Source organism: Lactuca saligna, chromosome 1, assembly GCF_052625555.1.
Source record: "Lactuca saligna cultivar CGN05327 chromosome 1, ASM5262555v1, whole genome shotgun sequence".
In the NCBI taxonomy this organism is placed as follows: domain Eukaryota; kingdom Viridiplantae; phylum Streptophyta; class Magnoliopsida; order Asterales; family Asteraceae; genus Lactuca; species Lactuca saligna.
In genome coordinates this window covers 60761399-60833487 of record NC_136417.1, presented here as the reverse complement: position 1 = coordinate 60833487, position 72089 = coordinate 60761399, and the positions used below count along the sequence as shown (strand labels likewise).

The 72089-nt window shown below is 36.4% G+C and overlaps 1 protein-coding gene, 2 long non-coding RNA genes and 1 pseudogene across 5 annotated transcripts; 2 read left to right on the top strand and 2 right to left on the bottom strand.

The window, feature by feature from the left end:
- The first annotated feature begins 15964 nt into the window (after positions 1-15964).
- LOC144998653 (uncharacterized) lies at positions 15965-17718 on the top strand. 3 transcript variants are annotated; one of them, XR_013660394.1, is made up of 4 exons: positions 15965-16077; positions 16161-16277; positions 16429-16530; positions 16725-17718. It is a non-coding gene; the product is annotated as an uncharacterized LOC144998653 (long non-coding RNA). The 3 variants fall into 3 exon arrangements; XR_013660391.1 differs by having other exon boundaries at positions 16429-16539; XR_013660396.1 differs by having other exon boundaries at positions 16161-16317; positions 16429-16539.
- Positions 17719-21471: 3753 nt separating this feature from the next.
- LOC144998646 (uncharacterized) lies at positions 21472-23994 on the top strand. The gene is made up of 3 exons (XR_013660389.1): positions 21472-22097; positions 22952-23046; positions 23134-23994. It is a non-coding gene; the product is annotated as an uncharacterized LOC144998646 (long non-coding RNA).
- A 1276-nt stretch (positions 23995-25270) lies between these two features.
- EMB2734 (ARM repeat superfamily protein) lies at positions 25271-30750 on the bottom strand. Its single transcript, XM_078986058.1, has 19 exons — positions 29339-30750; positions 28884-29192; positions 28742-28807; positions 28477-28641; positions 28301-28375; positions 28069-28220; positions 27854-27989; positions 27695-27764; positions 27477-27604; positions 27316-27372; positions 27052-27237; positions 26859-26951; positions 26668-26753; positions 26523-26589; positions 26382-26448; positions 26157-26293; positions 25999-26090; positions 25848-25914; positions 25271-25749 (listed from the first exon to the last, which is right to left on the bottom strand). Exons 1-19 carry the CDS (start codon positions 30557-30559, stop codon positions 25585-25587), a joined length of 3339 nt encoding a protein of 1112 aa, XP_078842184.1. The 5' UTR covers positions 30560-30750; the 3' UTR covers positions 25271-25584.
- Positions 30751-36458: 5708 nt separating this feature from the next.
- LOC145007057 (uncharacterized) lies at positions 36459-37053 on the bottom strand (annotated as a pseudogene).
- Positions 37054-72089: the final 35036 nt, after the last annotated feature.

The following is a 72089-nucleotide window of genomic DNA, read 5'->3' as shown; positions in this document are numbered from 1 at the left end:
CAACGAGTCACCCACTGACTCCCACCAATCCCGGGCTCGGTCCCGTAAACACCCCGCTGCATATCTCACCTTCGACCCCTCGGGGCAGAAGCTAGTCAACTGTGCAGACTCGATGTCTGCAATCCATCGCCTGGCAGCAATGGGGTCCTTTACCCCATGGAAATCCGGTGCACCACTGCCCCTGAAGTCCTTGAAGGACAGTGTGCGTGACCCCGACTGGCTAGATGCCAAATCGCTCCTGAATGCCCGCAGGCGATCCTCCATCAACTCCATAACCCTTCCTTGATTGACCCGAAGATAATGGGAGTCGACTCAAGGATACCCCTGGTGATCTCTGACGCGATGAACTCACGTAGCCCCTCATCTACCGGCTCGGAACCTGATCCCGAACCTGATCCCTCTCCAGAACCACCATCCACCGGCCTCGATCGAAGTACCACCATTCTGCAATACATCACAACAATCATTAGATATACTGATGCTTCCTGAGGGATCACAGCTACTTACAAGTTCCCTGGTCTTGTCTTGGCCTTCCTTGGTTCGGGTACGGATCCTCTGCTTTCAGTAGTACGGGCCCATACTACCTTCCACATCTATCCGTACCTTCTTCAAGAACTGCCTCGACTCCACCAGGTCCCTTACGCTAAGGCTGGTTACTACTATACTCATCCCAGGCTCGCCCTAGGGAAATCTCCGGCTCTACTCGATCTAGTCCTCAGCTGCTGCAGGCCTCCTCGTAATGCCAATAAGCCATCACCCGAATACCATCACATGCGACGAGACTCAGATAATCCTTCGAGTACCCGACTCGCCCCTACAATGGTTGGACTCAAACGAGAGCTGCGCAGTAGGATCAAATCCGGTACTCTAAGATTATTCAACTCTGATCACATGTGATGTGACGTATTCACCTAATGGCTAATTCCCATTATTCGGAGTCCCACGTAGCACGAAGCAAGCAGCATTCAGACGAGGGAAACAACCTCAAGCAATTCCGCTCTCATAGAGAGAAACTGAACTAGCACACCGTGCTAACTCATACTATCAGGCACACCCTAACAGGATACCCTACTGCTGTCTACTCTATACTAGCATGCAATTCTCATATAGGTGGAACACATAAGGCATCATTCCTAGATCCTTAGTCCTATTCTAGCATGCTGTTCTACAAAAGCTGATAAACATAACATAACTTGTATGGGTACTTTGGGGAATACTTACTTGAGCTCGGCCGGTCGCGCACATCACACACACTTTTGTTCTTTCTTAAACTCTTTTCTCCATTTTGGAAAACATACTCTTTTAAAAATCTTTTAATCCCTCGATTTGAGTTCAGACACCCCCGAAGGTGAGTCCGAATCCCTCAAACCAGGGCTCTGATACCAACTTGTAACGACTCAATTTTCACGTCCGAAAATTTCGTTTTAAAACATTACTTTAGAAAACATTAATAATTAAAAACATTGTTTGATCACACCACAACACAACGTAAAACATGTTTAAAAAGCCAAACCATACAACCCATCAAAATATCAGAGTACAAATCCCAGTGAATCTCGTAATGCGGAAACCAGAGTGTGTGCATGATGTGCCGCTACCGCGCCAGCTCCTTCCTCTTCGAAGAAGAGGTACCTGAAAACAAAACTGTAAAACGTAAGCACAAAGCTTAATGAGTTCCCCCACTGTACCACATACCACATAGTCACATAACATACGTAAATTTGTCAGGCATATCTGGGTGCCCGACCTACCCCTCCGGTCCTCTCGACCGGATACTGCTTAGCATATCTGGGTGTTGGCCTCCCCTTCGGTCCTTTCGACCGGATACTGCCTAGCATATCTGGGTGCTGGCCTCCCCTTCGGTCCTTTCGACCGGATACTGGGGACTATTTCACCCACTACTACTACCACATAACACATATATCACATAGTCTATCTAGCATGGCTGGGGATAACCGCCCCTTCGGCCCTATCGACCGGTATTCCGGGGGACTATCTCCCCCTACTGTCACTAACACATAACATAACATAGTAGTAGCAACCCTAGATGAATATCACAAAGACAATCATCTAATCACACATCTCCTACTGGTGGGCCGACATTGTGGCCTTAGACCCACCGCTACTGGAAGGTAAATCACCTCAAAGTAGCTGCTGAACTGATCGGGAACTGACTGACTGCTGCTGCTGCTGCTCCGGAAATCCTCCGACTACAATTCCCACAACATATTCAAACACACACTGCTAACTGTCCTTTGGGTAAAATGACCATTTTACCCCTGGTCTAGCCCTAAGTCAAAGTCAGAGTCAACTTTCAGTTGACCCGACTCGCCGAGTTGGCTCTCCAACTCGCCGAGTCCCTATCCAGACGATTGTCCCGAGTCCCTGATTCTACTCGTCGAGTTAGGCTATGACTCGACGAGTTCTTCTTCTAAACTGACATTGAAGTTCTTCGTCCTACTCGCCGAGTTGTATGAACAACTCGTCGAGTTCATCTTCATCCGATGAACACTCATGCTTAGACTCGCCGAGTTGTATGAACAACTCGTCGAGTCTGTTCTTGATCTATGAAGATTGCCTTGGACTCGTCGAGCCAGGCCATGACTCGCCGAGTCCTATTATGGGTGAGTTCAGCTTCCAACTCACCGAGTCACACCCTGTGACTCACTGCTCAAACTCGATACAGCAAAAAGGGACAAATTCGGTGACTCGCGAGCAGACTCACCGAGTCACATGAACGACTCGTCGAGTCATCGCCATGCAACCATTAATTACACCGATTTGTTCGATTCTAGTCCATGCCATTCATAGATCTGGGCTTCTAAGACATGAATCACACGTAAAGTTTCTAACTTTACGTGTAGATATTCACCAATATGGATTTTAGGGTTCAAAATGCCTCAAAAGGGTAGATCTAGGGTGAACAAGCCACATGGGTCCATAAAGCTAACAGATCTGAGCTCCTGGAGCCCAATCTTGCCTAGATCTAGAGGCCAATCAACTTATTACAAAACATTATGCACATACTAGCTTGGGGAATGGCTCAAGAATGTCTTAAATGAAACCTTAAGCATAGAAACAGGGGGAAAATGGGATATACCTCAATGAAACTGCTGAAAAACACAATGATGCTTGGATGGCTCTCCTTCCTCTTGATCTTCTTCCCCTTCTTGCCTCAAAGCCTTCAAGAACACACACAATAGCCTCAAACTCTCAAGGAACAAGCTTAGAACGAGGGTTGGGAGCTCTGGGGGTGAATGGGGGCTGGCAAGGGGCAGATATGAGGTTTAAATAGGGTGCAAACCCCTGAAACTTAGGGTTTCATCCAACAGCGGTGACTCGCCGAGTCCAGGATATGGACTCGCCGAGTCGCCAACTTAAACGTGTCCTGGGTCTCGTCCCTACTTGGCGAGTCGGACCTATGACTCGCCGAGTCCAAGGCTAAAAATGGAAAATACTCGAATAAGATTTACATACTAGGAACCAGGTGCTACAGATAGTTTTGGATGGCTTGAAATTCAAGGGAAATTCAAAATTTTGAAGATGTGAAACGACCAAAAATACGACCCAAAAATTTTTGTTTTTAATATAATCTAAACTATGATCAGAGTATCATATAAATAAACCATGCTTAATATGTCCCAAAATATAATAAAGTGCTGTGCGGAAACTGTATCATACTACATCAAATCAATCAACTAAATCAATCCCAGACTAAGGCTGAGGCGGTGGTGTGTGCGATGCCGTCACCCCGAGCTCTTCCCTTTGCTTGCGGAAGTACCTGAAACCAAAACTGAAACTGTAAGCACGAAGCTTAGTGAGCTCCCCCCCCCCCCCCTAATTACCACATACCATACAAAACATATAAACACATATTGGGCCTTGCCCACTGCATCGGGTCGGGGCCCGAAAACTGCATCAGACCGAAGTCCGGAACTGACTGGGACCTTGTCCCCTGCATCGGACCAGAGTCCGGAACTAACTGCATCGGACCAGAGTCCGGAACTAACTGCATCGGACCAGAGTCCGGAACTAACTGCATCGGACCGAAGTCCGGAACTAACTGCATCGGACCGAAGTCCGGAACTGACTGCATCGGACCGGAGTCCGGAACTGACTGCATCGGACCGAAGTCCGGAACTGACTGTGCATAGCATAGCATATCATAACAATTATACTGCATACGGCATCGGGCCGTAGCCCGGAACATAAACACATACACATAGCGCATAAATCATGTCTGAACCACGAAGGCATCAAACATACTAACTACTACATTGGACCGAAGTCCGGAACTACTACTAGCTAAACGGGCCGGCATTGTGGCCTTAGACCCGTCCCTACTGGAAGGAAACTCACTTCGTAAGCTAGCGGATGAGGGTGTGGCTCGGAAAGCTAACGGCTGCTGCTCCTGAATCTCCTCGGCTACAAATCCATAAACACACTCAATCAATCACTAACACTACACTCGGGGTAAAATGACTCTTTTACCCTTGGTCAAAGTCAACTTACTCAGGGCTGACTCGCCGAGTCGGGATACCCAACTCGCCGAGTCCTAGACTTTCCTCTCAACTCTTACACACTGGTACTCGTCGAGTGTGGCATCGACTCGACGAGTACCCTCTGGATCCAAGAACTCAGATGATCTTCATCCGACTCGCCGAGTCGGATGAACAGACTCGACGAGTTGTTCTTGATCCCCAAGAAGATTGCCTTGGACTCGCCGAGTTGTATGAACAAACTCGCCGAGTCCCTCCATTACTGAGTCTACTCTCAACTCGCTGAGTCCACTCCCCAACTCACCTCGTCCACTCGACACTGAATAAACTGAAGAACTCGGGACTCGCGACCTGACTCGTCGAGTCGTTCTTCCGACTCGCCGAGTCGCCGCCATGCAACATATTTTTACTCGATTTCTCTTGAATCCAACACATGCAAATGATAGATCTAGGTCCAATAAGCTGTGTTACCACGTAAAGTTTCCAACTTTACGTGCACAACCTCGTGAATAAGGGAAATAAGGCTAAAAGATGCACAACAAGAGTAGATCCATGGCTAATATGCAATGTAACTCCAAAAAGACAGTAGATCTGGGCTCTACAACACCCCAACACTCAGATCCAAAGGTATTTCGACTTATTAACACATTCATGCAAACATAAAGCTTGGAACAACATCAAATAGCCCTTAAAATAGCTCTAATGGAAGTTTAAGCATGTAACCAGAGGGGAACTCCGAAAATACCTCAATAAGCTCAGATTTGACCTTGGATCTTTGCACTACAACTCGTTTCCTTGCTTCCTTCTTCTTCTCCTTCTTCACACCTTCACAAAATGGAACTAAATCACTTATAAGCTCTCAAATGGAAGGGTTAGGGTTTCTCACAGAGCTCTCAGGGTGAAAGTGGCGAGAATGAGGCTATAATGGGGTTTAAATAGTGAGCAAACCCGGGGATTTAGGGTTTCACCCAAACGGACGGACTCGCCGAGTCCGGGATATGGACTCGTCGAGTCGCCGGCTCCCGCGTGCACAAAATGCGCGACCCAACTCGGCGAGTCAGGCTAGAACTCGCCGAGTCCCTCTTGAAAACTTAGACCATTAACAATTAATTAACATACCGGAAACGGGTCGTTACAATTCTCCCCCACTTGTCTCAGACTTCGTCCTCGAAGTCTGCTACGGCTGGATCTGCGAATAACTCCGGGTAGTGCGTTCTCATTTCTTCTTCAGCCTCCCATGTCCATTCAGACCCCTTCCGGTGCTGCCACTGCACCTTTACCAGCTGAATTACCTTGCTCCTCAAGGTCTTGGTCTTCCGTTCCAAAATTGTTATCGGCTTCTCGATATAATTCAGGCTGCTATCAACTTGGATGTCCTCCAAGGGAACGACTGCTGTCTCGTCCACTAAACACTTCCTCAACTGCGACACGTGGAAGGTGTTGTGTATCAAACTGAGCTCCTCAGGAAGATCTAACCGGTAAGCAACCCGACCCACCCGGGCCAAAACCCTTAAAGGACCAATAAATCTGGGGCCCAATTTGCCCCTCTTCCGGAACCCGATGACACCTTTCCAAGGTGAGACTTTTAGAAGAACCATGTCTCCCACCTGGAACTCCAAGTCTGAACGCCTCCTATCGGCGTAGCTCTTCTGCCGACTCTGCGCAGTCTGCAGTCTACTACGGACCTGCTGGATCAATTCCGTCGTCTTGAGCACCACTTCGGTGCTCCCCATGACCCGCTGACCGACCTCGCCCCAACAAATCGGGGTCCTGCACCTCCTGCCATATAACATCTCAAAAGGAGGTCGATCAATGCTCGTGTGATAGCTGTTGTTATACGAGAATTCCGCTAAGGGAAGATACGTATCCCAACTGCCCCCAAAATCTAGAACACATGCCCTAAGCATGTCCTCGAGAGTCTGAATTGTCCTCTCGCTCTGCCCGTCAGTCTGAGGATGAAAAGCGGTGCTGAAATGGAGACGAGTACCCATCTCGTCGTGGAATCGCTTCCAGAATCTGGATGTGAAGCGAACATCCCGGTCCGACACCACCGATACCGGCACTCCATGACGTGCCACAATCTCTCACACATAGATATCGGCTAACTTTTCCGCCGATATACTCTCCTGGATCGGAATAAAATGGGCACTCTTCGTCAACCGATCCACCACTACCCATATCGAATCCACTCCACGTGCGGTCCTGGGAAGTTTGGTGATAAAATCCATGGTGATATCCTCCCATTTCCACACGGGAATATCCAACGGCTGCATCTTGCCGTGAGGTCTCTGGTGCTCCGCCTTGACCTTCCGACAGGTCAAGCATCTCTCAACGTACCAAGCGACGTCCCGCTTCATGCAGGGCCACCAATAATCAGGTCGAAGATCTCGATACATCTTCGTCGCCCCTGGGTGGATAGAAAATCGAGACTTATGAGCCTCGTCCATCAATACCTGCCGTACCCCACCCCAGTACGGTACCCACACCCTACCATGAAGCGTCATCAAACTTCGACTGTCGTAATCAAACGAAGCTACTCGGCCCACTATCCTCTCGCACTTCTGCCTCTCCTCCTTAAGACCCTCCATCTGAGCCTCCTTGATCCGCTCCAACAAAGGAGTGATCACCGTCATCCTCATACACAAATCCCTGATAGGGGCCGCCGACACCTTACGGCTCAGGGCATCGGCCACCACGTTGGCCTTCCCTAGATGATACAGGATCTCACAGTCATAGTCCTTCAGCACGTCCAACCATCTCCTCTGTCTCATGTTCAAACTCGGCTGATCCATAAGGTATCGTAAACTCTTGTGGTCCGTGTAGATAGTACAGCGGACCCCGTAAAGGTAATGTCTCCAAATCTTGAGGGCAAATACAACTGCCCCCAGCTCCAAGTCGTGGGTAGGATAATTAGCCTCGTGAGGCTTCAACTGTCTCGAGGCATAAGCCACCACATGGCCTCGCTGCATCAACACTGCTCCCATACCTGTGATCGAAGCATCACAATAGACCACGAAATCCTCAACACCCTCTGGCAAGGTAAGAATCGGAGCCTCGCACAATCTCTGCTTGAGAGTCTCGAACGCCGCTTGCTGCTCAGGCCCCCAACGAAAAACCACCGACTTCTTGGTTAGTCGAGTGAGCGGCACTGCTATCTTGGAGAAGTCCTGAATAAATCTCCGATAATACCCTGCCAATCCTAGGAAGCTCCGAATCTCAGATGGAGACCTCGGGACCTCCCACTGCATCACGGCCTCGATCTTGGCCGGGTCAACCAAAATACCCTTCTGGTTAATGAGATGCCCAAGAAACTGCACCTCGCGCAACCAGAACTCGTACTTGGAGAACTTAGCGAAAAGTCTCTCCCTCCTCAAAGTCTCCAACACCTCCCGCAGGTGCTCCTCGTGCTGCCCCTGTGTCTTGGAATATACCAAGATGTCATCTATGAACACGATCACTGACCGATCCAGCATCGGTCTGCACACGCGGTTCATGAGATCCATGAACGCGGCTGGGGCATTGGTGAGCCCAAATGGCATCACCACAAACTCATAATGACCATACCGGGTCCTGAAAGCAGTCTTCTGTACATCCTCATCCCTGACCCTCATCTGGTGGTAACCGGAGCGTAGGTCGATCTTGGAGAACCAAGACGCTCCCTGGAGCTGATCAAACAAGTCATCTATCCTCGGAAGTGGGTAACGGTTCTTCACCGTTACCTTGTTCAACTCCCGGTAATCAATACACATCCGATGCGACCCGTCTTTCTTCCTCACAAATAAAATCGGCGCTCCCCAAGGCGAACTGCTCGGCCGAATGAAACCCTTGTCTAACAGCTCCTGAAGCTGTGTAGACAACTCCTGCATCTCAAGGGGAGCAAGTCGATATGGTGCTTTGGCTATCGGAGCCGCACCAGGAACCAGGTCGATCCTGAACTCAACCTGCCTCTCAGGAGGTATCCCTGGCAAATCCTCGGGAAACACGTCCGAGTAATCTCGAACAATAGGAACATCATCGATTGTCGTCTTGCCCTTATCCCGGGCATCCAAGACGTAGGCTACATAGCCGGCGCAACCCTGCTGAACGTAGCGCCTCGCCCTAGCGGCAGAGCAGAAGGTCAATCCTCGTTGGGGCCTCTCGCCCTGGATCACTATCTCTCCCCCACTGGGAGTGCGAACCCTCACTAGCTGAAGCTCACAATCAATCACCGCCCCATTGGGGATTAGCCAATCCATACCCACAATAACTTTATTCCCGCGCAGCGGAATCGGAACCAAATCCACTGAAAACTGCTCCTCAAATATCTGAAGGGAACACCCTCTATATACTCTGTCGACCCTCACTGTCCTATCATCTGCTATCTCAACCTCTAATGGACAATCCAGCTCCCCCGGAGCTCTGCTAAATCTCTTGCTAAGCGCAAGCGATACAAATGATCAGGTGGCCCCCGAATCGAACAATACCAAAGCAGGGATGCCGTTCACCGAGAACGACCCTAAATAAAACGTACCATCAAATAATATTCAAGCGATATATTAATAATTAAAAGATGAAAGAAATATACATACCCGTCACCACATCAGGAGTCGCTCGCGCCTCCTCTGCTGTCATCTGAAATGCCCTGCTCTTCGCCACCGGCGCATCAGCTCGGCCCTGCCGGCCATCCGTGATCCTCAAGGTGGCAGGGGCGGGTGCAAGCACCTTCCCTGCTGCAGCTAAACTGGGACACTGGGACCTTTTGTGTCCCCTCTGATTGCACTGAAAGCAAATCAGATGCGATGCTGTAACCGTAGTGGTAGGGGCCGTACAATCCCTACTCATATGCCCGGTCCGACCGCACTTGTAGCAGCCGGAACTCCCTGCCTTGCACGCCCCCTCGTGCAACCTCCCACACTTGCCACACCGACCGTGGCTCTGCTGACCCCTGGACCTGTGATCTGAAACCTTGGGCTTTTTGCCCACACTGCCTGTACCCGAAACCGCCTCCGGTTTCCTCTTCCTCTCCATCTCGAGATCAATCTCCCTCTCTCTGGCTCTAGCAATCATGTCGTCCAGTGTTTTGCAACTGGACCGGCTCACAAACATACGAATATCACTCCGCAACATCTCGTGATAACGGGCCTCCTTCATCTCCTCATCGGCTGCATATTGTGGAACAAGAAGGGCCCGCTCCCTGAACTTGGCGGTGATCTCCGCCACTGTCTCGGTAGTCTGGGTAAGATCCTGGAACTCCCTGGCTAACTGTTGCACCTCGATGACTGGTGCAAACTCCGCTCTGAACCTGGTAGAGAAATCAGCCCAGGTCATGGCATCCAATGCCGCATCATCCCCGATGGCATGTCCTACCTCCTCCCACCAGTCTCGTGCCCTGTCCTTCAGGAGACAGGACGCCAATCTGACCTTGTCCCCCTCGGGACATCTGCTAGTGCGGAATGCGTTGGCCACATCTGTCAACCACCTGGTACTCGCTATGGGGTCCCGTGCCCCGTGATAGTCAGGAGCCCCGCATGCCCTGAACTCCCTGAAAGTGAGTGTGCGCGACCCCATCACGGCCGCCATCTCAGTACGGAAAGTACTCAGTCTCTCATCCATCATCTCCAAAAGTCCGGAACTAACTGCATCGGACCAGAGTCCGGAACTAACTGCATCGGACCAGAGTCCGGAACTGACTGCATCGGACCGGAGTCCGGAACTGACTGCATCGGACCGAAGTCCGGAACTGACTGTGCATAGCATAGCATATCATAACAATTATACTGCATACGGCATCGGGCCGTAGCCCGGAACATAAACACATACACATAGCGCATAAATCATGTCTGAACCACGAAGGCATCAAACATACTAACTACTACATTGGACCGAAGTCCGGAACTACTACTAGCTGAACGGGCCGGCATTGTGGCCTTAGACCCGTCCCTACTGGAAGGAAACTCACCTCGTAAGCTAGCGGATGAGGGTGTGGCTCGGAAAGCTAACGGCTGCTGCTCCTGAATCTCCTCGGCTACAAATCCATAAACACACTCAATCAATCACTAACACTACACTCGGGGTAAAATGACTCTTTTACCCTTGGTCAAAGTCAACTTACTCAGGGCTGACTCGCCGAGTCGGGATACCCAACTCGCCGAGTCCTAGACTTTCCTCTCAACTCTTACACACTGGTACTCGTCGAGTGTGGCATCGACTCGACGAGTACCCTCTGGATCCAAGAACTCAAATGATCTTCATCCGACTCGCCGAGTCGGATGAACAGACTCGACGAGTTGTTCTTGATCCCCAAGAAGATTGCCTTGGACTCGCCGGGTTGTATGAACAAACTCGCCGAGTCCCTCCATTACTGAGTCTACTCTCAACTCGCTGAGTCCACTCCCCAACTCACCTCGTCCACTCGACACTGAATAAACTGAAGAACTCGGGACTCGCGACCTGACTCGTCGAGTCGTTCTTCCGACTCGCCGAGTCGCCGCCATGCAACATATTTTTACTCGATTTCTCTTGAATCCAACACATGCAAATGATAGATCTAGGTCCAATAAGCTGTGTTACCACGTAAAGTTTCCAACTTTACGTGCACAACCTCGTGAATAAGGGAAATAAGGCTAAAAGATGCACAACAAGAGTAGATCCATGGCTAATATGCAATGTAACTCCAAAAAGACAGTAGATCTGGGCTCTACAACACCCCAACACTCAGATCCAAAGGTATTTCGACTTATTAACACATTCATGCAAACATAAAGCTTGGAACAACATCAAATAGCCCTTAAAATAGCTCTAATGGAAGTTTAAGCATGTAACCAGAGGGGAACTCCGAAAATACCTCAATAAGCTCAGATTTGACCTTGGATCTTTGCACTACAACTTGTTTCCTTGCTTCCTTCTTCTTCTCCTTCTTCACACCTTCACAAAATGGAACTAAATCACTTATAAGCTCTCAAATGGAAGGGTTAGGGTTTCTCACAGAGCTCTCAGGGTGAAAGTGGCGAGAATGAGGCTATAATGGGGTTTAAATAGTGAGCAAACCCGGGGATTTAGGGTTTCACCCAGACGGACGGACTCGCCGAGTCCCGGATATGGACTCGTCGAGTCGCCGGCTCCCGCGTGCACAAAATGCGCGACCCAACTCGGCGAGTCAGGCTAGAACTCGTCGAGTCCCTCTTGAAAACTTAGACCATTAACAATTAATTAACATACCGGAAACGGGTCGTTACAAGATGAAGTTGCAAAATTTCTAAATATCATTGACTATTGGACGAATGTAGGATTACCGACATGACCTATAGTTATACATTTTGTCTAGGTTACTGGGATGCCTCAATAATCGAGATCATTATGAGATTACAAAGAATTATTTTGTATGTTCTTGGAGCTCTTGTCGTCGGGTTATGATGTGATTGTACCAACTACAACATATGTGACTTCTTTGGTATTTCAGTATGATATGGATACTATTTATTTGGAATCTTATAAATAAAGGATTCACCATGATAGATAGTTTATTAGGGATCTTATGCATATTTCATTTCTTGGGTATCTTTTGCATATTGTTATAAAATGGATAATATTTATTGCAAACACATTTCCTTTGGTTTCAAGAAAATGTAGAGCTTCTACCCAATTCTTTTTACATTTTGTGCAAACCACGTGTTTGTTGGAGTGTCACTTGTTAGGGTCTATGCATGATTTAGAGATGCAACTCGAGGCTTAATGCATTTTTTTCTTTTCTTATAGATTTATCTTGTACATCTTCGAATGGAACTTGGACGTGCCCATTTTGGGGTTTCATTATTTCCCGAATTGTCAAGTGGGAGCTAAGGGATTTCTTGTTTGATATATCATCTCAATAGATTACATTTTTCTACCAATGAACATAGAAGTGTGTTGTGGGAGACAATTTCTACACACCATTGTTTTGTTTATGGATGTCAAAGAAACATTAAAGGCGTTTGGTTAATAGATGTATATGAGGTGTATAAGTATACACAAAGTGAGTCATGCTTTTCATCATCCTGATGGTCTTGTACGTTTTACAATTTGGACTAATGACATGAGTGGACATATTATTAGCATTTTAAAACCATCCACTAAGGAGTCCGATACCGATGTAAATGAGAGGTTGGTATTGGAAGTTCAGCTCCTTGTTAGTGTTTCTAAAATCACCTATCACTACTATTAAAGGTATCCCTCATAGTTGTTGTATGGATTTCTCTTAGATGTTTAAAGCAATTCTATACAAGGTGATTACTCATCCCGGGTATGTTGAAGCATGGGTTAGGTTGTTACTTCTTCCTTGGTGCACTTGTAGTTGTTCGTGCCACATAATACACAAAAAGTATGTTTATGAATATGACGTCCTTACAACATCATTATATCTTGGATAGTGGAATATATGGTGTGGATTTTATTGTGTTTGTGATTTGATGGGTTTTCGTGATCCAGTTCTGTTATTTGACTTTAGCGGTTTCACTAATAAGGACACTCCCCCCCCCCCCTTTGCGCGGAAACCCAACATGCATTAGTGAGTGAAATCGTTCAAGACATTGGAGTACACTTTGAAATGACTGTTAGACAGAAAATAGTTTTCGCTTGGGATTTCTTATGGAAATTCCTATAGATTGTCTTGGCCAATATATGTCACTAGTAGAGTAGTGTACTATCCTTATGTAGCACCTCATGATTCCACTATTTCTATGTTATGAGATATGCCCAGCTTGTCGCACGACATGATTGAACTCTTTTGGGGAGCACCTAGTACATTGTTAAGATTATGGGGTTCAAGTACCGACACAATATGGTCAATGATGTTCTTTTTTATGTACTTATGTATGTTAGGGGTTCTGCCACGAAAGAGGTACCCGTGAACTTCCTGATTTGCTCATCAGAAGGAAGGTCAACACTTAGATTAGCTGACATTTTGATTTTTGGATGGGTAGTAGGTAAACATGCATATATGGATCTAACAAGGTTTCCCCTCTTCCGGGCTTAAGGAGTTGTGAGTTTCATTGTAAGACAAACTACTTTTAAAGTTGTTTCATGCAAAATGATAAATCATAGGGAAACATTCATCGAGAACCAACATGTGTGTGTACCAATTGTGTTTGATACTTTTAGTTTCCTTATGCCAGCTATTTTAGAGCTTCTTAATAAAGTCCAATAGATCATGCATAGTAATTTTATGAGCCTAAGATCTATGAATGTAATTTTTAAAGAACTAGTTTTGACATCTAGAAATGACTAGCACTACAAGAATAAACACTTATAGGGACAGGATCTATAGGGACGACATGTGTCGTCCCTATAGGCTCCCTATAGCGACGACCTGTCGTCACCGAAGAGTTGACCAAATTTTATTGACTCTTGAAGCTACCGGGATGACATCTTGTCTCAACATGTTAAGCGGGAAAAGAAAGTGGGTTGGCGCGTTCTTGAAAAACCTGTAGGGATGACTTCTTGTCCCCATACCTTTCTATGCCCAAAATATATAAATATATATAATATATTTAGTTGAAAAATAAAAAAAACGACGTTGTTTGTTTATGGTAATAGTGGCGATAGGTCGTCCCCGTAGGTTATGATCTGAGAATCCGCTTCCCTTTGGTGATCTCCGGTCTCGGACTTCTCTGTAGCTCATCGATTAGTTTGTCTCAGGATCCATCTCCCCCTTCATCACCGGTGTTTAACCTAACCCTTAACACTAGTTCATTAACGCCTCCAACTCCATTTCTCGTTCGTTCAAGTCTATCAGAACTCAAGCAAATCTCCATTTTTCTGTACAGGTTTGTTGAAGCTCATGCACATCTCCATATTTCTATGTTTTTTGTTCCTTCGTCTCCATCCCTAACTCGTAATTTTCTATGATTTCATTGTTGCTCTCTCAGGATGCGATTTTCTCACATCGATTCGAAAATCTCCATCACCAGTTCTCGTTCCCCAGCTTATCTTCTGTGATTCAAAGGTATTTTGTTTTCAGAATTGATAATATGCTACCATTGCTAATCCTGTACTTTAATTGTTAAAATCTTTTGTTTTACTCAAATCTAGTTGAGAATTTCATACGTTTGCTTAAGAAAATCCAAATTTGGGATTTTAAGCTGCCTGATTACATTTTTAGGTGTACAGAGATGCATAAACCCAACCAAGAATCAGAAGCTTTTTTTGCTGATGTGGCAACATGAGTTTTCATGATGTGGATTTGTATGCTACCAATGGTAATGGTGAGTTTTTCATAAAAAATATTTAGTGATATTTGTATCCATTTGTGCAGGAAGATCTTGAATTGATGAAGTATTATCATTGGGATTCAAAATGACACATTTAGCCTTTGCTTTTCTCCTTTTTCTCTTTCTTGATGCTTCATAACTTACAGTGTTAGCACCATTAGTGAGTTTTGTGTAATCTTCTCATTTTGTGACCATTTTGCCCTTGACAATATCTAAGTAACTTCCTGCTTTTGAGACCATTTTGCTCTTAACAATATCTAAGTAACTTCTTGCTTTTGAGACCATTTTAGGGTGCTCTTCTCTTTTGTACACTGTACTCTTCATATTTTTTATGGATATTCAAATTGTGATTTTATAATTTTGTTCCTTTTTTTATCAATTTATGTATCTTCTTCTTCTTAGCTCTCATTATAAACTTGCACCTCACTTTTGAATTTGATTCCCCTTTTTGTGATTTCTTAAATTAATAGGTTGCATTGATTTCTATTGAGTCAAGTTTCAGATAGCATTGCAGAAATTTTGGTCTTTTAATCTTATTTATAGTATTTATTTATGCATGTCCACTCTGGTAATTAATTAAACTGGAAAGGCATGTAATTTTCCTTTTGTGTGTGATGTTTTTTGGTTGTAGGATTAGCACTTGAACGTTTGATTAGGTTCTGGCATACTTAAACCTATTGTCTTTTTTAAATTTGCTATTTCTTGCAATTAACTCTTATGGATCCTCAACCTTTTGACTTTTTTACCCTTTAGGTTTGGCCATACGAGGAAGGTGGAGAGTATGGATTTGTTCAAGGGCTTTTTAGATTAATGCACACTCTTTTTTCACGTACTTATCGTTTCTCTCTTCAGCTCAATTAGTAAGTTATAATTTATAATCAAGCATGAGCTCTTGTCTCTAACTCTGCAAAGGCTATAGGTTGCACGGTAGTCAATGTTGGCAGCCAGGATCTAGTAGAAGGAAGAGTAAGCCTCATTTGATGCTTTTATAATTTATAATTTTGTTCTTTTTTTTTTAAAGTTACAACAACAATAATCACTTTAACTTGTAGTTGATGCTTTTAGTTTAGGTTGTCTGACTTTTTCCTCCTCAATTTTGCAACCTCATTTGGTATTTGGCCTAATTTCTTAAATCAATTTTGCAGCCTCATTTGGTACTTGGCCTAATTAGTTAGGTGGTTTTTCTTTTGTCTAATAAATACAAATCAAAAGTTAAGGATTTAATTTAACCAATCATGAAAAAACAATATGAGTTATCATAAACAGAATGATGGTTGCACCTACAGATACAACTCCTGGCTGATCTCAACCTTAGAAAGACACCTCAACTTCTAGAATTGTAGATACAATATGAGGTAATTCTTGATCCTTGTTTTTTATTTTTAGATTAATGAGAATCTTCAGCATGTGGTTTATATGTATGGTGTTTTATTTATAGGATGTTGAGGAGCTCATAACATTATCACCTGAGAAAATCTTATTGAAATGGATGAACTTTCATTTTAAGAAAGCAGGCTACACAAAAACTGTAACAAATTTCTCTGCAGATATAAAGGTAACCGCCACTACCAGATTTTTTCATTGAGGATCTTTTTGTAAGTAGATGGTTGTCTCTCTCTCTCTCTCTCTCTCTCTCTCACGTAGTTGAAATTAACTATTTGCCCTTTTTCACTTTGATGGGAAAATTAGAGTGTAATTTATAACAGGTGAGCACCTACGCGTTGCTGGTTGAAGATGTACTTGAAGTTGTATCCAATACAGTTGTGGTGCATGAAGCTGCAGCCTCACGCATACAACGCCTAACTAAGGTAAATAAGGTAAATATAATACAACCTGTTCTGTTTAACAAATGGATCTTACAGTCATGTTCTTTTATGTTCTGTCCTTTCCTGTTTAACAAAATGGGGTCTTACAGTTTATCGAATTTGAATCATTTTATAGCAAACCATGGTGTTTTTCCACAATTTGAGATTTTTAAAATTTAAAATCTTGATGAATTCAGGGGTTTTGGGGTGGCTAGAGAGTGGGGTACTCAATGGAAGATCTTGATGATTACTCAAATTTCGAAGGGCAATCTGAATACCGAAAGGACAAGAGAAGAAGATCTAGTGGTCAAACCCAGAAACCCAAGAAAAAAAAAGTAGTTTTAAGGGCATACCTATAGAGACGACATATCGTCTCTATAGATGCATCAACCATGACGTCATGATGTCGCTATATGGTAAGTGTTGACTGTATATATGTACCTACGGAGACAAAAAGTTGTCTCTATAGCTATACCTATGGAGACGACATGTTGTTTTTATAGATGAATCTATAGAGATGACTTGTCTTCTCTACAAAATCATCAAAGGAGACCAAAAACTTATAGAGACGAACCAGAATAGAATGACAGATCGTCTCCAAAGGCTACCAATTGCGACGATTTTTTTAGCGACGACAATAAAGATCTACTGCGACGGGGCTATGGTGACGAGAGTTATAGGGACGACATGTCATCCTGGACACCTATAGGGATGACTTTTGGAACCTACAGAGACGACAATTGTCATCCCTATAGGTCCCGTTTCTTATAGTGACACTTTGATCTAAGTTTCTTTTAAAAATAATGCGAAAACTATAGCCCAAGGTACTTTTAAATTTAATTTCAGAATAAAAAATAATTTTCAAATCGAATCAGAAATTCTAAAGGTCCAAATCATCGACCGTTTGTTTGCTATTTGTTGAACCTTATCCTCGAAGACCTCATATCCTTCATCTTGGTGCCAACACATGCAACCATCATGGAGGTGCACCATCATCGTGTTGCAATCGCCCATAGCCTATCCATTGTGATTTTCAATTTTGCACAATCCCTCCCTTTATCAAGCAACCCTAAGATGTATCGTGTTTGCTAGCTTAGTGTAACTCTCTTTCACTTAAACTTAGAAAAAATAATTAATATGAAATAGAACACTATAATATCTCGTAAATAAAACACTATAACTTAGCAATCACATATCTCATAAACGAATGCTTTACATCTTTTGTTGTTTCTTGATTTGTTGTAATAAAATTGCAAATGTTAGATGTATTTATAGAGAGGCATTGAGTTTTAAAGATTTCTTCTAACTTATATACTAGCAATAATTTTAGATTGCATTATAACTTTCTAAAATATTCTATCTTAAGCTACTTACTACAATATTTTAAACAATCATAATACTTTCACGACATTTTAGAAATTTCTATAAGCTTAGAATATTTCAGTTAACCTTTAACCTTATAACGATTTATTACTTTTGTCGCATAATATCTTCACTTACTTTTATCTACCAAAAACTTTTATTTAATACTATCTTCAATAGTTAACTCCTTTAAAAGCTTTTTTATATATAAAATTAATTAATTTATCATTTATCTATATTAAATATTTTATTAAGTCCCCTCATAATTTATCATTTTACTAACATATCTCATATTTAAGGTATTTATCGAATAATTTTTCTGAAGAAACTTGGAGGATAATTGTCGCATATTTGTCGTTTTAATAATATATGTCATTTATCTTTTTAGACATTTAAAGCCAAAAAAGATAAACTAAAAAATAACTGTTGGGTATTTTTTTCAAAGCTATAAAATTCTCATATATATAGTTAGTAAAATACAAAAACGAAAAAATATTATATAACCGTAATGTTTTATAATATCTGAAAGTTTTGGCGCTTTTTTTTTTAAATTATATAATGTTTTTATAAAATATATTCATATTTATGTTGTTGATTAAATCAATTTATTAACTAATAACAAAAACTAATATATAAATATAACTAAGATATAAAATGAGGTGTTATTAAATGTAGATATCAAATGGGACAAAACCTAAAAGAAAAATTAGAAGATTCGAGAAAAATCAGTGTTTGGATTGACCTTTCTAAACCATGGTTATCAAAATCGTGATCATAATCATAGGATCATACGATCCTACGATCTTAAATATGAAAACGAGCCGAATTGTATTTGAGGTAGGATCGCATTTAGGATCATAAGATCATAAGTAGGATCGGGATCCGATCCGATCCTACCTTCCCCCTTTTTTTTTTTGCAAATGAAAATTTATTTTTACAATTTTATGTCTTTTACCTTTTACCAACTTACTGTTTTTTATTTTTTTGTTATGACTTACGACTAATATTTTAAAGTTTTTATAATTTTTGAATGAAAAATTAAATGTTTCAAATATTTTTTATATTTTAAAATTATATTTCATTTTGTGGGATGTTAAGATCTCGATCACGATCTTGCAAACCCAAAAACGAGGGATGAGCATCGGAACGGGGAACCGACTTTTGGAACCGAAACCGCCTCGCAACTGCCGGTTTTGGAACGGGAACCGCCTTAGGCAGTTTCGGTTCCGGTTCCTAAAGTTATGGAACCGCCTTAAGCGGTTTTCGGTTCTCGTTTTTTCGAAACCGCTACCCGCTGGGTACCCACCGAACCCGATTTATATATATATATATATATATATATATATATATATATATATATATATATATATATATATATATATATATATATGTGTGTGTGTGTGTGTGTGTGTGTGTGTGTGTGTTACTTAGACCCGTTTAGAATATATTGGTCCGATTTTGTCCGTCTTTAGTCCGAATTGATTTGATTCAGATCGAACTAAATTGTTGTTTTGTCGAAAAAAGTTAACAAAATTAATGCGACCGGGTTACCCGCTCCCGGAACCGGAACCGCCGGTTCCGGGACTGGTTCCAAACATTTAAGAACTGCCTAGAGCGGTTCCGGTTCCAGTTCTAACTTTTTAGGAACCGCCGGTTCCGGTTCCGGTTTTCGTCAAATGAGACGGGTACCCACCTACGCTCATCCCTACCAAAAACGATCCTAGATAGGATATTGATCTTAAGAACCTTACTCTAAATAATTTTCTTCTCCAATTGTAAAAACTTTTTCAAATAATAAAAAACTTTAGAAATAACCATCATTAAAGATGCTCTAGCCGATATCACGTTATGATCTTAAAATATTAAGTTTTTCCACCATAAAGACCATTTGTGTTTATCGGGAAAATTTGACGAAATCCGCTAACCCAATCTAGATCACATCAAAAATTAACGGGCTGGGTTGAGATTTTCAACTAATTTAAATTAAATGGGTCAACCCCTTAACCCATTTAATTAAATTGGTTGGGTTGGATAAAAATTATTAACCATTTTTCATCTCGTCAACCCATTTAACTTTAATATATATTTAATTTTATAACCAGTGAAGTGTCCCCCGCTTTGCAGGGGTTGGAAGCCTTCAGTTGTAATTAAATTGTTATTTGATCCAAAGTTATTACGAATTCAAAATTAAGTGTTGTATCGCCATTATAAGCATCGTATTATTGAAATTTTACAAAAAGAAAAAATATCAAAAACTATACAATATAAAGATTTAGGAAATTAAGTTAATTATGTATCAATCTACAACTGGCAACTTGGTGATGGTGAGGGTATTTTGGTCCTCGTTTTCTCTTACAATTCCAGTAGTGTTGTATAATTTTTCTTACCCATAATAACAACTTACTTATATTCTGCATGTTGAACATTATTAAAAAAAATCGATCCCTCCATTTTCTTCCTACATAATAGGTGATAAATGCTCCAACGGAGAAAAACAATTAGAAGAAACATTGTACTAATAATTTAAATTAATAGCAAGTTAATGAAGTGAGAAAACTAATTAATTTTACCTTACTATTTAAATTGGAATTCATGATTACATGATATGAGCACATCAACACTCCATAAACTTGAATTTAGGTACCTGAGAGCATAAATCACTACTTGTTTGGTTGATGATATCACTACTTGTTTGGTTGATGATAAAAGTTGTGAGCAATATATATATATATATATATATATATATATATATATATATATATATATATATATATATATATATATATATATATATATATACAAAACTTGGTATATGCTTCCTACATAGTATTGATATATTTTCATTTTAAACTTTGCTATTTTGACATATTTTTGTATCTGGTGTGCATCCACTCCACCATGATTGAGATTTCTTGAGTGATAAATTCGGTTGCATATGTGAAAGTAGTGTGCCTTTCAGAACAAAAATATGCTATTAGATGTCAAGGTTACCAAAGCATATTTACGTTGATACGTGATAATGTTTCCTTAAAAAAAATACAAAATCACATGTTTAAAAAATAAGAAACATTAGATATATGTAATGACATGGATTTTCCAAAAGTTAGCAGTTGATTATATCTTTACATCTGATTATCGATTTGGAAAGACCAATAATTAATATATACTCAGACATAAAAAGAAAAGAAAAAGATGGTGAAGATGAATGCTCAAGATTGAAATAGAAAATTAAACAATCCAATTAAAAAAAATATATAAAAAAGGAACAATAAAAATGGTACCTTTACCATCAGTATGCCATCGATGTCAATTGATGTCCATTATAGTCAGACACTTCCCAATATAAAGCAGTCAACCTTGTAGTTGTGGGCAGTGGGGTGCCTTGCCCCTACCTAAAAGGTTTAACCACCACACAGTATATGTAAAAAATACAATGTTTCAGAAAAATTTACATATATGGTCCCCACTTAAATATTTTTGGCACCCAATTTGCCTAAAATTTGAAAGAAAAACCTTGAAAGTTAATATATAATTGCTATTATTTATGTATTAATTAATTTTTATACAAAATGGTCCCCACTACACCGTAGTTCTGGATCTGCCACTGGTTGTGGGATAACATAATATGAAAGATAATAAAATTTTTGGCTGCAATATACACACACATGGTATTAATAATTGATATATGTAACTAATTAGACTTCTGTTAAGGTATGAAAACTTCAAATATGTTTTAGTTGAAGATGAATAACATACGACTTACCTTAGTAGTATCAGGCAAAAGCTTACTCCCTAGGATATAATGCATCAAAGAGATGATGAAGCTCTTGTCTTGAGAAAAAAAAATGGAAGGCAAATTATAAAACCCAACAAATTTCCTATGATTAGAGAAATCCAGGTGAGAAGAAAGACTAATTTGTAATTATTTCAACCCAAATTTTACAACTTAGAGAAATTGGGGTGGGATATTTGGGCGTGAGGATTTCAGGGTCAATCTGATGTGAGGGTGAATTCCAATGTTACTGAAAAAAACTCTTAGAATATAGAGGAGTATTTTTGAAGGCACCTATCTTGAAGATGCAACAAAACATTGACATCGACAGTCGGGGCTTGGTCTAATCGGAGGTGAAGCGGTGGAGAGAAGAAGAAAATCAGATGAAAAAATAGGATGATGGCCAGTGGAGACGGTCAAGTGGGATATCTCGAAGGTAAGATAAAGAAGCGGTGACCATGATTAGTTAATAAGTAACCCGATGAGCATTGGTAATATTGTTCATAAAGTAACACTTTTTTAATATCTATATATAATTATCTGAATATTATAATGTATTAATTAAGTATTAATTTATAAATAATAATAATGTTGTGTTATTATTTATGTTTTAAAAAAGAAAAAACATCATAAATGGTCTCTGTGTTTTTCCAGATTCTAAAATTTAGTCCCCGTGGTTTAAAAACCTCATAAATGGTTCTTGTGCTTTCAAAACTTTTAACAGATGGTCCTTTTGACTAACTCCGTTAGCTTTCTACCGTTAAATGAAAGGTATTTCCGTCATTTAACTATCCAAGGACCTTTTATGAGGTTTTCTTTTCTTTTATTTTTTTTACAAAGAAAAAAATAATTAAATTTAATATCCAATGTCTCTCTCTTCTCTCTCTCAATTGTACATGTTTCAGGTCACGTTTTGAAGCTCGATCATACCCAATAAAACCAAAATTAGTTTGTACAAAAGCAGAACATCGAATGTAAATCGATATCTGAAGCCAAAACTAAATTTGAAATCAAGTTTCTCAAATCTAGCTTCAACCTAAGAATGAATCTAGTTTGCAAAAATAGTTCTTGGAAACACTAAAAAAATCGATTTTGCTGACATATTCTTCATCTCTAACCTGTCGAATATTTGTTTCATCTCCAAAATCTTGTTCTCTATGTAGAAACATATTGCATCTATTTTTCATCTCCAAAAACATGTTCTCTATATCCAAAACTTGTTTCCAATTAAGTTGAAGACCCATCTTTTGGTTGTACAATAGCCCTTATTAACTTTAGAGCTTTATGCAGCAAACCAACACTCAACTTGATCGATAAGCAGGATATGAACACTCAAAAGCAAACTTCTTGAATCTAAAGCAGGCTGTGCAAGAAACTCTTGTAATGTAAGAATTTCCTTTTTTATCCCATTCATGATTGTAACTTCTGATTTCACAACAAGAAGTAAAGTGGCAAACTCTTTCCCGTTGAAGAAATCGATCAGAAGCTCCTGGAATGTTGGGATTCGGGTGGATCGTTGTGGATCGATGATGGTTAAGCGATACGCGAGGAGGGGAAACCAGCTATCTCTTGCGAGCCTCTTTTGTGGGTTTATCCTTCGATGTCGGCAACAACAAGCCGGAGGGAACAAGGTAGCAGTCGTCGATTTCGGGGGAGTACCTTCGGTGATGGGTTTGACTGAAAAGAAAAGAAGAAACAGAAGCGACATCAGAGCTTCATTGATTGTTGTGCCGCAAAGGGCTGCTCCTGTTGGAATCCTAAAGTCACGTAGGACCTTGGAGACCAAGTAATCAATAAATAAGGCAAGTTGGTCATGTTTTATAATTACAATCTTATTCTACAAGTTAGGTAGTTTAGGAGTATATATATATGTATAGATACCGAGATATGGTTTTGTACATAAAAACACAACATAGGTTTTGAGTTATTTTCCTATTAATCAAAGAGATATTTTGATTATTTGTGTTTTCTAAACTTGAATTGGTATCAGAGCGAGGTGAAGACGGTGCCGGTTTGAGAGTCGGTTTCAAGAATACTGTAGCCTTTTGCTGTGGGGCAGATACAGCGGGAACCGGGTTTGATTTTAAGGGGGTGTGAGTTGTTTTTGAGCGCGAGTTGAAGCATCTCAACAGCAATCCCAATTTTTCTTGATCTGGCTTGTTCTAAGGTAGAGAGAGACTAACCAGAGGCACATAATAAATGGATGGGAAGACGTCAAAGTGGGTGACTTTGATTCGGCTCGTTTTGTGGGTGACGGAAGACGGTAAATGTGGTCGTGACCTAGTCTTGTTGTTAGGTGGAAAGTTGCTCTCAGAACAAGCTTGATAAAGAGATCGGGGTGGTGAAAAGAGATAATAGGATGTTGATCGGGTTGAAGAATTCTCTAGAAGGATTTAGAGATTCGGGGGTGATTGTTGGAATCCTAAGTCGATGAGGACTTGGAGACCAAGCAATCTAGTTTATAGAAAGTTTAGTTTATGACTAGTTGGTCATAAGTTTCCTAGTCTAATACAAATTAGTTTGTTAGGCTATATATACATGTTCATAATCGAGTTTATGATTATGACAACTCTCGGTTGTCTCTCTTTTGTCTGGCAGGAAACACAAAGAAAAAAAGGGGTAAATCGGAAATAACACAACAATGGTAGGGGTGTTTTGGTGTGGTCCGATTGTTGTTCAAAGGAAGAGGAGGAGGGCTGCCATGGTGGCTAGCATTCTCTTGTTGTTCGTTGGGAAAACAATCCCCAGCAGTCTCTTGTTGTTCACCGGGAAAACAACCCATCACCAGTGGTTCTTGGCAGTCGATTGAAGAAGAAAGGAAAGAAAGAAAAATGAGAGAGACATTGGATGTTAAATTTAATTATTTTTTTCTTTTTAAAAAAAAGAAAAGAAAAGAAAATCTCATAAAAGGTTCCTGGATAGTTAAATGATGGAAATACCTTTCATTTAACGGTAGAAAACTAACGGAGTTAGCCAAAAGGATCAAATATCAAAAGTTTTGAAAACACAGAGAACATTTATGAGGTTTTTAAATCACGAGGATTAAACTTTAAAATCTGGGAAACACAGGGATCATTATGATGTTTTTTCTCTAAAAAAAATACAATCATAATTCTCATTCTTTTTCCTAGCACCGACAATACTAGCTACACTTCAAAATCACTATGCAATTAAATATTTTTAATATTATTTGAACAATTTATATGTATTTGTGAATTAAGATTTTGCTTTTGTCATACTTTATATAGTAGGTTAGATTAGAAACCACATAAATAAGTCAACCCGATGAAAACATACTTATCTAAAAAGGTAGGTTGCATTGAAAATATCAAATTCATTTAAACAAATATGTTGGGTTGATTGAAAACTTCAATCCAATTAATAAAATGGTTGAACTTGAACCGAACCAAAATTGACAAAATTGACTGCTCTAGTTTATATGCTAAACGTTGATAAATTATTTTTGAAAATAAAATCTTTATATACTTTAACAAGAAGTGTCCATAGTGAATAAACTTAAACCTTATAAATATAATTCATCAAATATCATTTTTTCTATGCACAAAACACAGCCTAAATCATATAATGAAGAGGGATTGGACACAATGGTTGACAATAAAACAGCAAATAACAATAACATAAAACGACCAAAACTGTTGTAAGAGTTGCTTTTCTCAAACAACTCCCACCTCTTACAATCACAAAGAAATCCCTTATTGTAAGGGTATACAATAGTGTACATCAACAAATGAAACTCTAATATACAATTCTAGTATTCTACTCTACCTACACTACACTCAACCAAATAAGCAAACAAACAAACAACCCATCCGAGGTTGTCGCGTATTGTGACGCAGAAAAATAAATAAATAGCGACTTATGGCAAAGAATATATATTTATAATATATAACGAAATAATTATGTTAAGATGAAAGGATCGATTGCAATGCAAGTTGTTGCTGTGGCTGCAAGGTTGACCACGTGGATGCCAACGTGGCAGGTGGTAATGTCTGTTGAAGCTGTCTCAGGAGATTAATTATCCGGCTTACAGTTTGCTCTGACGCAAGCTCTTTTCCACCACATAGTATCTATATACACCAACAGTACCATAAAATTTTATATTTTATTTATTAAAACTAAACTTTAATTCCGATTAAATAAATAAATTTCGACTTAGGAAACTAACCTCAGCAAAAATCGAAACAATTTTAGGAAGATATTGATTATTGGGGCCTAATATTTCCACGTCAGACCTGTACAAAAATAAATAAATAAATAATGACAATTGAATTTAACCAAAACATATTATAAAACATTAAAAAAATGTATTTAATTACCTTTCTACCATGGAACAAAGAAGGTCATGGACGACTTTTGCCTCGATAAGATCTCCTTTTATTGGCAAACAGCTTAACCAGGCGGGTATAACCTAAATGATTTTTTTTTTTTGTATAAAAAATATATACAAAAATATATATAAAAAAATAAAAAATACCTGAGCTGAATCAATAGTGTCGCGATGAAATTGACATACTTTTCCTAAAGCAGAAACCGCATTATCGTATGCCATTATATTATCAGGCTGGAGGGAATTTGGGTGTCTTATTACAAAATTCAGCCTTGAAAGAACCTCTGAAAAAGTCAATAAAAAAGTCAACAAGTCAATAAAAAGTCAAAATAGAATGGAAAGAAGAGAGAGAATTTGCAAGATCTAATTTACCTCCAACGAGAGGTTTAATTACAGAGCCACCATGTTCTGCACACACGCCAAGTCCATATACAGCTGCCTGAAGAAAAAAAAAAGTCAACAAGTCAACAAGGGTAAAATCGTAAATAAGAAATTATATATACAAATTCTGACCTGTCGGATATCTGGATTCTCATCGCTGCATGCGTCAAGAAGGAAAGGGACATATGTATCATAATATCTGGTTTGTAATTAAAAAAATATTTAAAAACAAAATCTAAAGGTTAAAAAGGTAATTATGGTAAGTAAGGTAATGTACTTTAAAGCTGCTTCCCGACACTGCTCTGCCACATCATCAAAGATGCAAATAGCAATTCGTCTCTCTTCTGTTGTCTTATCCTTGCCCTTGAAAACATTAAAAATAATAAATGTAATTGCTTTAGAAAAATGTATAATCAATTTTATTTTTTTTTTAAAAATGAAATTTGGATTAGAATACTCGATACTTACCCACATGGGCATTATATAAGATGATAACTCATCAAAGAAAGGTAAAAAGGAAGCTTTAAATGTTTTCACCAAAGTTCCCAAAATTTCACCAACCTGTTATAACAAAAAATAGTCAAAAAGATAAGGCTTATAAGATTCATGCCAATAAAAAAGAAAAAAGTTATTTATTGGGAAAAAGGAAAAGTCAACAGACTTGGTCAAAGACTTCTTCTTCTTGCTCATTTTCTTCTTTAAGAAGCTCTCCTTCTTCTGCATCAAAATCTTCAGCATTTGTCCTTTCAGCTCTTTCTTTTTTTCTGCTTGAACTTGCTGTAATCACCTGTTTTATTTCATCAACAATGCTTCTCACTTGATTTTCATCTAAAACTTGTCCAGAAATCTGAAAAAAAAGTCAAAATTTGGAAAAATCATAAATCTAATGTGTAAACAAAATAAAGATATTGATTATTGACCCAACCTGTAGACATTCATTCAAAGCATCCAACATATTTGCACAAATTTCTGTATCAGGCTCCTGAAAAAAGAATAAGTAAAAGTTTGTGAAACTAGTCTATATAAAGTACTTAAAAGGGTAAAAATGGAATTAATTTATATATAGTATAATAAAATAATAATCACCTTATGTAAAGCTTCAACTAAAGCTGGAATTATATAGTCAGAAAGTTGTTTTATATAAGATCCATCACGACCCTGTGCAAGCCCTTTCTCTATAGCTAATTTAGCAGACCTTAAAAGCTCAGGCATTGCTAAAAAATAAATAAAAATAAAAAATAAGTATTTCTTTATTAAAACTTGTAATGTTAATTGTGATTAGTATAGACAATAAACAATTAAACCTGAAACAGCCGCTTTTCGAACTTCTTCATGAAAGTAGAATTTGAGAAGGGGTACTAATGTAGGGGCAACCTGGTCAATTTACACATCAAGAACTCCATAAGGTAAAATAATAAGTAATAAACGATTACAATTTATAAATATTATGAAAGATGACTAACTTGGTCAATCCATGGGTAAAAACCCTCTTTCAATTCATCTGCATAACAACATAACATATTGCAAGCTGTAGCTTTTTCCTCAAGGACACTAGTTTTTATTCCTATTCTTTTATCACCAAGTGTAATTGTCTCCATACTGCAGAATCATATGGAAAAAACCACAAAATATTAGTCATATGACATTATAAATTTGTTAGATTAATATAATTTGATACCTTTCATCATCAGATTCAATTTCATCATCTGAATCAGCAGATGTGATGATGACATCAGGTTTAAGTTGAGCTGATTGAAGCAATGGAGGCATAACTACACTCATATAAGGAAGAAAATCCTGTCCTAAACATTTGCATAATCTTGCCCATGCCTATAAAATTTTAATATTAATATTAAATATATAATATATTGAATGTGTTTGTGTTGGAGAAAAATTTGAATAACATTTACTTGAAGCATGTAACTTGTTGTGGGGTCATCATTTTCCATTTGAGTTCCTTGTAGTGACATGAGAACTTCCATCACCTTGAAACCATTTTCAAGATTATTAGAAACTTTGAAATTACTAAATAGGAGTATTCAGTGGTGTGTTTTAGCATTTATGATGAAAAGTGTGAAAGGTTTACCTGTTTTGCATCATCTCTGAATTTTTCTTTTCCAACAGCCATTCCAACAAGACTAATGCATTCCATAGCTTTGGCTCGAAGCATGCGATTAGCTTTATCATTTGCATTTACTAATATGGCTTTTAAGTAGGGCATAACTGCGTCATAGTACTTTTGGAAGTGTTCCTATTGAAAGCAACAAGCACCAGATGAGGGATTTGAAAATTTTATAGATAAGGGTTGTAGTTATATTTCATTATTTTGATTATCTTGATTCTTGACTTACCTGTGATGAATCAGCAACTGATGCTAGAGCAGTTAAGGCCCCTTCTTGTACCATTTGCTTACCATTCTGCATAAGAAAGAAGAATGAACACTTTGTAAACAGAATGAATAAAAGATATAATAAGGTATCTGAATTCTGTTACCTGTAGTAATACAAGCAATTTGCTCACTATTCCATCAAGGTAAGGCGTTAGAATATCAGGTGTGCAATTCTCACTGAAATTTAACACGGCTGAAGCAGCATGTGCCTGAACTCGAGGATTCTGGAAGTCATCCATGGCTGAAGCTAATGCTGGAAGAACACGTTGGTGGTACTGAACTTGCAAGTCCGGGCCTAAATCTGTAGACAACTGCCCAATTGCATTGATAGCAGACCATCTCACACGTGGGTGAGGATCTTGAAATGAGTTTAGAACCATTGTCACCACTTGTTCCAAGTTTTTTATCATCACCTACAGAAGTCAGAAAGAAAGTCAAACTTTATGGAAGTTGCTTTGGTTTTTAATAAACACAATATTAGAAAACAAGAGCATGTATAGGCATAGAGTTATATTGCATTAATGATCAGACTTGGACGGAGAATCTGTGAGCTGACTACCTTTGAGCATCCCTCAGCAATTTGTGCAAGAGCAACAAGAGCAGCATGATGTTTCTGCCACTCAGGTGCAGCCAAGTATGCAGGCAACTGTTCAGATGCAACGGGGACAATGGTATTCCCACCCAAAGCAATAGCCAATCGATCCAAACACTCCTGTCCAACACTATAATTACTAGACTCCCCAGCATCCTCATCCTCATTTTCAGCAGAATGCCAAGCAGGTTCATCCTCAATGTCGAGCAACATCTGCATCAAAATGGCAAACAGCCTACTGATAAACTGTGGCAGCTTCCTCATCATCCCAGGTGCCCTTTCTCTCGCCTCTGCAAGTGTGATCACAAACTCAATTGCCAGGTGTCTAGTTCCTTCCTCCAGAGTCTCAGCTTCAGCAATCTGCAACATAGATCCTACCACCTCCACTAACTGCCTCCTCAAGAACCTCGGTTCTGTCCCAGCCAATTCAATCAACAACTCCAATGCCTCTTGAGCAGTAGCCTCTTGCCCTCCGTTCAATGCTTCTGTCAGCGTCCGCATCATTGCTGGAAGCAAATCCTGGAACCGATCTCTGTCGCCGGAACTAGACAAGCACTGGATAAAATTAATCACCGCACTCAAAGCAGCAATCCTCACATCTGAGCTCGCTGATGTAGTCAAACATTGCAGAAACACGCCATGAAGGTGCTTTATGTGTGGGACTAAAGTGTCCCCAACGTACTGCGACAACTGCGCAAAGATCAAAAACGCGGACTCCTGAAGCTTCGGCGAATCGGAGGAAACACACTGAAACATAAACGGCAAAAGCTCCGGCCAACCGTTTTCAGGCAGAATACTCGCACCTAATTCCGAAATCGTATCACATAGCTTCTTCATTATCGTCTTCGCTTCCTCATTCTGCACACAAGTCACCAGAACCGATTTAAGTGAAGCCTGAGTCGCCGGAGATAACATATTCCACATCAACGAATCATCCTGAGTCAACTGTTTCCGCAACAGAATTGCTGACATAGCACGAGCTTCCATGTGAGGAGATAGCTGTAGCAACTGAGCCAGTTTGAGAACGAGCGTGTTCGGATCCGTTTGTTTGCATAAATTGAATAGAAGCTCGGCTTGCGATCGCTGCTCATTCGATGAAGACATGAGATGAGAGATTAGAGTTTCGAAAGGCGCAGGATCCGCCCCAAGGATCGCTGCCAATTGTGCTTGCTGAACCTGAGGATCCATCGGCACAAAACAATCAGAACAACAAAGCGATAACGATGAAGAGTGCCGACGGAGATCGGCGGTGGTTTATGCGTGAAAACACACACACAAACACACACTCTGTGTATTAATTTGAAGTGGCAATGATGATTGGAATGGGGGCGGGGAAGTTATTAGGGCAATGTGACAGATATAGCAGAAACATTTGAGGCAAGAAAAGGAAGAATAATTTTTATACTCGAATATCAGAGGGAAAATGTAGGATGACGTAAGCAAAAAGACGTGGATCCATGGCCCAAGAAAGTGCTTTGTCTTTTGGGCTAAACCCGAAAAGATGTGGAATCCGATGGAATCAAAAAAATCAAATAATCAATTATCAATCTAAGAAATCAAACCTAATCTTTGAAAGATGGTTTTTCTTTTGGAAACATGATTTGCTTAAAGTTTAAATCTTTTTGAAGATATTTATGTTAAGATTTTATAATTTTAGTTTATTGTTGCATTCCACCATAAATCGTAAAAGGTGACACAACAAACATAAAGAAGTAAGGATCAATTTGTAGTTTCATATAGTAATAAATAATTTTTTTGTATCTTTCTTTAATCCACAAGATCAATATATTACTAGCTCGTTGCTGTTATTTATGTTGATTACTCAACATTTATAAATTAGTAATACGAACATTCACAATATACAAGTTTTTTTTAAATGTTGATTAAACATAGTCCTTATTATTTGGTTTACTATATTTCTAACTTTATCATATATTAACATCCTCTTAGTGTATGTTTTCTCTAGCTTCGAACTACAGAGGAAATATATGAAAAAAGCAAAAGTAGGCGTAAGGCAGCTTGAAGGTTTCATAACCTAAATGTTTAAAATAATGATTTTGTAGATCATGTAGAGAATAGGAATGTCGATTAGCTAACCATTGTTAAGGAAGATGCAATGAATGATAAATGGTTGCTTGAGGTACAACCAAATTTTCTATCTTTCTTTTGTTGCATTCTTGAATACCAATAATATAGATGCACTAACCGTTCGATGAAATGTCATTGGTTTTATGCAGCTTCTCTACTATGTTTTGGTGGTTTTTTTTACGACACAAAAAATAAAATAATGTAGTTTCATTTATAGTGTGGTAAGTTCTTCATGTTGTTAACTATTTAGTAAGTTACTAAATATAAGGATGCATATTAATATACATTACGTAAGATTGTTATTCATGTGTGTTTGATATAGTTGAATTGCTTTATTGAAAACTCGAAGTGGTTTTTGATCTTAGAAAATGAATTTGTGTGTTACTGTATTTTGTATAGATTTAAATGAAGAGCCTCTATATGATTGGTTCATGATGTCAAGGAATTATGTTTTGATCGTGAATAGTATAACTATGTAGATGAAGTAAACAGGTGTGCACTTAGCCTTTCGTGGTTATTATAAAAATTGGTATTGGAGGGTTGTATGTTCGATTAGGAAAACAAGGTATGTGGAGTTCTTTCCGTTTCTTTTGCTTTCAATATTTTGAATATTTTATTTTCGTTAATGCTCCATTCTGTTGAAACGATAAGTTTATTGTTAATATTTTGTAATAGATGTTATAATTTCAATGATTAGTATTAGGAGTTGTCAAAATAGTTAAAATTTTGAAAACTTTACAATTATTAAACTATGGTGAGGACATTTTCAAAAAATTGTTGTCAAAATATGTTAAAATTGGTCCAAAGTTTGTTAAGAATGACCAATATTTAGTCGAAATTGTATTTTTACAAAAGATTCATGTTCATTGTCAAAATATGTTGAAATTGGTCCAAAGTTGGTTTAAATTCTAGATTATTTTTTTTTTGATTTTTTTCTTATGTAGCTATTTTTAGCATTTATCCTAATAAAAATAGTTACACACTTACATTGGTTTGTTTATCAAACCAAATAATGAAAGATGCAATTAGTGTATTTGTTGGAACCTTCGTAAAATTAATGGATTAATATTTTGAGTTTTTAATAATATAAAAATGTATTCTTTTTTTACCATACATGTTGGAAAGATAAAACATTTAAAGAACCTAAAACTGGTAACTATATAAATGTCTTTAATTTTTGAACTATTTTATAATACTTTAAAGTCCTACTAAAAAATTATATGTTTTGTAGAAAACTCATCAGGCCTATTCTTTTCTGATCAATTTGTTTTGGAATAAAGATTGATATAGGTGGTGGAAATAAGTTTTTATTAAGTTGTCTATTATAAAGTGTAAACAGCTATGGAGTGTATCATAGGTGTTTCTTTGAAGAAGCATCCTTTTAAACTTTGAAAACTTGGGTTCCCCACTATATTAGTACCATGCTTTGGTTTTATGATGTAGTATTGTCTCGTGTATTGAGCAACAACAAATATTCCATTGTCAAACTATGATCATTTTTCTTATATGTAATATCATCTATCATTTTGGTTATTTTTAGGTTGTGTTTAATAATAATAATCATTAGTCTTATTTCTTATTAACTAAGAAGTGTACATAAAACAACATAATACTTATCATAATAAAAAAAAAAGGTTATAAAAATGATGTCATATTAGCCATTAACTTCCATTAAAAGAAAAGGTTATAAAAATATGTCATATTAGCTATTAATTTCATTTTTTACTTACATTATTAACACAACTCTTTCAAAAAAACGTAACTTTTTAATGTATAAAAAAGAAAGGATTTGTACCGATTTAAACTTACTCAAAATGGTAAATTCAATGTTTATAAATATATCTCGTATTTGCTAATAATATTATGTTCTCAATTCCTAAAATTCCATGTGTTTAATTTCATTTAAAATTATCAATTCTTGACCTTTTGCCCCACCCTGTCTAACAAAAGTATAATTATAATCGTAAAACAAAGTTTTGAATGGAATAAAAACCATCTATGTTCAATATTAAAAACTATCTATGTTCTATATTAAAAATTGATAGTATAATTCTAAGCTTTATTTTTTGTTTTGATGTTATGCTAAAAGTTTAACCCAAACAACAACACACTTATACTTTTAACCAAATGTGTCAAACATACTTATATTCTTAACCCAAAATGTCAACTTACATAAATGACATGTTTTAATGGTAAATGATACACTTACGATGCATTAAGTGTTTTTTATTTTGAAATATGACATGTATTTAACATCCATTAATACTTAAGAATAAATAGTCCATTTTTTAAAAGAATTAGGTTTTATTACTTTATATATATATATATATATATATATATATATATATATATATATATATATATATATATATATATATATATATATATAATTTACAATTGTGTAACACACATCTAATTATTAGTATTATGTTTATTACGATAAATTAAGGAATATTCATTTGCATGTTTTGCTATACTTATTTTTCCTTAACGTCCACAAAAAAAATAAAAAATGTAATATATGTGCATATATCACATAATGTATTTTAATCAAACTTATAAACTAACAATTATATAAATTTATATGATTGTCCTCTTTAATGTTTACAAAGTATTATAAATAAAAAATGCTTAATGTTTAGATCATCATATTTAGCTTTTTTAAAATCAATCCGTATAGTATACGGGTCTTACAACTAGAGGTATCCCCGTTTTGACCTCAAATCGTTCCGTCATATCCCAAGGGGTCTTAGCATTTCCCCGAATTCAGTCAACCTACTGACAAAGCCGAAACAAAGCTTTTTGATAAATAGAAATGGCATGCAAGAAGATCCAAAGAGTATTATTCCTAGAGGTTTGTGAAGGATCATTATAAGAGGACTTATGGCTCTGAACAACCCATCAAATCTACACAGGTAATAAACAAATTCATGATTTTTTTATTTTTAGCACTATGGATTTCATTTGGTTGGGTGCCCAAACTCTTATAGTTATATACCTATTTACAGATTTTACCTCATCAAACAAATAAATTCATTCTTTATATTTCAATTTTCCAAACTCATCATAAATAATGATCTTTGTTTTGTCGTGGTTATCCATGTAAGTAGATGAAAATTCTTCTATAATGTTAAATAGAGGAATTGTCAATTCCGAGATATATATCACAAAATTCAAAGATTTATCTATGATGTTGGATGTATCATATGGGGTTTAATCAAATTAATTTATATTTCATTTATTTCTTATCAGTTTTGTCATAATTCAATCACGCATTAGAAGATTATCACTAAAAATCCAGCTTTTTCATTCATTATATGTATGTACATCTTACTAGATCTAACAGACAAACTACATTCCGTCAATAGAGGTTTGTTACTTGGAACACAGACAGTTCATAAAGCTATTGCATAGCATGCTTTAATCAATGAGTCACATCAAATTGTGGTAAAACAAAGAACAAAGATCATACAGATCATTTATGTTAAATATTACTATTCTAAAAAAAACAAATTGCTCTAATATAAAGATTAAATATTTTTAATTAATAAGTTTGGTTCAAAAACTCTAAAAATGAATCTAATTAAGATTTTCCTTTTATTAAAATTTCATCAAATACAATGCTGCCTATTAATATGACATTTTTTTTTATATTCTTTCGTGTCTAACGCGAGTCATAATCTAGTTCCCAATAAAAGAAATTCCTACAAACTAATGTTGTCTCTCTTTTGGTAAGTCCTTAAACCAATATTACCATCATACCACAAATTCTAAGATGTCGCTTTTACAAGACCGAAGGATCATGTTGGTTAAAATTTGGTTCATCCACGGTATCCTTCCATAGTGGAATAAGTAAGTGAGTTCTAGAATCTTGTTTAAAATCATACAGTTAAAGAACATTAGTGTATGATTAGATAGTTTATCACTTGGTGGTTCTTTCCTTTTAGCTTAGTGGAATTAATTCAGAAGAATATAAATGACAACATGTATGTAAATCATAATATATAGCAAGTTCCAATTTGAAAGGCTTTGTAAGCTTAAGATCTCCACATCGTAGTATAACCACTAGTTTTGCAATCATTATGAAGTGTCTTTGAAGTTATTTGTTTTGACTCTAGTTTTGGCCCATGTTACTCCAATGGACCTTCATTCTTGCAGGCATTTTGATGTAGAGCATCATTATCCCAGCAAATTGGTGTGCAACTATTCATCACCACTAAATCTATATACATATTATAATATTATATTAAGTGTGAGAACCATGTATTACATGGGATCATTTAAAAATGAATTTAAATATAAAATTCAAAATATTTGAGATTTTGAATTTATAAGAAAAATAAGAAAAATAATAAATTATAAAAATTAAAGTGCATTTTTTCTTTTCAAATTGAACAAATAATTTAGATAAATAAATAAAGGAAATTAATGAAACTTTAATTTAGTAATTTTGAAATTAGAAGCAAAGTCCATTAATGAAATTGATATATATTTATTATTAGATTTAAATAATATGTGGAATTTAATAAAATAAAAAAACATAAAATGACATGTAAAATAAAAATTAATTTAAAATAACCATAAAATTACATGTGGCAAAATGAATAAGGATATGACAAATGGCAAAAAAAATCTTTAATTATTAGGATAAATATATTCTTTTTTGCCTCTTTTTCAATAATAAAAGAAAACATTACTTTTATACAAAATGATTTAACAAAATGGAAGATATAAAAAGCTATACAAAACACTCGTTTGTTATATATTTTATAGTTTTTATGATTTAACAAAATAAAATAATTAATGCAAAATGATTTATTAGATAACAAACTTAACAAACATAACATAGATAGTAAATAAAAAACATAAATAAAATACAAATCTAGAGATTGTTAAAACCGTTTCCCGTTCCTCCAAGGTACTCAAAGTATTGGTTATAGTTTTGAGATCGTTGGTCTTGATCTTGAACTCCTCCATGATCTTCTCTGAATCCTTGATATCAATGTGATTGGTTTTGAGATGCTCGATATTGAGATCTTTGATATTGAAATCTTTGTCCTTGAGATCCTTGACTTTGTTCTTCTTGTTGAGACTCTTTTGTTCTTTTCCTCATTATCCACTTTTGCTCATTTTGAATATACTCACGAAACTCAGGATCAGAGATATTATTCAAATCAGTGAATAATATTTTGTTCTCTTCTGTCATATTAGCTAACCGATTTTTTTCATTTTGAGCTTCAACTTTTTTTAAAGCGATTTCATTTTCGATCCTTAAAGCTTCATATATTTGTTTATTGGCTTCCAATATATTTTATATATTTTTTTTCATTATGAAGACTTGCTTTTGCTTTTTTCACACCAATAGGTCTTTCAGTAAGATTAACACCTACGTTGTCAATAAGATCCAAAGAGGGTATATTTGATGTAGATGACGATGATTGAGAAGGAGAGAAATTACCACCTTTTCAGCATTTGGGGGATGGATTGGCATCTGTGAATTTTTCAACATCTTTGAGGATGTTCCAAACATGTCCAAATACAAACCCTTTCTTGTAATTTGACTATTGTGCTAATAAGATTTTTGCTTGATCCATTTACAAAATTCATTATATATATAATTAAACACACATACACATTATATATATATATATATATATATATATATATATATATATATAACTTGAAAATACTCACAATATCTTCTTCTGAAGCACCACTAGGATTCTTGTTCTCAATTTGGTTTACACAACAACGTAACTTGGAAATTGCTTTCAAGATTCTCCCAATGCGGGATTCTAATGATCTTCTTGGTCTTGGTTGGCTTCTAAATGGCTCAGTTGCATGATATTCAATTTCAATTCTCGACAAAAATCTATCTTTTGATTGGTTTATTCGAATAATTGGATGTTGAGATACGTCGAGATATACGTGGCATAAATGTTGATCTTCATGATGTGAGTATGACTTAGACCAATTGGATGACATGTTCTTAAGAAAGTTTGAAAATGATATAGTATTTTTGAAAGCTTGAGAAATAAATGATGTTTTTGTGTAGAAGTATCGACTCTATTTATAAAATTCTCATAATGCCGATAAGATAAAATAAGAATCTTACAAAATCCCACAATGCCCATCTTTCATCTTACAAAATCTCACAAAATATCCCAAAAATTATGCATAATATGATTATCGAAGATGAATGTGGTGTTACTGTAGCTATCGAAGAACGAAGTGAAATGCCAACAGTTGAGGTTGAAATGGTGGTCGATGCTAATGTGCGATTTCAAAAATTTCTTAATCGACATAAAAACATAAAAAATAAGGATGCTCACAACGAACTTTGAAATGCATTAATTGAACATTTGTGGGATGAATATACTAACTCAGACAGCTAGTTTTTATTTATATTATATTCGGATGTTGAAATAAATGTAATGCTTTTTTGTAGTTATATAATATTTTCAATTTAATTTTAAAATGTAATTTTCATCTTAATTATGTTGGAAAATCAATTAATACTATTATTAATAATAATTAATATATTGTAATAAAACTTAGTTAAATAAAGAAAATAATATTTTATAATTTTAATATTAAAAGATGTGTATAGTGTTAATTTTTAGTGTGTGGTTGGAATTAAAAATGATTTTTGTGTGATTTTTACACAAAAATAGTGTTATTTTTAGTGTTAGCCTTGGAGTTGGTCTTAACAATTCTATTTAGAAGCTAGCATTGAATCTTTAATTGAGTGTTTAGTTCGTCATATATATGTCTCTAATTTGATTAACAACATTTGAATCAATCATATTTTATACCATCGGTGAATGGAAACTTGACACTCTTGCCACTTTTGTCCTAATCTCGATTTCTCCTTTGTTTTTCAATGTTTTTCACAATTTGTATTTACAAACGGATTATAAAAAATAAGTTTTAAAAATAAATTATGAAAAGACATGTAAGCAGAACAAAAGGAAATGGAGAATGTTGTAAAAATAGAGAAAGCAAAATAAAAATAAAGTGAAAACATGTTAAAGAATTAAAACAAATGTTGTAATGGGTAGAAAAAACATATAGAAACTAAGTAAAAATGGAATTGTACAAACAAATGTAAAAAATAAAAGACCCTATATAGTAAAAAAAAAGTTCGATAATTGTTATAAAAACTTGGTCATAAAGACCAAATTAACTAAGAAATCATACACGAAGTTTAGTGGATAAGGTTGCATGGTGTCATCTTCAATTTGTCAGAAAAAATAAAATCGTCGATGTCAATGGTTCGAGGTTCCGAGGGGGGAGCAGGTTCGAAAGGCTCAGGTTGAATGGGTTCACCAATTGTTTGAAACCAATGGCTAATGGCTAGATTTATAAATATAAATAAATAAACAAGTAAAAACTTACATGGTGTAACATCCTAATCTCAATGGTGTTTTTTTCATCCTAATCTCAATGGTGTTTTTTTCATTCTTTAATTGGGGGTTTTATAGTCCAAAAGAAAGTAGAATGACAAGGCAAAGTAGGAAGTCATTTATTGTATTTGTTGATTCTTGGCCATTTTAGAGCATTTCTTGGTTTGAAGAAGAAGGTGATCTTTTGAAGAAGCTTGCAAGGAATCAACAACATCATCGCCTCACATTGCTTCTGGATCCTTGTACGTGTCAAAGCTTCCACCTTTATTGTTATTTGTGGCTAAATATAAGTTTTATCCTGCTTTTCTCCTTAGTTGAGCAAGTTTGAATGAATGGAAACCATAAAGTTGGCAATTTTATGGGTTATAAGGTCTTTAGAGTATCATAAAGTTCAGGTCTAGTGAATGGTTGGGTTTTGGAACCTTGTATGAAAGTCGAGATGAGTTGGAATCGAACCAGGTGAGCTTTCATGACGTAATCAATGGTTAATCACGACGTGAGGATGGATAGTTGACATTATGAGTTGTTGAATTTTGACCTAGGTTAACTTTTAGTCAAATTTATTTTTAGAAGGTAGACTTATGGTTTACTTTGTGTGGATTGATATGAGGTGTTAAGCACCCATCATTTGGCAAAATAGCATTTAAATGTGGTTGACGTTGTATTAAGCGGAGTGTTAGTCGACTTTGTGATTCAGGTGAGTCTCCCCACTATACTCGTGGATCGAAGGCACCAATGCTGGCCCACTAGGATATGTTATGTAGGAAGACCCGGAGGTGGCACCTGGCAATTACATGAAAGACCTGGATCCAGCACCTGGAAATTATATGCAAGACAATGGTCTGGACCTTGGTAGTTATATGTAGTATGTTAGTTATCTTTGTGATACTTGCATGGAAGACCAGAAGGTGGCTCTTGACACTTGTCTGTAAGACACATCATTTTGGACCCTGACCTGGCAAGGAAAGACCATGATACAACTCGTGGAATAATGACAATACAATGATTGGCACATAACAATCTTTATTGTATGTAAGGTATTTGGTATCTTGGGGAACTCACTAAGATTTGTCCTTACAATTTCATATTTATGGTTTCAGGTATTTCCGATTCGAAAGGGAAGGGTCCAATATGACTGCACAGCATCCCCCAAAGTTTTCCACATTGGTAATTAATGATATTACTTTGATGTTTAAATAATATATTCACTTTGATTGGTTTTGGAACAACTCATTTGTATGATTTATTGTTTTGAAAATGAAAATTTTACTATGAATTTTTGGGACGTTACAAATTAGTATTAGAGTCTTGTACCATCCAAACAATTAATCTTCCCCAAAAATTATCAAAATCTCACAATTAATTACGAAAATATCATATTATCAGTTATCTTACGTGATTTTGGTGATAAATAAAATCAAAACCTAACCATTGTTTTTTAAATTTAAAGGCCAAAAATTGTCCTTACGACACATTCTATTTTTTGAGTTCGTGTGTGTGTGTGTGTATATATATATATATATATATATATATATATATATATATATATATATATAAATCAAAATTCATGGTTTAAATTCATACGAATAGAGCATAATATTGATATATTATTTATATAAGTTTAAAATTAAATGAAAGTGTGATAATTTATGATATGACATTCATCAGTTTTGTAGGAAGAAGTAAAAGACGGCGTGACAATGCAAAAATACGATAAGTGTTGTATGACACTAACAACTTAATGAGATGAAAGATCGTTGTGGGTGGGTATGGTGGCGGCTGTGGGTGAGTAATTGCTCCTAAATAAAGAAAAAAACGACTTGAATGTTATATCTATGAGAAATTAGATTTCAAAGTTTGTTATTTTGATTTTAAAATACGTTGCTTAACAGAAATTTATCCAAAGTCAAGTACTTGATTTGTGTAATAAATCCAAAAAGGTATACAATATATAATAAAAAAAAAATTATATTTCTTTTTGGAAACCAAACGAATCATTTATTTTGGCAGCGACATAACAGGAATTTGAGACAATGATTCTGAGAGGCAACGTTGAATAACTAGAAATTGACAAATTGGGCACCTATAATTTCAAATATTGGGACATGATGGTCAAAATTATTTATGATGATGTATAAAGAAAAAGAATACATTCATTATTGAGAGCACCCTGTCTACTTTTTCAACCGATCGTAATCTTTAATTCTTTATATTCTGATATAAGAAAACCTTAAAATTTTATAGTATGATTGCAAAATTGTTCGAAATAATTCTAATAAGTTACTTATACGTTACGTTACGGTAGTGTCCTTATAATTTCAAAATAAGGATTTATAAAAGTTATGTTTTTCTAACATTTCGATAAGTATTTATAAAAGTTATGTTTTCCTAACATTTCAAGGTTTTGTTGTTTTAGTTTTAATTTTTTAACACAGACGCAAATTGAAAGCAAAGTAGAGGAGGTAGAACGATATAATGTTCTATAGAACTTTCTCTCTTTCTTTTTCTCTCTTATATGAGAGAGAGAGAGAGAGAGAGGTGTTTTCCAGAGATAAGAATTCAAAACAATAGAATGTGAAAAGTGTGATTCTGAAAACACTGGAAAACTAGACATATAATGATAAAACAATTAGTTTAGTTAATTTTGGTGGGAAAGTAACGTATATTGGGAACATATATGTATGATGGATTTAATAATGCTAAACGAATATATTTATGGGTGCTCCACTCGGCCCCAATGCTCTTAAGATAAAACCACTTTATTCGAGTGTGCATTTTGCACCTTCTGTTTTGAATGATGTTAGTAGAAATCTGGTTTGGGTAGATTTTGCTGAAATTTATGGTGGATTTAGATCGGGTTCTAATCTATCTTCACACCGGTTTGATCCGATTTTGGGTGGATTTGACTAAATTTTGGGTGGATTTGGATTTTAATTTTGGCAAGTTCGATTTTTAATTCGGGGTCAAATCTAGTTAGGGTCAAAGGATATAGATATTGTCCTAATCACATGGATTGGATTAATCCAATCTAGATATGCAAACTTTGGTGTAACATCCTGCTTTTTGTAGTTTCTTACTTCATGGCTGTGGGGATAAAGTCGAATGTATAAAGGTTGTGGGTTTTAAGGAGGCAAAGTTCAGTCTTTATGGAAGAAGGTAATGATGGTTAAAAGATTTAATCCTTAAATTGTGTTTTGTGACGAAGGGTAGAAAGGAAAAATTCATAGGTCGGGTTCTCAGATGATATATGGATTTTTGTTCAAGAAGTTTTTAGTCCAAGATATTTATATAATTTTGTGGGGCACTTCAATACCTTTCTGTGGATGTAAAGATCATTGAAAACGGAGTTAGAACGAAGAAGTTATGATTGTTAGAAGTGAGGAAGGTTTTGGGCTTAGCCTAGTACGATGGGTGTACATGGTATACGTTGCGCGTACTAGGAAAGGATGATCGCGAAGAATCAACCTAGTATGTTGGGTGTACCAGGAGTACGTTGGGCGTACGCGATCAAAACCTAAACCTTAATTTCAGGGTTTTGAGCCATATTTAAGCTTCTTAACTTCCCCCAAAACCTTTTGAGTCTCAGTCTCCACCTCTCTAACGTCCTCCCTTGAAATCCTAACCCTAGTTTGAGTATTGTGAGCAAAATATGTGTTTTTAAGTGATTTGGGTGTTCTTGGTGCATCTTGGAGAAGAATGAGCTCATTGGAGAAGTGTTGGTTGTATTGGAGCTTGTAGATCCGGACGTTGTTCACCTTGATCTTTCTTTTGGAGGTATAAAGCTTGAATCTTGATGATGCATTTGTTAGATCTAGTTAGTTTTGGGTGGGTGTGTTGGAATAGTATCCAAGGTCATTAACTATTGGTAATATTTCTAATAATAGCAGAGTCTTTTTGGGTTGCCCTCAAGACCCAAATTGAGTAGTATAAATAAAGGAGAAATTAGTTTATTAATTATTATGGTTAATAATTAATTAGAAACTAATTGGAAATATATTTTGGGAATCAATTAACAGTTTAATTAATTAAAGGGTTGAATGTTCATTAATCGATAGTTGGTTAATCAAGAATGTTCCAGAACCCTTATGGAATTTGGGTTGGATGGAAATCACTCCATCCCACCTGGGAAAGGAGTGAAATTTCGTGGTTAGGCCTCCATCCCACATAGGAAGGAGTACTAAACCTAAGGAGGCATCCAAGGCTATAAATAGGGCCTTAGGAATTTCATTCCTCCTTGCACCTTAGCTTGAAGTATTCGCTAACCCTTCTTCCTCCCTCTCTTAGGGACGATCTCTGACCTCTTTGGGTTTGTGAAATTGACCATTCTCCTAGTTATTTTTATTCTACTCTTTGGTGTCATTGGTTGTGATACCATTAGAGGGATTCTAGTTTGGGTCCTTTCATCCAAGCAACTGCATGGAGGTTCAAGATCTCAAGCATGGAGATCAAGGGCTACATAAGAGGTATGTTTTCTAACTTATGTTTTAGTTTTCTAGGGTTGATGTAATCAGCATGAAGCCATAGATCCACAGGATGCATGTACACTTAGGTATATCGTTTTTTCGATTTTTCCCCTGCCTAGATTTAGAGTGTATTTGAGGCGTAGAAAACTCAACAGTGGTATCAGAGCCATTGGTTCATGGTTACCTTCACCCTAGATCCATGTTTTCTGTAAAAACTTGTTTGAAACTGAATGGAAGAAGATTAGATGAAAAATTCGTAATTGATACAAATCTGAGTCGCAACTCAGGACGTGAACTAGGAGTTCACGACGTGAGCTCAGCTGTATTCAGAATTTCGGATTTTTTGCTTTTTTCAAATATGAAGCTTTATCTAACATGGATAAATACCTAATTTAAATTGTTTTTGAATCCGGAAAATTGATAAATATTATTTGAATGTGTTTATTTGAATTTGAATATTTATTTGATAATCGATATATATTATTTAAATGTGTTTATTTGAATTTAAATATTTAATTGTTATTTGATAATGGATTTAAATGTTTTAATATTATTTGTAATAGAGATTTATAAATTTGAATATTACCCCTCATGATTTATTAATTGTTACATTGTGTCATCGCAATTAATTAGAATTAATAATAGACAACTAAATTTAAAGAGTTTTAAATTTACCCCTTGTGTGTGTGTGTATATATATATATTAGAATTGTGTTTATTATATGTATAAGAAAGTTACAACATGCGCTCTCGCGTGTTTAAATGTTGACATTGTCAGTCTTACCTCGACTAGGCTCACTCATTATAATGTAGAGGTTTAAGGGGGTCTCTTTGATTCCTAATGAGGTCGGTTTTTAATATGTTTCGTGCTTACCACCCTCACCGCCCAATTGCATTTTGAGAATGGAGTTACCGAAAGGGTTTGATAGTGATAATGGTCAATCTAAAAGTATTCTAAATACAAGTATAAAATAAAATCTCGTTTTATTAATAGAATGTGAGTTTATATTATCCATGAAAATTGCACATTCTCTTTATATTCTGTTAGCGGAGCTCGTGTGGTTAACCGGTACATCAATCTAGGGTATAGTTGAGAATGATATGGAACTCGCGAATCTCAAGCGTAACTTGAGTCGGGGGCCATGCGATCTTGTATGGTTAATTCTCAATCTATTTAATGTGAATCTTATGTTATCCATAAAAGTTGCACATTCTCTTTATAACTTGTTGATGGAGCTTGCGTGGTTAACCGGCGTGTCAATTTGAGAGTATAGGTAGAGAATGATTGTGGAACTCGCGAATCTCAAGCTAACTTGAGCCGGGGACTACGCGATTTTGTATGGTCGATTCACCATCTGTTCAGTGATCCACAGCGACCCCATCATTGAATTTGAGATGAACATAATCCGAAATTAACATGTCATTGATAGTCAATGAATCTCAATGATCTAGGAGTTTCGTAGTGATTGAAATTGGCAAAGGGCTTTACCTACCTAAATAACTTTATGGTGTGTTTACGACATCCCTTTACACATCATGGAGCCAAATATGAATCCTAACATTCTAAAATAATTTAGGGTGATTATTTTCTAAGGATAAGTAAAACAAACTATAATATAATATGTCATTGAATGATGTCTATAACCTTATCCACTAAAATCTACTGCCATAAACCTTTGAGAGAATTAGCTATAAGGATGATCAATCTTGTCAAATTCGTATTTTAGGAATAGTTCTCATAAACGATAGGAAAGATCACGAGTTTGCTCTTCCTAGTTTACTTCAAACATTGCATTCTAAATTGTTAGAAAGAACAATTATCAAATGTACGTTGTAAATTGACATATTGAAGTAAAATGGAATTTCCTTGAGTTAGGAGTTGACTATGGTTAGTCGACTAGCTAACATGTGCATGTGATCAGTTCATTCTGATTTTGATATGAACAACTTGGAATATCCATTAAGGAGTTGTGTAGCATGTTGAGGTTTCCTTTTGGAACTAGCATGGCCAATCATAGAAATCCATACTTCAAAACACTCCCATATTTTACTATCATGAATAGAAGTGTCAAGAAGAAGAAAGCCAATTGCCCACGGTTTAAAAGGCGATGAGTGTGGGTATACCTAATCTAGGCCCTAATACCTAAGACAAAGGAATGCTTATTCTAAGACATGTTTTGATAGCTTCTTGTTTCCATAACAAGAAAAGGACTAAGAAATCAAACTTGCCCAAATGTATATTTGAGGTGAAAGGACTGGAACATGAAGAAGTTAAATTTGATCATGGGTCACGAGCCCGTGCTACTTTGCGTTGTATCAAAAGATAACTAGTTCTTCCATGTTTGTTATTCAATCAAATATATGGATTTATAATGCCATCAAAACATTACTTCTAAACCTTGAGTGTTTTGCTAAGTATTAGTGCTGAAATTTGCAAGAATGTGCAGTTACTAAAATGAAGTAAGAAGACTAAAACATGGAGAACATAATTTGATCATGAATGCCAAACCCTTGCTACATTCATAGGATAACAAGACAACTCTTTTTCAAAATGTTTAGTCTATGGTATTATAATTGAAATTGTTTATACTATGATTCATGAGATAGTTCTGACTTATTTAAATGTGGAACATTCTAACATGTTAAAAGAAAGTCATGAAATCTATGAAATGTATTTGTGGAATTATAGTATTGGATACATAAATGAGAAATGCATTACCAAGTATCCGGTTGGATCATATTTTGGATATCATTTGACCTCGTGTCTTATGATAAATGCAAATCTTGTTTATCAAGATAGATGATGAATGCGTCACAGGGTGATGTGAGTATCTGTTGGAATTAGTTCACTCTAATAGACCGTTCAAATTAACCACGATACATGGTGAGACCAACTTCGGATGAATGTGAGTCTGGAACCTTTCAGGTGTTTAGATCTCTCATGAAGTGAAGTTAAGAATCAATTGTGCAATAGGATGAGACACTCATAGTGAGAATCTCAGTCCAAACTTTATCGATCATCTAAGTGATTGTGAAAGAGTTTCATGATCTATCTCCTCCTAAAACACTACCACTAGGGATTGTTAGTTGGATAGAGAAACAAATCGTTTATTGATTTTGTACTAGATGAGTCGCACTGTGTTTGCTAACAATTCGTGGATTGTACCATGAATAGTGTTACAAGAAGTCCTTTGGTCTTGTGCCAACTAAGTAGGTTCTTAAAACACTCTATAATATGTGAAGTGGGATTCTATCCTCACTTCCATATATGGAAGTCTACGAATATGAGGCTTATGCTCGTCGTTGAAGCGCTCTACAATCTAGGACTTTGATTAAAGATGTGTTATCTATTTAGAGAGCCCATCAAGTATTTTGGATAATTTTTTAACAACCTTCTGAGAACAAAGTGTATGTTGCTCGAAGGGTAGTCTTCCAAGAGAGGGAGCTGATTTCCAAAAGAGCTAGTGGGAGCCACATTGCTCTTGATAAGATTCAAGAGTTAACGAACGAAGAGCCTAAATTCGGAGATAGCATTCAATTTGGAATTGAAAGAGCTATTAAGGAAACTAACATATTTCCACTTTTTCCTTATAGATCTGATAGATAACATCATATACTAGTTATATAATAGTTTATATTACTAAGGTATTTTAGTCACTGGTAGATAGCAATCAGAGTGTACCAGCTATCGGAAGCTATGGTACGCCCTAAAGGCAAAAACATAGAAAGAGGAACTGGAAAGCGAGATTCAATCCATGTATGTTGTTATTTGGTAGACCTAGCACTTGACCTTAAACCTTAGGTGCAAGTGGATCTTCAAGTAGATATAATCATGGATAGGAACAAACACATAATTAAACCAAGATAGGTTTTGAAGGATGTGTAAGCTTAACAAGTTCATTTATGGACCAAAATAAACATCTCGCAAGATGGATCATTATTTCAATGAGAAAGTTCAAAGTGTATGAATTTCGAGAAATAAAGATGAGCCATACATATGTCAAATATAGTGGGAGTAATTGGATTCTTTGTTTCAATGAGAATGTTCAAGGAGTTTGTATTTCAAGAAACATAGATAAGCCATATATATGTCAGTGGGAGCACTGTAGTCATCCTTGTATTGTACATGGATATTGTACGATTCATAGGAAATTATATTCTAACTTAGCAAGTGTAAAAGTTTGGCTTGGTATGAGAACTGTTTCACTATGATAAACATGGGAGATACACGACACATACATAATAAGGATCTATGGAGATAGATCAAAGTGATTCATTGGATTAAGCCAAAGTACATGGAACATTGAGGAAACTCGACATTCAGAACTCGAAAAGGAGTTTGCACCCTATTTAAACCACTTATTCAGCCTCCCTTTCGTCTCCAATGCTTCCAGAACTCCCCATAAGCAAACCCTAGTCGTTTTGAGAAGAGCTAAAGCATTTTTGGTGGATCTTGCTAGTTGTGGCCATAAGGAGGAAGGGAAAGGCTTGGGGAAACAAGTGAAGACCAGTGGAAACCAAGTTTATGCATATTCCACGGTTCATTGGAGGTATAAAGTTGTAACCTTGCTCTTTCATTTGATAGATCCCTTTTTGGGGAGATTTAGGGCTTTTATAAGCCATTTTTGGTAGCCAACCATGATTACAAGCATGGTTGGGGGTTGAGGCATCATAATCAAGTCATTAAGGGAGTCACAAGGCAGTTAGGGGCTGCTTTTTCACCCATGTAAGGCCCCATGCATCATAAGAGCTTATTTTATGTCCTTTTGAGCTCAAAGTCCCATGCATGCACGTAAAGTTTGTAACTTTACATGCTAGAACGATCGAAGGATCTTAGATCTATCTTTTGGTCAAGAGTTGTACGCTGGAAATCGAGAAATAAGACTTGGACATGCTCGACTCGACGAGTCGTTCTTGAGACTCGGCGAGTCCGAGGCAAAACTCCCCTTTGCTGTTAGGGTTTGAAGGAACCCAGTTGGGCGCTAGAAGGGTTTTTAGAGGTTCTAAGGGAGTGACCCAACGTATTGGACTTAGCCTTAAACCTGAAGTTCATGGGACTCGACGAGTGCAAGAACAGACTCGGCGAGTCCAAGGCAATCTCCTTATAGTTGAAGATGAACTAAACGAGTTGTTCATACGACTCGACGAGTCAAGGAAAGGACTTGTTTATCAGATGAAGGTAAACTCTACGAGTTATTCATACAACTCAGCGAGTCGGATGAAGGTTCATTCGATGTTCATATAGAAGGGGAACTGGTCGAGTCATCGCTAAACACGACGAATAGATTCGTGGATAAGGACGGGTATTGAGTTAGGGACTCGACGAGTTGGCGGCCCAACTCGGCGAGTCGGGTCAACTGGAAGTTGACTTTGACTTGGACTTGCTTAGGGGTAAAATAGTCAATTTACCCTATGAGTAGATATCAGGTTCCAACTAAATGATTTGTGGGATTATAGTCGGAGGGTTATCGGAGCAGCAGTCAGACAGTTGTCGAGCAGTTTTCCAGCAGTCAGCCTTACGAGGTGAGTTACCTTCCAGTAGCGGTGGGTCTAAGGCCACAATGCCGACCCACTAGTAGGAGTCGTATGTTAGGTGACTGTCTTTGTGATATTCACCCAAGATTACCATTACTTGATATGTTTATATGCTAGCATGATATGTGTTTATGTGGTAGTAGTAGGGGTGAAATAGTCCCTGGTAGTCGGGTGAAATAGACCGACGGGTACGTCAAGCACCCCAAAATGGCTTGATCTGGGTACGTCAAACACCCCAGAATGGTTTGACCTGAGTAAGTCAGGCGCCCTAGAATTTCCTGACAATATATTGTATGGTATGTGGCAATGTGGGGGAACTCACTAAGCTCCGTGCTTACAGTTTTTAGTTTTGTTTCAAGTACATCTTCAGCGAAGGGGAAAGAGCCAACACGGTAGCTGCACATCATACACACGCCTCAGATTCCGCACTTTGAGATTCCTTGAGATTGTACTCTAACATTATCACTGTTTTATGATTTGGATTTTCAGACATTATGCACAATTTTATGAGATGTAATGATTCGACCATGTTTTCCTACGAATGTTTCAATTAAAGTAATTTATAAAAATGAAATTTTTGGTCGTGAAAATCTGGTTGTTACACAATGTCATTGACCAAGTCTGATAGTCAGACAAAGTCAAGAGGCATTAGATTTGCAAATGAATTGGCTTAAGCACTCTTAGTTTGGTTTGTTTTAAAACCCAAGAACTTTAAGCACTATAAGTTTTAATTTGATTTGGCGATTATTAAGTGGTGATCTAAATATATGATGGATTTCGGTCATTTCAATTAGTTTATCACTGCATTCTCACTTTTGCATGTTTGGAACCCACTTCCCGAGTATTAATTTACTCAAACGTCCACAGTCGGTCATACTCTTGGAAGTAGTACTGATTCAAGACTGTCATGAGTATTAGTGGATTGTCCATATTGATTGGACATAGCAAAGAGATAGCGCTAATACTCATGAGTTCTTAATAGAGATTTAAGTATTGGAACAACCCATGCTTAGAGATTACCTTATGGATCCACTCACGAGTAATTCTAAGACGATAATATCTTCTATTCTTCAAACCTAGATACATGTGGGGTTTTGCTCTATGATTCTGTTATGCATTGGACTACTCCAACACTAACCGTAACTGGTAGTTATAAAGGGTATGTCCATGTGTGACATGATGAAATAAACAAAACCTATGTAGTCAAAGTTTATTCGTTCCTTCTTCCTTATTTGGAGAAGCGATATCTATGGGCCCCTCGATGATTTGGTGCTGACATCTAAAGAGATTGGCCGAGCCCTGACTGGAATTGATGTGTTCAATTTAGTAGTCAGATGCAGTCGTCACAAATCTATATCGGGAAACATAATTTTGAATTCTTAAGATTGACCATTATCCATGTCTCGAATTCATACAGATATCATAGAACGAAGGGATAGTTGATCACTTATATAAGGGTTGAATCTTTATTAGATCAAGAGTTCGGTAGTTGCATTGGATGGCTAACTCCCTGTTGATTATTGGAGAAATATTAGTCCTCGTATAGTTGATGACTTGTCTAAGTGGGAGATTGTTGGAATAGTGTCCAATATCATTAACTATTGGTAATATTTCTAATAATAACAGGGTCCTTTTGGGTTGCCCTCAAGACCCAAATTGATTAGAATAAATAAAGGAGAAATTAGTTTATTAATTATTATGGTTAATAATTAATTAGAAAGTAATTGGAAATATATTTTGGGAATTAATTAACAGTTTAATTATTTAAAGGGTTGAATGCTCATTAATCGATAGTTAGTTAATCAGGAATGTTCCAGAACCCTTACGGAATTTGGGTTGGATGAAAATCACTCCATCCCACATGGGAAAGGAGTGAAATTTCGTGATTAGGCCTCCATCCCACATGAGAATGAGTACTAAACCTAAGGAGGCATCCAAGACTATAAATAAGGCCTTAGGGATTTCATTCCTCCTTGCAGCTTGGCTTGAAATATTCGCTAAACCTTCTTCCTCCCCCTCTTAGGGACGATTTCTAACCTATTTGGGTTTGTGAAATTGACCCTTCTCCTAGTTATTTTTATTCTACTCTTTGGTGTCATTGGGTGTGATACCATTAGAGGGATTTTGGTTTGGGTCCTTTCATCCAAGCAACTTCATGGAGGTTCAAGATCTCAAGCATGGAGATCAAGGGCTACATAAGAGGTATTTTTTATAAGGTTGATGTAATTAGCATGAAGCCATAGATCCATAGGATGCATGTACACTTAGGTATATCGTTTTTTCGATTTTTCGCTACCTAGATTTAGAGTGTATTTGATGCGTAGAAAACCCAACAGGGTGTTATGAGCTTTTGGTTACTTTAGTGCATAAAGTTTAGATCTTGAAAGTTTGTGACCTTGTTATAAATAAAGTTGAGAGAGATGCACTTTTTGTCCCTTTGAGACATAAAAACTAGATCTTTGTTGTTTGGACCATCCTAATAGATAAAGTTGGAAACTTTATCTAATATGGATCTATTGGGAACCATAAAAATGTGATCTTGGTCCTTCAATCCCTTCCATGCAAGAGTTATGATGTCTTAATGGATTAATAAGTTATGGTTTCAGCTTTTGGACCTTTTCTAGCCATGGAAAGTCATAAAGGTGGAAACTTTATGACTTAAGTTGATGTTCTGAGTGTAGATCTGAGCTTTGGACAAAATACTTAATGGATAAAGTGCTTAATGGAGGAGTGAGGATTGGCCGCATACGTTAGACGTACGTTGAGTATGTTAGGCATATTCAACAGCCTTGTACTTTGACTTATGTTGAATTCTGTTGACCGTTAATTTTTGACCAAGTTTGACTTTGGGTCAAACTTGAGGATTTTAGGCTATTAATTAAGATTATACTTGGTTTTGGTGTTAGTGGATTCACAGGTGCAAACAGTGCATAAAAGGGATCGTATCGTAGTGTTTTAGAGTTCTTCGATTCAAGTGAGTTTCCCTCACTGTACAGTATGTGGGTCGAAGGAACAAAAGTCAGCCCACTATTTATGTATCTTGGTATATAGTATGTTGTTATGCTTTAGTGATTTGTTAGATCTGTATCCTGGTATCTAGGATGTTGTTGTACTATAGTGATCTGCAAGATCTTTGTATATCCTTATATGGTATGATGTTGTAGTAGTGGTATACTGGTTATCATCTAGTGGAGTGCACTAAGGGTTGTATGTAGTCATGTAGGATAGCCTGAGAACTCTTGATCTAGGCTTTCTTGAATGTTCCTTTTTTGGTTGTGGCTTTAGAGTAGGTTTATTTGTTCAGGTGGCTATCTCACCTCTTGTTATTTATGGTTACGCATTTCTTGGATGTTAGTTGGTAACGGGACAATATGTTGTGAGAGGACTTATAGGTGGCAGTGAGTTATATGATTGATGTTTTCCTGTATTATGTGCCTAATTGATCTTTGATTGTTTATATGTCGACATATGGTGGTAGTGGGTTGAGGCAATCCTGCTTTGTGTGTGAGCCAACCGACCGAGGGTAATCCACCCCGATGGTTGGCACCCGAGGGTATACTAGTCCAATGACTGATTAGGCCCATTACATATTGGCATTCCAGCCTGATGACTGATTTGGTCGGGGGTAATCCAACCCGATGGTAGTGGACCCGAGGAAATTCCAGCCCGATGGTTTATTGGACCCATTGCATGTTGGCATTCCAGTCCGAGGACTGATTAGGCTTGGTCATTCCAATATGATGATTGTAGGCCGTTATGCATGCTTGTATGTTTATTGTATGAGGTATTTTGAGGGAACTCACTAAGCTTTGTGCTTACCCAGTTGCTTATGTTTTTTCAGGTATCATCAGTTATCATGGGAAGGCGAAGGCATGACTGTACACATTCATCGGCAGCAATAAAGATTTCGCATTTTCATATTACTCTAATTTCTAATAAATGTATGTTAGAATAAACGGTTTTCTTAATAATGGATTTATAATTGGGAAGTTTTACTCTAATATTAATCAAAAAATTTTGTTGTGAAATTGGGACGCTACAAGTTTGTATCAGAGTTCTGGTTTGAGCGAATTGGAGGAACACTTATGTGAATCCAGTCTTAAACTAGGATTCGAGAATTTTCACAAAAATGTTTTTTAAAAAAGAACTTATAATAAAAGGGTTGAGTTAAGGACATGGCCCCGATCTCTTGTCATGTTCTTGTTTGATTGTTGGCTTAGGATCAGGAATGTGGACCTTGACTTAACTTTGGTTTTATAGGAAGATGCAGTGTGTACAGTCAGCCAAAGCCCGAACAGGAGAGTGGTTCCCAAAATACCCATACTTGTTATATGTGTTGAGTTCTGACTTTGTTGATATGCGAAATGTTAGAAAAGCATGCTAGTTGATAATGTTGGATTCTTATAAGGACCGTTGGATAGATGTGCCTAATTTCGGTGATGCTTTATGATATAGAGAATTGATTGCTATATATTACTTGATTGTTGTGTGTATGTTGATTAGTTGTATATGTTCGAGATTAAATAGCCTTAGATTGATCGACTTAGCCTTATTTCTTATTCCTTGTTTGGTTGTGGACTTAGGGCAGAGTTGATTATTCAACAATCTATCTGACCCCGTATTGTATACAACAAGTATGCACAAAAGCAACTAGTGGTACATGAGTAAGGATAATCCTAGGAAGAGTGCCTAGGAGTTTAGTTGTATCTCGTAGGAGAAGTGGGTGTTAGCACACCTGGGAGTGGTCTAGTACAGTGACTTAGGACCTTGGGATGAATTCTGAACCGACTACGGATAAGTATGGAAGGTAGTATAATCTCGTACTACTAAAAGCACAAGATCCATATGAGATTCAGGAGGAATTTAAAGGCTACTAAGGAACTAATAGGAGGGTATCCTGGTGTGTTGAGCACTTTGTTTGATTTCTAATCTTTCCATAGTGTATTTTCAGTATGTGAGTTGTTGAAGGTTCAGGATCCAAAGCTGTTGGCATTGGGTAAGCAGGTATGAGTGAAGAGGAGAACCGCGAGATCATTGTTGTCAGTGTGGCTGAGGCGAGTGTGCTCAATGCAGAGATTCACGATACTTGAGTGTGCTCAATACGAAAATTCGCGATACTTGAGCGGTCCTGCTTTGTGGTTGAGCCAGTAGACCGGGGGTAATCCAGCCTGATGACTGTGGACCGGTAGGTATACCAGTCTGATGACTGATTGGGCCCGTTGCATATTAGCATTCTAGTCCGATGAATGATTGGGCCGAGGGTAATCCAACTCGATGGTTGTGGACTCAAGGGTATTCCAGCCTGATGGCTGATTGGACCTGTTGCATGTTGGCATTCCAGTCCGAGAACTAATTGGGTATGGGCATTCCAATCCGATAATTGTAGGTTGTATGCATGCTTGTATGTTTATCGTATGAGGTAGTTTGGGGGAACTCACTAAGTTTTGTGCTTACCCAGTTGTTTATGACTTTTTTTCTAGGTATCATCGATTATCATGGGAAGGCGAAGGTATGACTGTACACATTCATCAGCAACAATGAAGATTATGTGCTTTAATATTAATCTAATTTTCAATAAATGTATGTTGGAATAAACTGTTTTCTTAATAATGAATTTATAATTGGAAAGTTTTACTAAAATAAAAATCAAAAATTTTGGTTGTGAAATTGAGACGTTACATTTGGTTTTGATTCAATAAGATTTTCAGATCATATCACTTTGCAATATTGGTTTTTTTCCTGTGTATCTCTGATCACCAACAATATGATATAAAAATAATTTTTATGGTCATTTCAATTATATTTATTTTATATCTAACCACCTCCTAAATGTGTCAACACATTTAGGTTTATTCCACAAAATCCATTATATATACAACGTTGTTTTGTTTTAGCCCCAATTTTATTTTTTGTTTGTCATTGTCATTATATTTTTGAAAACATTTTATTTTTTGGTCATTGGCCGGTCACAAACAAATCATGATGACGTGTCTTTATATTTTTTCTCAGTTTGAATTTAACGTCAACATTTACGTATAATTTTGCATTTTGCTCTAACATCTATGTATGAGTTGACATTTATCTCCAACATTTTTTGGTCCCCATTTGCCACTATTTTTTAGAAAAAAATTCATTTAAGCTATTGGTCACTCACGAATAAGTATTTTAAAACGTATAACTTAAAAAACATATGCAAGAATCGAAACCGTGACTTCTCCTTGAGGATGGGGTGTATTAGATAGTAAGCCAATGATTTTTTTTGTATTATCAGTGTTTATTGTATTTAATGTACACATGTATTTTAAAATAAAAGAAAATGACCTAGATAAGTCTCGATTCCGAAACATCTAATAAACGATGTGACATGTTAAGTTTTGAGACAATAAAAATTGTCATTTATTTGGTTTCTCAATAAATGTGGCATTAGAAACATTTGGTTTCTTAATAAATATGTCACTAGAAATAATCAATTGTTTCTTAGATGAGTTAAGAAAGAATTAACAATTTTGATTTGCTAAAGATTAACATGTCACTTTATTATATGTTACAAACTCAAGACTTACACAAGGTTTTTTTTTCCTTCATTTTAAAATACATGTGTATATTAAATACAAAAAACACTAATAATACAGAGAAAAAAAAATCATTAACTTACTAGCTAACACGTCCCGCCCCTCCAGGAGAAGTCTTAGTTTTGACTCTATAAAAGTATTTGGTTTTTCAACAAATATGTTATTAAGAATTGCTTATTGTTTTTTAGATGACTTATGAATGAATTAACAATTTTGATTGATTCAAAGATTAACATATCATATTATTTATTAGATGTCACGAACTCATGACTTACACTAGGATTTTTCCATCATTTTAAAATACATCTGTAGATTAAGTACAACAAACATTGATAATACAAAAAGAGAGTCGTTGACTTAGTAGCTAACACGCCCCACCACTTGAAGAGAGTCGTAATTTCGATTCCTACCTTCGTTTTTTTTTTTTTTTTTTTTTTTTTTTTTCATTTTAAGTTATTACGTTTTAAAATATCTATTTGTGACCGACCGGTGGCTAAAATAAAAAAAATTCAAAAAAATAATGGCAAATGAGGAACAAAAAATGTTGGGAATAAATGTAAACTCATATGTAAATATTAAGGCTAAATGGAAATTCATACGTAAATATTAAGACTAAATGCACACTGAGAAAAATATGAAACCGATACGTCATTATGAAATGTTGGTGACCGGCCAAGGGCGAAAAAATAAAACATTTTATAAATTACAATGACAAATAAAGAACAAAAACAAAGTTGAGGCTAAATGAGAACAAGATATATAATGGTTTTTGTATAATAAACCCACACATTTATATTTTGACGTACAATTAGAAATATAAATATTTTTAGATTTATATCTTAAAGTTTAAAGATTACATATCACAAAAATGACCATCGGAATATTTTTATATTGTGACATTTAACCTTCTTTTGATGAATTTTAAAAAATAACCACCCCATCCTTAAAGAAGGGGACAAAGTGATATGAAATTCAACATACCATATAAAGATGCATTTAATTCTAACTTTTTGAAAATTTCCAACAATACTTGATTTCAGAATGATTTTTATGGATTTTATTTTATGTTATATGGGTTTAGAGTTTTACTAACTCAATACTCAATTATGTTATTCCAAATGAGTTTCTATAACTACTTTCTTAGAGTCCCTATTTTATTTATTATAGATGGTCGTGGTAGTGAAACAAAGACATAATGTAGCAAATAACGCTAGCTTACACATGCTTTGATGCTTATGGTAAGGATTTGACTTGTGTTATCAACTTTTATAAGTTGGTCAACTTGTTGGCTTTCAAGTCAACATTATATATAAATCATATTCAAATTTAACCACCCAAGCCCAAATATCATATGCAAATTTGCACTCCGGAAATATATGGGCTATAGATTCACCGGCCTTACGACATAATGGTCGTAAATTAATTTGAGTATTGATACTTCTTATGGTGAGGTGCATGTTGTTTAGTTGGCATCTCAAAGCAAATCAAGTTGTTCTAAAGAAATTCTTCATTGTCTTTTTGGATTGTGTAATTGTCTACTAAATCTCTGATCACGACGAAAGAAAAATAGTCAAATGAAGTATCCAAACCATTTTCAACTATCTTTTATTGAAGATATTTTTTATGATTTAAGAAGACACATCAGTTCGTCGAATTCCTTGGCCTCCATGCCCCTTATAGGATGCCTTTTCCATCCCCATACTCGTTGTAATGGGTTCAAATTAGAAGTATATTGTCTCTATGAAATTATCTAATGCTTCACAATAGTTCAATCACCAATTTTTGTGCTTAGAAAATTGAGAAGTACAAAGATAGGTTTCTAAAAACATCTAAATATCTTAAGACATGTAAAACATATTTATTTTGGAGGACTAACCCAAGTTGGTACTAGATAGCAACAACACATTTTCGGTTTATTAATTAATCAGGTGGATAAGGAGACCTTTAATTCGTAAAATGTGTCCCATTTGATTGCAAAATTGTACACAAAACAATGATACCCACATATTATAGTCACATGTGCATTGCATTAAAAAAAAAAGTCAGAGGTCATGGCGGCTATGAGCATGGTTTACAGAAATAACAAAAATTTATAATTTTTGTTATAATTTATAAACGAAGTATTAAGTTGTTCATCGAACGTATATTCTCATACTCGGTAAAGTTGAGGTTGTCACATAATTTATTTGGGGCAACCAATTAAGTATCATATGATCTGTATAAAATATGAATATTAGTTGATAAACATAATTAATTTCTTATAACACTTGTACTATTGAAAGTTGAAACACTAAAACATGCCAAAAATCACATTCTAAGTTTTCTAGACCATATTTGAGACTTGTTCAACCAATATAGCATTATTGATATCTTTTGTTATCGGTTGTTTTAGTTACACCGAATCATTCTCCCAATATGATTAAAAATGACATACGAATATTGACTTTTTCAAAATAAATATTTTCTAATAAAAGCATCGTGATGTCCTCAGTCCTTACCATATTTTATATGTATGTATAGCATATATTTATATTAAATAAATAATTATTAAATTATGTATTAATCATAAGAGCATCTTTATATATATATATATATATATATATATATATATATATATATATATATATATATATATATATATATATATATATATATATAAAGAAGTAAAACGGATAACTAATAAAACTATAAGCACACAAAACACAATATTTACGTGGTTCGGTCAAGGTGACCTATGTCCACGGGGAGGAGACGAGTATTCTTTTATTTCAGAACTCTCAAATAGAAGTTACAAGTACAATTACATAAAGATTCGCCTATCACTATAGAATTCAAGATACAAAATAACCTAGCACGCATCTCTATTTATACTTGGGGGATCAGATCTAAAACTCTAATGAGTCAAGCCCATTGGCTCATATGCCCATGAATGGTGACAACCATTCATATTCCGTTATGCAACATCTTCTGGAACATTCTTACATGTCATAGAAACCATGAGCATCAACAACACACATGATGGAGCACCTTGTGCCATAATGGCGCATCATGAACACCAATGGCCCAAAATCCATAATGGTGGCACAACATAGTGTAATCCTTGAGCAATACCAACTTCTGAGCATCCTTGAACGATCTTGAGTATCATAGAGGACTTCATAGCATACGTGGCTCATCAGGGACCAAGATGGTCTATCTTGCGCCATGATGGCGCAATAGGAACATGGATGGCGCAAGTGGCTTCAAGTGTGGCTCAAGAACTTCTAGGTTGGAGCAACATCACCATCTTGGTGCAATAAGAACATGCATGGCGCAACAAGGCCATGCTTGGCGCAACAACATACTCCATGGCCCAACATGAGTACCCTATGGCACAAGAGGGAGTAGCTTGGTGTAAGAAGAAATTCCCTTGGCGCAACAACATCCTTCTTGGCCCAATCCTTTATTAGATGGCGCAAAAAGTTCCCATTATTACTGCATATCACTCCCAAGTGCTCCAAACCTCTTCCAGGTGCTCCAAACCCCCTTTTATGTGATCCGTTCTTTTGGCCCTTGATCCGTTCCTTTGTCACATTCTCCATGAACCCCAGGTGCTCCATTGGGTTCCAAGTGCTCCAAATGCTCCATGAACATGATCCAAATGCTCGATTCAGACTTAACAATCTCCACCTTGACTTGAGCATCCTCCGAACTCCACCTCGAACAAGAACTTCCTCTTCTTTACTACCATTCATCCCTGAAGGGACCTACCTCTTGCAAACATTAACCAAGTCCAAGAAAAGCTTGAACTTCTCTGTGGGCAACGACTTTGTCAACATATCTGTTGGGTTGACCTCGGTATCAATCTTCAGTATTGGAAACTTGTCTCTTTCTAGAATATCCCGAATGAAATTCAGCCTGACATCAATGTTCTTTGTCTTTTTGTGATATACAGAGTTCTTAGCAAGAATCAAATCACTTTAACTATCACAACACAAGACATAATTCTCCACCTTCAGACCAAGACTCTGAATAAGCCCTTGCAACCATATCTGCTCCTTTATTCTTCGTATTAGCTCCATACACCCAGCGAACATCAGTCGTTCCCTTCAAGTATCACAAGATCCACTTTACAGCTTCCTAATGAGTCTTCACTGGATTACTCATAAACCTGCTAACCACACTAACTGCATGAGCCAAATCAGGTCTGGTACAGACCATAACATACATGAGACTTCCAACAACACTTGAGTATGGAACCATGCTTATGTACTTCCTTTCTTCATTAGTAGTGGGTATAGTGTTTGAACCAAGTTTAAAATGAGCCACCAAAGGAGTTCTAACTGGCTTAGACTGATCACAATTGAAGGATTGCATAACTTTATCACTGTACTTCTATTGAGAAATACACAACTGCCCTGTTTTTCTATCCTTTTGTATCTCTATTCCAAGTATCTTCTTTGTTGCTCCTAAATCCTTCATTTTGAACTCATTATTCAGGGCTGCCTTTAATTCATTTATTCCGGCCATGTCTTTGGCTGCGATGAGCATATCATCAACATATAGCAACATATATATATATATATATATATATATATATATATATATATATATATATATAGGAATCTGGAGACAAATCCTTTGAGTAAACACAGTTATCAAACTGGTTCCGAGTGTAACCATTCGAGATCATGAATGAATCAAATCTCTTGTACCATTGTCTTGGAGACTGCTTCAAACCATACAAGGATTTCTTCAGAAAACATACATGATCCTTCTTAGAATCAAGGAACCCTTCTGGCTCGGACATATAAATCTTCTCTTCTAAGTTCCAATGATGAAATGCAGTTTTCACATCAAGTTGTTCAAGCTCCAGATCAAATGCACTCACCATGGCCAGAAGAACCTGAATTTTCTTGTGCTTCGTGACCGATGAGAACATCTCGTGATAATCAATTCCTTCTTTTTGAGAAAACCCTTTCGCCACCAACCTTGCCTTGAACCTAGGTGGTTCAACTCATGGTATCCCTTCCTTTTTCTTAAAGATCCATTTTCACCCTAATGGATTTGCTCCCTTTGGTAATGGAACTAGATCCCATGTTTCATTCTTCTCTAAAGATTGCATTTCTTCATTCATGGCCATCAACCAATCATTTGCTTCTTTACTTGCCACAACCTTTTTATATGATTGAGGCTCCCTCAGTTTCAATGTCTTCTCCAGTTAATAAAGCAAAAGCAATGGAGTCAAGTTCACCTAAATTTACACATCCCACATATCTATCGGGTTGTCGAATGACCCTCCTTGATCTTCTCTTTGCTATTGATTCGGACCCATCATCCTTCCCGGCATCAGCACCACTAGACGAAGATCCGATGGGCTGCTCTTGGGTTTCATCTTGTCCAAGATGTTTACTGCCACCTTGCTCTTTGTCACTTATCACAACTATGTCTGGAGTTTGAGTTGAAAACTCCACCTTCTGGCTAGCACCCTGGTCATTGTTCCCCACTTGGTTACCATTGGCTTCATCAAAGGTCACATATCACCTTTTCCTTGGTTACCATTGGCTTCATCAAAGGTCACATATCTGCTCATGATCAATTTAGGAGTTCTTCCTTCTTCTATACACCATAGTCGATAACTTTTTACTCCTATCACATATCATAGAAATATGCACTTCATTGCCCTTGGCCCAAGTTTACCATCATTCACATGAGCATATGTGGGGCATCCAAATATACGTAAACCATAATAGTCAGAGGGTTTCCTGGACCATACCTTTTGAAGAGTCTTCAAGTCTATTGTAGTTCATGGTGATCTATTCACCAAATAACAAGCAGTGTTAATTTCTTCCACCCATAATTGTTTGGATAAGTTTACAAATATTCGCATGCACCTAGCACACTACATGAGTGTTTGGTTCATCCGTTCTGACACTCCATTTTGTTGTGGTGTGTACCGTATCGTGAGGTGTCTCACTATACCTTATGATGCCTTACAAAAATTATCAAATGGAGCATTGCAGACCTCCAACCCATTGTCAGTCCTTAGAGTCTTGACCTGTTTTCCAGTCCTTTTCTCAACCATGGTCTTCTACTCCTTGAACTTCCCAAACACCTCATCTTTGGTCTTTAGAAAGTACAACCAAAACTTCCTTGAATAGTCATCAATAAACGTCACAAAGTATGGTCATCCTCCTTGAGACTTCACTGGTGCAGGACCCCACAAATCTGAGTGAACATACTCCAGGATTTCCTTGCTTATGTGTTGATTGGTACCGCACTTCAGTTTGCGATGATATCCCTTAATGCAAGCTTCATAAAACTGTATCTTTCTAGTAGCCTCTCCACCAAGCAGTCTTTGTTTACTTAGAACCGACATGCCCTTATCACTCATGTGCCCCAACCTACTATGCCACAACTCCGTCTATTCATCACTTTCATTCAAGGATCGGGATATAGACACCGTTCCTATAATTGTACTGCCTTCTAGGATATAGATCCCTCAACAATTCATCTTCCTTTTCATTATAACAAAATAACCTTTGGTCACTTTGACTCGGTCATCTTCACCAACATACCTCATCCCATTCTTAGCCAATGTGCCAAGAGAAATTAAATTCTTCCGAAGTTCTGGAATGTACCAGCAATCTAACTTCCTGACCATGTCATCGTGCACTGTGCCACTACCTTTGATACTGCTCACCCAATCATCACCCATCTTAAATGTGCCATCCTACTCTTAGAAGGATTCGAACTAGTCACGATTATACGTCATGTCATATGATGATCTAGAATCCAAGACCCTGAACCACAACAACAATGTTATTGTTGTTTGATACACTCTTGAGCTTCCTATTCTTCAATTGTGGACAATTTCGCTTGAAGTACACTTTCTCCTTATAGTTATAACATTTTGCATTCGATGAACCTTTATACTTCGATTTTGAATGTGATCTCCCTTTGTTTCCCGCATTCCTCTCTTCTGTCCTTCATCTCCCAGCGAACAAACCGGAACTGGAAACCTCCTCTCCAACTAAACCTTTTCTTTTCAGTTTCTCAGACATCAGAGAGTCGTTCACATCATTCACAGTGATCGTTGTCCTACCATAGAGCATGGTATCAACGAAATTATTACATGAGTTCGGAAGAGAACATAAGAGAATGAACGTCTGATCTTCATCTTCAATCTTCACATCAACTCCTTGTAGATCCAAGATGATGCGATTCAAGTTATCCAGATGATCTTTCACATGGGTACTTTCATACATTCTGAGAGTGTACAACCTTTGCTTCTGATACAAGTTGTTCATCAATGAGTTGTTTTGGTACTTGTCATAAAGTTTATCCCAGAGCCAAGAAGTAGTTATTTAAGCCACAACATCCCTCAGTACTTCATCTGTCAAGCTCAATAGAATGGCATTATGTTCCTTCATCGGAATGTCCACCTTCTTTTCAGCCGCCATTAGGGGTGTAAGTGAGCCGAGCTACTCGTGATCTACTCGGGATCGACTCGTTAAAAGCTCAACTCGAGATCGAATTAAACGAGCCCGAGCCGAGCTCGAGCCTAAATATGAGGCTCGTTTATTAAATGAGCTCGAGCCGAGCTTCAATTAATGGGCTCGCGAGCCTAAACGAGCTTAAACGAGCCTCTCTCTCTCTCTATATATATATATATATACACACACACATACGTACATACACACACACACACACACATATATATATATATATATATACACACACACACAAACATAGAGGCTTGTTTAGGCTCGATTAGGCTCGCGAGCCCACTAAATTATTCATGAGCCGAGCTCGAGCTTCATTTTAAGGCTCGAATCGAGCTCGAGCTTCCTCAAATTAAACGAGCTGAGCTCGAGCTTTGTCAGGCTCGGGCTCGGCTCGACTCGTTTACACCCCTAGTCGCCATGCCTTTAGGCAGTGTTGCCTCTCCTTCCAGTGCCGCTGCACATCCTTGTTGAACCATAAGAGTCTTTATCTTCATATTCTATAATGTGAAGTCATTTGAACCATTGAATTTCTCCAAATCAAACTTGTGAGTAGACATCTTCAATCACATGAATACAAATCGCATCTCTAATACCACTTATTAGGAAGTAAATCGGATAACTAGCAAAACTATAAGCATGCAAGACATAATATTTACGTGATTCGGTCAAGGTGACCTACGTACACGGGTAGGGAGGGGAGTATTCTTTTACTTCAGAGCTCACAAACAAATGTTACAAGTACAATTACACAAAGATTCGCTATCACTATAGAATTCAAGATACAAAATGACCTTGCATGCATCCATATTTATACTAGAGGGATCAAACCTAAAAACCTATTGGGTTAAGCCCATTGGACCATGAATGGTGACAACCAATCATATTCCGCCACACAGCATCTTCTGTAACATTCTTCTATGCCATACAACCCATGAGCATCAACAACACATATGATGGAGCACCTTGTATCATAGTGGAGCATCATGATGTACAAGTTTCGCATCATGAACATTAGTGACCCAACATCCATCATGGTGGCATAACATGGTTTAATCCTTGAGCAATACCAACTTCTGAGCATCCTTGAACAATCTTGAGCATCATAGAGGACTTCATAGCATACTTGGCTCATCAGGGACCAAGATGGTCCATTTTGTGCTATGATGGTGCAATAGGAACGTGGATGGTGCAAGTGGCTTCAAGTGTGGCACAAGAACTTCTAGGTTGGAGCAACATCACTATCTTGGCGCAATAAGAACATGCATGGTGCAACAAGGCCATGCTTGGCGCAACAACATACTTCATGGCGCAACATGAGTACCCCATGGCGTAAGAGCAATTCCTCATGGCGCAAGAGGGGGTAGCTTGGCGCAAGAAGAAATGCCTTTGGCGTAACAACATCCTTCTTGGCCCAATCCTTTATCAGATGGCGCAACTAGGTCCCCTTGTTGCTCCATATCAATCCCAAGTGCTCTAAACCTCTTCCAGGTGCCCCAAACCCCATTTATATGATTTGTTCCTTTGACACTTGATCCATTCATTTGTCAGACGATCCGTTCCCTTCTTAGATGATCCGTTTATTTGTCACATGCTCCACGAACCCAAGTGCTCCATTGTGTTCCAAGTGCTCCAAATGCTCCATGAACATGATCCAAATGCTGGAGTCACATTTAACAATATATATATATATATATATATATATATATATATATATATATATATATATATATATTTGTCAATATATTTTTTTAATGGTTTGCAATGTCTAACCATTTATCCATTTAATCGTATTTTATTTTAATTTTAAATATTTATTATAAACTAGATATTTATTATTTTTTACTAATTAATTATTAATATTAAACATTTAATCATATTTTGTTTATAAATTATAACTTTTATAAGGACTAGTGGACTATACAACATTTTTATTTTTATTTTTTATTTTAATAAATATAACTTAATATATTCTTGTAGAAACAATATATTGTAATATTTTTAATTATTTAAATGTTAATATTTAATGATAATAATTATTAAAATATAATGTGTGTTTATAAAATGATGAACATAATTTTATAAAACATTTTAGCTGGATATATATATGTCACACCCCCGAACCAGACGATGGAAACGTCCGAAGACTCGCGCGACTTAAATTGAATATCATCACAATGAATATACATGAATCATAACATAAACATCACCATGCATCAATACATTACAACTGACATTGTTCACATCAAGTACATCGTTTAAACATTACATATCCATAGCATAAACTGTTTGATAGTTTTCAAAAGCATAACACCCTAACATACTTGGTATTACTCCTCAACTTACCTGTTACCTGAGAATACAAGTTATTTGGAAAAACATCAACATATGGAATGTTGGTGAGTTCATAAGCATGGTTGTTATGAAAATGGTTTGTGTAATTTATAAAACCTAGAAAATCCGATATTTTCAGAAAAAGACAACTGTTTATACCAAAGTGTGAATATCCATAGGTTTATGCATGAATGATTTCAAAGCGTGTATAAATGAGAAGTTTTGCATTATAGTTATTGAAAAGTACAAATGAATCGTGTTGATTTCCTTGACCCGATGTTTTCCGATCAGAAAATATATTTGTTTCAAATTGTTATACCGTCACAACGAATGATTTTGATTTTTCCTTGATTACTCGGATAATATTGGATTTGTTTATGTGAGTCGTTATAACCATGCATGATAATGACTAGTTCGTCTGTCTTGGCATTCTAACAAACGCCGTAATTGATCTTAAGATATTGGCACCCTAGACTGGCCGAGTCTAACTGTAGCGAACAGATGAGGTGTGGGGGAGTCACCCCCGTATAGATCTATACACAAACTCTCGCTCTCCCTCCAGGAGACTCTGATTATAACTACAGACTACAAATGACCCATAGAGGTTCCGCCCGTTATTACTCACTGAACCCAACATGAATTTGATTACCATTGATTAACGACCTGTATATCTGAATTGAAAGTAAGTCTAATAAACGAGGAGAAGATGATTACAAGGTCCTGCAAATCCCACAATATTATTTATGTCTATTGGGTATACGAAGGACACGTTGGTCCATTTCGCATTTGATTTATTTAGATCTTACTAGCAATGCTAATGGGCCACTGAGGCCCAATAGCACTTGAAAGCCATTGAGGGTCCCTTAAATATGAAATTGGGTCACAGGAGGCCCAACAAACATTTATTATTATCATTGGGCCTTAAATTCATGTTAATGGGCCACAAAGGCCCAATAAGCTTGATTAGGAACTTTCAAGCCCAAAGATTTGAATACTACTTGTTTTAGGTATTGTATAACTGTCGGAAAGATTGATTTAATGATTTTTAGATTTGTAACGACACGAGGCCGGTTGGTTGTTTATAACGATATTTAGAATTATATGTATATTCGTCTTTCTATTTTCGTAAGTTGTAATTTGGTGTTTTTGACTCCATATCTTAAAGATAAAATAATTGACTCAAAAATATTGGTTTGACCCCTTTCAGCCCTTCTTTAGTAAAGATGACAATTTTAGTCCTTTATAAAGAAAAAAAGACATTTTAAGCCCTTAAACCATTTTCTTGACACTTTTAACCCATGGACTTGTTTAAGTGATGTTTTTAGCTCAAAATTTACTCTTTGGTAGTTTTAGCCCTTCCAGTAACGTGTTTTTCGATTAAAGTCCAAACTTTTGCAACTTTTACAATTTTGGCCCAAAAAGTTTACATTTTTTATCCTTGTTTGGAAAAAAAATCATTTTAACCCCTGAATTAGTTTTGTTTACCCTATTTCCCCTTGTTTTGAGAATTTTACCATTTCAATCCTTTGGGCCGAAAAGCCCAAAAATTGGCCCATTAAGCTACAAATTACATTTCTAACCCTTTAAAGAGTATGTTATTCATAAAAAAAAAAATTATTTTTACAGTTTTTACTCTTTTGGTCCTTAAGAAACCGTGAATGACAATTTTTCCCCAAACTTTTGCTTATTTGACAAAAATAGCCCAATAATGAGTCTTATGTTGTATCTTGTTTATTTTAACCCTTATATGGTAGATTTTCCTAACTTGTTAAGTGTAATTCATCCTAGATCACATGTTTATCCTCTTTGAACTGTAGATCTCGAAATCCCTTTCATTTTTGGCACATAAACACCATATAAACACAAAAATCACACATAGCACACAAACACACATAGATCTACACATTTTACTTGTATTCTCCCCCATAAAACATGTTAAAATCGAAAATAGAGGGGTATGAACTCACCTTTTCTTGTGGATCACGATTTTGGAGAAGAAATGAAAGAAAGTGAGGTGATTTTCGGCCCTAGCAACACCTTGATAATGATCTCGAACTTGAGGTGATTCTAAGAGTATGATTACCACAAATGTTTAAGAGAAGGGATCTAATCATGAGAAAAGAGTTATAAAATTCTTTGATATGTATAACTTACCAAGAATTGATGATATTCTCTTGATGCACAAGCAAAATTTTGACATTTTGGAGTGGGAAGGACAAGAATATTTGAGAGAGTTTGGAAGAAATTTTTACGTTGTGTGTGTGGTTTGGCTCTCGGCCGATTATAAGATGAGAGTGGAGAAGAGAAGTTGCATGGGAACATGAGATGCCCTAGAAGCATGTGATGCATTATGCCTTGATATCCTTTGAGTAATAATGATGTGTCATGGTTTAATAATTCTAATTAATCATTTTTTTGTGTGTTGGGCCGAGAACTTGGACTAGGAAAAAGGATGAAGTGGCTTGGTCCAAATCCTTCCCTTGGTTCGAATTTATGAGGCCCAATAATTATTTTTCGGCCCATTGGGCTCCTTTGATGGCTTACGACCCAATTTGTAAAAAAGAATGGGTTTTATGGCCCATTTAGGTTAATTAAATTTGTTATGGCCCATTAGGGTATTTTATTTCATTCTAGACCCATTATGGTCCAAAATGTTAAAATAAATGAAAGTGGGTCCAATTAGGTCCCATTTAAGGGTCCTAAGCCCAAAATAGTCAAATTGGAAGTTTACCGGTCATTAGGCCCAATAAGGAAATCCTAGTCCATAATGGACTTAAACTGGGATTTCTAGGGTTTCCAACCTTTTGTTGACCATTTGAATGTTTGTATAGAGTGTTTGATGGAAATTTTGTTGTTATTGAATAAGCATCATACATGCTTTCACATTTTTGGTTCACAAATGTTATCATTGTTGTTGTTACAAAGCATAGAATTCCTAGTTGTGATAATATAAAATAATTAAACTTATAAAAGCTATTGTTAAAAGTTAGCCTATAAACAAGTCCTGTAAATGAATGTTAAAGTTAATGAAATGATTGTATAACAACAATATGTCATAAATTTACCATTGGAGATGCTCACAAAAATATAAGTCCATATTTGTATATGACAAACTGATTATTTTTTGATCGTGTAAAAGATGTCACTTATTTCATAATATAATCATTGCAAAATATTGCATTTCCTTGATGCATGACTTTTTTGCATTGGATAGATGATCGGACATTGACTACATTGAAAATTTCAACTTTAGAGGTTATATCTATGATGATCGTTTGAAAGCTTTAGAGTTATCGTAACGTTTTGGTTGTTAGAAAAAAGACTTTCATAGAAAGTTTGTTTTTCAAAAATTTGTTTTGATTTCTTTCATTTGATGCCATAAAAATCTTAAACTTAAATAAAATTGAGTTTTTTGGTTGTAGAACATTTTATTGACTTTTAATTTGTTTTTTCTAGATCCTTCATACTTTATATAATTCAACAATTAAAAATAGTCATTGCAAAATATAATATGCAAGAAAATGGTCCCCGTTATTCAAATCCAAATTTCTGAGACAACGTTTAACGATTTGTTTCAATGTTTTCAATAAAAATCTATTCCACAAAGAACTAGACCCAAAATGATTGAAATAGATAAATTATCCTGTATTATTGACGTGTTCATCAAAAATAGCAGGAAGCGGGTACCTTCTAATGTTTTGTTAAATGCTACTTATTCAAAATGAAGCGTTTTCTAATAAAAGCTAGAAGTTAGAAACTCTTAAACGTCTTCAAACGCATCTTGTCGAACACACCCACGGTTATTATATAATTATACTATGTATTAAACCAACAATTCTTAGAAATAGTAAAACTTATAGACTTCTTAATTTTGCCATTATATTTTTTTTAACACTTTTATCATAATATATACTTTTCATTTTTACACTTTTACCACTATACTTACATTTTTGCCACAACATATATTTTTGTTTTTTATACTTTTGCCATAATAATTTTGGCATTTACAATTTTGTCATAATAGTTTCTTATGTTGATAGGTTTGGTCTTTATATATAAAAATTAAATTACAAAAGACTATTTCTCATAATTTCAAAATCTATCATGGTTGATTATTTACTGTGATACCATTTCATCGTTAAACCATGATAAATTGGTCATTTTAATTTTATTTTGTCCTACTTAGATTATGTCATTCTGTTAATTTTCTGTTTACTTATTTTTATTCGGCTTTGTGGCGTCGGAGGTGACAAACATATGTTGAAGCATTGCAAAGCATCAGTCAACTCTTAGGCTAAGGGGAGTGGTATCACTCCTAACATTTTGACGCACTAGATTCTTGAGTGTCATCATTTTTGATAATTTAACACCTAATCTTAACATTTGATAGAAAGTGTAACACTCCTAGCATTCTATTTATTTTTATTTTTTTATTTTTTTCTAATTTAATAAAATCACTTTATTTTAATATACAAAATAGATTTTGTTCACAAAACATTTTATTTTATAAAACCACAAACAATAAATATATAAGTGCAAGGTCCTTTTGGTAATTTTAGAAACTTGGTTTGTCAGAGGGATTAAGATGGGAGGTGTGATGTGTAAGTCTAGGATTTTTGGAGGTCTATTTCCATCCAATTCAGATTTTCGCATTTTCTTCCCTAGAGCAACTGATTGCAGCTAGACTTTTCTATTTTCAATTTTCGAGCTTCACATCGCTTTTCAACAATTAAATTGAGTCAAGAAGACCTGATTCTACTAGCAACTTTAGGATGCCCTTTTATAGTAGATGGACCAAGAGGATCACGGACAGATAACTGTGGCATCATATCTATTTGCGAAACTCCCGTACAAGAACCTTGAGATGTATTCTCCAATGACGTAGATTTCTTTCGATTTGTTTGATCATCTAAAAAAATTGAGTCAAGAAGGAAGCAATTTGGTCAAACACACTTCACCCAATCAAAATCATCCAAGGCCTTCTCTTTCTTTTTGTTAAACTGTTGGCGTGTCTCCGGTAGCGACCCCCTCGAGAGAGCTAGGGGATGTTCTAGCATGGTTGGCGAGCCTAGCAAGTTCCACAACGAGTGTCACTCCACTCAACCTTATAAGACTCTCCGTTCATGATTCAAATCATTCCAACATTGGATTTTTCTCCTCGTCCTTATAATTAGAAAATTCATGAATTACTTTTGTATTTATTTTATAAATAATTGATGTGCATAAAAATATACCTATCAACTTTTAAATTTATAAACCTAACTTAACTAATTTATGCACCTATAGACAATGTACCTAATCGGATTATAAAATAATTTAGGTAAGTTGAGTGTCGAACACAGGGAATGAAATTTAATTAATAAGACAATTACTAAAAGTTAAAGTAAGAAACAAACTTAAAATGAGGGTTTTACTGATTTTGCAAGATCAGAAGAATTAAATCATACAACTACCACATATCACTATTAAATAAAGCAAAGAAAACGAATTGAATGTAGTATTAAAGAGTACTTTTGTTAGATCTGAATCCCCCATTTTCCATATGGTTGATTTCTTATTAAATTACTATTGTTGGTTACCAAATTAAGATGTAACTAGTTATCATGATCAAATTCCTAGTTGTTACCAATTTATGACTTGCTATGTTATGATCAAACGCAAGTAAACACGAAATTGGTATAAAGATGAATTTGACTATGAATGATAAATTTAATAGTCACTTTCCTATGATCAAGTCAAGCAACCAAGCACAAATTATGGATCAATTATGCTCTTTAATACGGTTAAAGTTATTAACTTTAATTACTTAATCTAAGATTTATCCAACCCTAGCTCTAGCAATTTAATGATCATAAACCACTAGGTAATCAAGTTTAGGAAAATAGAAAGATCATCCATTACACAAAACTTATATCAAGGCAATCGAAGACTGAATTTGTGATTCTTATGTGAAATATTGAATATGTGATTTCTACGGGAAATAGTAAATATATGATTCGTAAGGGAAATACTAAATATCTAAATCCTACGAAGATATGGATATTTGATTCCCATGAGACTATTAAATATACGAATCGTACCGCAATGTTCTTACGAGAATATTGTTATATAGTTCCTTCATGAAATTTGTTACAGGTTTCCTTAAATGATTTCCCATGGGAAATATAATAAAAGACTCCATAATGGGATAATAGGCCAACTGTGGGGATGAAATCCCTGCGTATGCAGATTATGTATGGTAATTTTGTAAAACCAAATTGTAAGATATGACTTCGGGTCATGATCTTTATATAACCACAATGTTAATTTTGGTTTAATAGAGTATGGAGTTACAATACGAGGGTTACATGTGGTATCAGAGTCATAGTTTAAGAGAACTAGGTTTTGAATGTTCATACATAGACTTAAACTGTGAAACATGTAAAGAGGTGATTCTGGGGATGGAATCTTTTTAAGGGGAAGTGAATTGTAATGACTACAAATTTGATTACCTGACTATACCTTATTTAGTGTGAAGAACTTGTTTTGGATATAGTATGTTTGAGTAAATGAAAGAAAACTAAAAAAATGAAAGTCGCGATGCAACAAGGTTATGTACCGATGCGTCAACGTGTTGATGTGATAAACATGTGTTATCAGATCATGACACGTGCCAGTGAATAGGTGAAAAAAATTATGACATGACAAGAAGTTGGATTCACTACACGAAGGCTTGTTAGAGTGGCAAGACGCATGTCCTAACAAGAATATACGTGGTGGAATTTGGGGAGATACATAGGCTGTGACACGACCAAGAGGTTGACATGACGCGACTTCACTAGCCTATATATGTGGTT

What these genes read in the sequence shown, in the direction of transcription:
- EMB2734 (XM_078986058.1), bottom strand. Translation starts at nt 30,559, where the DNA reads ATGGATCCTCAGGTTCAGCAAGCACAATTGGCAGCGATCCTTGGGGCG. An exon ending in CAACAAGTTACATGCTTCAA is followed by an intron (nt 28,221 to 28,300) that starts GTAAATGTTATT and finishes AAAATTTTATAG; the next exon opens with GCATGGGCAAGATTATGCAA. An exon ending in AAGAAGAAGTCTTTGACCAA is followed by an intron (nt 26,952 to 27,051) that starts GTCTGTTGACTT and finishes TTGTTATAACAG; the next exon opens with GTTGGTGAAATTTTGGGAAC.